General features: G+C 36.5%; 11 protein-coding genes across 20 annotated transcripts in view; 5 read left to right on the forward strand and 6 right to left on the reverse strand.

Moving 5' to 3' along the window:
* LOC111795190 (cellulose synthase-like protein H1) overlaps positions 1-7,748 on the reverse strand; it is a 9,787-nt gene extending 2,039 nt beyond the window's left edge. The window contains exons 1-7 of the mRNA XM_023677474.1: positions 7,474-7,748; positions 6,583-6,901; positions 6,373-6,498; positions 6,082-6,198; positions 5,411-5,623; positions 5,057-5,168; positions 4,800-4,978 (exon numbers count right to left, since the gene is read on the reverse strand). Coding sequence (XP_023533242.1) covers positions 4,800-4,978; positions 5,057-5,168; positions 5,411-5,623; positions 6,082-6,198; positions 6,373-6,498; positions 6,583-6,901; positions 7,474-7,736 — 1,329 coding nt within the window. The 5' untranslated portion in view covers positions 7,737-7,748. The remainder of the gene's footprint in view (positions 1-4,799; positions 4,979-5,056; positions 5,169-5,410; positions 5,624-6,081; positions 6,199-6,372; positions 6,499-6,582; positions 6,902-7,473) is intronic.
* A 595-nt stretch (positions 7,749-8,343) lies between these two features.
* LOC111794367 (cellulose synthase-like protein H1) lies at positions 8,344-12,897 on the reverse strand. The gene is made up of 8 exons (XM_023676336.1): positions 12,592-12,897; positions 12,140-12,467; positions 11,874-11,993; positions 11,079-11,192; positions 10,789-11,004; positions 10,419-10,706; positions 9,982-10,332; positions 8,344-8,911 (listed from the first exon to the last, which is right to left on the reverse strand). The coding sequence occupies exons 1-8, from the start codon at positions 12,846-12,848 to the stop codon at positions 8,372-8,374; spliced, it is 2,214 nt and encodes a 737-aa protein (XP_023532104.1). The 5' UTR covers positions 12,849-12,897; the 3' UTR covers positions 8,344-8,371.
* Positions 12,898-17,673: 4,776 nt separating this feature from the next.
* LOC111795159 (mitogen-activated protein kinase kinase kinase 18-like) lies at positions 17,674-18,884 on the forward strand. The gene has a single exon (XM_023677434.1). The coding sequence runs from the start codon at positions 17,679-17,681 to the stop codon at positions 18,882-18,884; it is 1,206 nt and encodes a 401-aa protein (XP_023533202.1). The 5' UTR covers positions 17,674-17,678.
* Positions 18,885-20,273: 1,389 nt separating this feature from the next.
* LOC111794384 (B-cell receptor-associated protein 31-like) lies at positions 20,274-21,943 on the reverse strand. The gene is made up of 2 exons (XM_023676355.1): positions 21,510-21,943; positions 20,274-20,805 (listed from the first exon to the last, which is right to left on the reverse strand). The coding sequence occupies exons 1-2, from the start codon at positions 21,790-21,792 to the stop codon at positions 20,447-20,449; spliced, it is 642 nt and encodes a 213-aa protein (XP_023532123.1). The 5' UTR covers positions 21,793-21,943; the 3' UTR covers positions 20,274-20,446.
* Positions 21,944-22,745: 802 nt separating this feature from the next.
* Positions 22,746-26,444, reverse strand: LOC111795566 (arogenate dehydratase/prephenate dehydratase 1, chloroplastic-like). Of its 2 annotated transcripts, none has more exons than XM_023678070.1 (11): positions 25,968-26,444; positions 25,213-25,280; positions 24,961-25,053; positions 24,548-24,748; positions 24,182-24,262; positions 23,994-24,089; positions 23,811-23,888; positions 23,624-23,713; positions 23,452-23,519; positions 23,232-23,313; positions 22,746-23,047 (listed from the first exon to the last, which is right to left on the reverse strand). In XM_023678070.1, exons 1-11 carry the CDS (start codon positions 26,221-26,223, stop codon positions 22,991-22,993), a joined length of 1,170 nt encoding a protein of 389 aa, XP_023533838.1. In that variant the 5' UTR covers positions 26,224-26,444; the 3' UTR covers positions 22,746-22,990. The 2 variants fall into 2 exon arrangements, with proteins under 2 accessions (XP_023533838.1, XP_023533837.1); XM_023678069.1 differs by having other exon boundaries at positions 23,398-23,519.
* Positions 26,445-28,407: 1,963 nt separating this feature from the next.
* LOC111796241 (probable membrane metalloprotease ARASP2, chloroplastic) lies at positions 28,408-30,188 on the reverse strand. Its single transcript, XM_023679004.1, has one exon. The coding sequence runs from the start codon at positions 29,984-29,986 to the stop codon at positions 28,640-28,642; it is 1,347 nt and encodes a 448-aa protein (XP_023534772.1). The 5' UTR covers positions 29,987-30,188; the 3' UTR covers positions 28,408-28,639.
* A 7,604-nt stretch (positions 30,189-37,792) lies between these two features.
* Positions 37,793-42,127, reverse strand: LOC111795122 (probable beta-1,3-galactosyltransferase 2). The gene is made up of 11 exons (XM_023677378.1): positions 41,710-42,127; positions 41,050-41,146; positions 40,875-40,948; positions 40,590-40,801; positions 40,403-40,466; positions 39,480-39,552; positions 39,256-39,376; positions 39,087-39,174; positions 38,888-39,013; positions 38,684-38,793; positions 37,793-38,217 (listed from the first exon to the last, which is right to left on the reverse strand). The coding sequence occupies exons 1-11, from the start codon at positions 41,820-41,822 to the stop codon at positions 38,069-38,071; spliced, it is 1,227 nt and encodes a 408-aa protein (XP_023533146.1). The 5' UTR covers positions 41,823-42,127; the 3' UTR covers positions 37,793-38,068.
* A 721-nt stretch (positions 42,128-42,848) lies between these two features.
* On the forward strand, positions 42,849-44,895 carry LOC111795123 (high mobility group B protein 3-like). Its single transcript, XM_023677379.1, has 7 exons — positions 42,849-43,024; positions 43,576-43,683; positions 43,813-43,870; positions 44,014-44,058; positions 44,284-44,364; positions 44,484-44,591; positions 44,720-44,895. The coding sequence occupies exons 1-6, from the start codon at positions 42,975-42,977 to the stop codon at positions 44,589-44,591; spliced, it is 450 nt and encodes a 149-aa protein (XP_023533147.1). The 5' UTR covers positions 42,849-42,974; the 3' UTR covers positions 44,720-44,895.
* On the forward strand, positions 44,720-53,101 carry LOC111795120 (glutamate receptor 3.7-like). Of its 3 annotated transcripts, none has more exons than XM_023677375.1 (9): positions 44,720-44,778; positions 46,124-46,197; positions 46,331-46,630; positions 47,551-47,870; positions 48,026-49,347; positions 49,814-50,091; positions 50,191-50,222; positions 51,183-51,592; positions 52,465-53,100. In XM_023677375.1, the coding sequence occupies exons 4-9, from the start codon at positions 47,615-47,617 to the stop codon at positions 52,882-52,884; spliced, it is 2,718 nt and encodes a 905-aa protein (XP_023533143.1). In that variant the 5' UTR covers positions 44,720-44,778; positions 46,124-46,197; positions 46,331-46,630; positions 47,551-47,614; the 3' UTR covers positions 52,885-53,100. The 3 variants fall into 3 exon arrangements, with proteins under 3 accessions (XP_023533143.1, XP_023533145.1, XP_023533144.1); XM_023677377.1 differs by having other exon boundaries at positions 51,183-51,596; positions 52,465-52,645; XM_023677376.1 differs by lacking the exon at positions 44,720-44,778 and adding an exon at positions 44,902-44,986 and having other exon boundaries at positions 52,465-53,101.
* A 2,177-nt stretch (positions 53,102-55,278) lies between these two features.
* LOC111795119 (glutamate receptor 3.4-like) lies at positions 55,279-61,854 on the forward strand. Of its 7 annotated transcripts, none has more exons than XM_023677369.1 (7): positions 55,279-55,319; positions 55,677-56,091; positions 57,283-58,595; positions 58,673-58,950; positions 60,127-60,158; positions 60,235-60,644; positions 61,190-61,854. In XM_023677369.1, the coding sequence occupies exons 2-7, from the start codon at positions 55,803-55,805 to the stop codon at positions 61,694-61,696; spliced, it is 2,829 nt and encodes a 942-aa protein (XP_023533137.1). In that variant the 5' UTR covers positions 55,279-55,319; positions 55,677-55,802; the 3' UTR covers positions 61,697-61,854. The 7 variants fall into 7 exon arrangements, 6 of the variants coding, with proteins under 6 accessions (XP_023533137.1, XP_023533138.1, XP_023533140.1 ...); XM_023677370.1 differs by having other exon boundaries at positions 57,787-58,595; XM_023677372.1 differs by lacking the exon at positions 61,190-61,854 and having other exon boundaries at positions 60,235-60,262; positions 60,343-60,494.
* Positions 61,855-62,255: 401 nt separating this feature from the next.
* LOC111795647 (glutamate receptor 3.4-like) lies at positions 62,256-64,196 on the forward strand. Its single transcript, XM_023678188.1, has 3 exons — positions 62,256-62,500; positions 62,577-62,986; positions 63,532-64,196. The coding sequence occupies exons 1-3, from the start codon at positions 62,485-62,487 to the stop codon at positions 64,036-64,038; spliced, it is 933 nt and encodes a 310-aa protein (XP_023533956.1). The 5' UTR covers positions 62,256-62,484; the 3' UTR covers positions 64,039-64,196.
* The last annotated feature ends 3,947 nt before the right edge of the window (positions 64,197-68,143 follow it).

The raw sequence follows: 68,143 nt of genomic DNA on the forward strand, positions 1-68,143 counted from the left end.
CCAGATAGCGTAAGCTTCCAATAACACTTCTGTAAAGTGTTTTGTCAACCGCAGGTTCTCCATTCCCATGTTTGCTCATCTTCCTTCTTGGTTCCATGGGAATCGAACAAGGATTGCACTCCCCCATTCCTAGCTTCTCTAGGATTTTTCTTGCATATTCGGCCTGACATAAAGTGAATGATTCACTGCTTTGTCGTACCTCAATACCCAAGTAATAGCTCAAAAGTCCAAGATCGCTCATCTCAAATTTCTGGTGCATCTCTTCCTTGAACTAAGCTATAACTTGTTTGTTTGAGTCGGCTATGATTAAGTCATCCACATATGTGCCGATTATCATTGCTTCAACTCCATTAATTTTCTTGTAGATAGCATATTCTTGTGGACATCTAACAAAACCAAGTGACTGCAAACATTGGTCAAGTTTAAAATTCCAGGCCCTCGGAGCCTGTTTTAATCCATACAAGGCTTTACGTAGTTTTAACACCATGTTTGGATTTTCCTTGTCAACGAACCCTTGTGGTTGAACAACATACACATCCTCTTCTAACTCACCGTTCAGAAAAGCTGTCTTTACATCCATATGATGTACTTCCCAATTCTTAATGGCTGCATAGGCAAGAATTAATCTCACTGTTTCTAACCTGGCCATTGGTGCAAATACTTCACTGTAATCTACGCCAAACTGCTGCGCATATCCCTTTGCCACGAGTCTAGCCTTATGTTTCATGATTTCTCTATCTGGATTTTTCTTTAATTTGAAAATACATTTGATGTCGATTGCTTTATGATTCTTTAGCAAATCTGTGAGTTCCCACGTTCTGTTCTTTTCGATGGAGAGAATTTCAGACATCATGGCATTCCTCCAGTTTTTATAATTAGCAGCTTCCTCATATGAGGTTGCCTCCTCTATAGAGAGAAAACAAAAGTTCATTGCTTCCTCCTCTGCTTCGTTCAGTTCTCTATAAATATCTTCTAGAGACCTGAATTTTTTCGGCGTCGATGAGCTTGACGATGATGCATTTGAGGTACTGTCTGGCGTTGATAAAGTTGAGGACGAATTTTCCCTTTGTCTTTCGTCTGGATCAACTTCGATATTTTCAATATTCCTCTCCTCTGTTCTACTCTATTTTTCTGAAATTTAAACGGTGAAAGTTCCTCTTTGTTCATCATCATCGTTTGTGATTTCTTCCCAATACCACTTTTTCTCCTCTTCGAACACCACATTCCTGCTTACCATAATTCTATTCTTTTGTGGATCCAATAGTCGGTAAGCTTTGGTTCCATCTTCATATCCCAACATAATTGTCTTCACACTCCTATCAGCAAGTTTAGGAAGGTGTGAATATGTATTCTTGGCATGAACAAGATACCCGAAGATTTTAAAGTGATGAACCTTTGGTATGTTGTCAAACCAAGCTTGATACGGTGTACCATCTGCAACTCCTTCTGTTGGCGATCTGTTCAGAATATACACGGCAGTTTTGATAGCTTCTCACCAAAATTTTGTAGGCATCTCTTTGCTCTTTAACATACATCTGGTCATCTCTACCACCATTCGATTACGCCTTTCTACTACGCCATTTTGCTATGGTGAAATGGTGCAGTAAGAGTCTCTTCATGCCTTCATTCTCGCAATAGTCTTTAAAAGCAATAGATACGAACTCTCCTCCACGGTCCGTTCTAAAGCTCTTAATCTTCTTACCTTTCTTTACCTCCACACTGATCTTGAACTTTTTAAATACCACCCGTGTTTCATCCACTAGTAAACACTCACATAAAATATCTGTTACCTCCATAAACACCCACATAAATCGTGAAAAATCATCCACTAGTAACATAAAATATCTGTTACCTCCATAAGTCATTGGCGAAATAGGTCCACATAGATCTCCATGGACAAGATCCAATGACTCCTTCGCACGATATGTTGTTGTTCGGGGAAGAGGAGTCCTATGCTGCTTTCCAATTAAACACCCATCACAAAATTGATTGACCTGGGTGATTTTCGGCAACCCTTCAACCATTCTTTTGTCATTTAATTGCTTTAAAGAGTGAAAATTCAGGTGTCCATACCTCGCGTGCCAGAGCCAACCACCGTTACTGATATTTGTCATTAAACACACCTGATCCGCAAGCTTCAACTTTGCTACATACAATCTGTTGGATTGTCTGGTCACCATAACAATCAGGCTCCTAGCCCTGTCATATATCTTCATAACACTGTCCTCTTTGACAATTTTATTTCCACTCTCATCCAGTTGTCCCAAACTTATAATATTTCTTTTGAGTTTAGGTATGTAATAGACTTGCGATAAGATCAAGTGCTCATCGGTTTTGCATTTGAAGAGCACTATTCCTCGACCACAAATGTCTATTACAAAGTTATCACCGAAGCGTACCTTTCCAACAACAAATGTGTCGAGCTCACGAAACACCCTCCTTTCTCCTGACATGTGGTTGCTTGCTCTAATATCTAGGAACCATGAATTTTCAGCTCCAATATTGGCTGGCGGAGGCACTATAGTTTCATTCAACCTCACAAAACCAGGCTCTTTGTCATGTGTGGTTTTAATTTCACACGCCTCTATCATCAGCAATGAAGACTCCTCATCCTTTTGCATCTCTATCAAGTTGAGTTGTTCGTCTTTTCTGGAACACTCTGATGCGAAGTGTCCCATTTGCTGACACCTATAACATTTAATTTTACTTTTGTCAAATCTCTTCTTTTGAATTTGCGACTCTCCTTCATCTCCTCGATGTCAATCACTTCTCCCACGGCCTCTCCATCTTCCACGACCCCGCCCCCTGCCTCCTCTGGAACTGCCTTGATCCTTCCATTCTTTCTTTGNCAATCAGGCTCCTAGCCCTGTCATATATCTTCATAACACTGTCCTCTTTGACAATTTTATTTCCACTCTCATCCAGTTGTCCCAAACTTATAATATTTCTTTTGAGTTTAGGTATGTAATAGACTTGCGATAAGATCAAGTGCTCATCGGTTTTGCATTTGAAGAGCACTATTCCTCGACCACAAATGTCTATTACAAAGTTATCACCGAAGCGTACCTTTCCAACAACAAATGTGTCGAGCTCACGAAACACCCTCCTTTCTCCTGACATGTGGTTGCTTGCTCTAATATCTAGGAACCATGAATTTTCAGCTCCAATATTGGCTGGCGGAGGCACTATAGTTTCATTCAACCTCACAAAACCAGGCTCTTTGTCATGTGTGGTTTTAATTTCACACGCCTCTATCATCAGCAATGAAGACTCCTCATCCTTTTGCATCTCTATCAAGTTGAGTTGTTCGTCTTTTCTGGAACACTCTGATGCGAAGTGTCCCATTTGCTGACACCTATAACATTTAATTTTACTTTTGTCAAATCTCTTCTTTTGAATTTGCGACTCTCCTTCATCTCCTCGATGTCAATCACTTCTCCCACGGCCTCTCCATCTTCCACGACCCCGCCCCCTGCCTCCTCTGGAACTGCCTTGATCCTTCCATTCTTTCTTTGAGGATTTTGCTTTCTCTCGTTCCTTCCATTCTGCATGAGTGAGGAGAACAGTTTCATCTTTTTCTCCAAACCCTTACAACCTTTCTTCATGTGCCTTGAGTGATCCAATAATCTCATCAATGGATTTCGTTTTGAGATCACTGAACTCCTCAATCGTTGAAGTGATTTGAAGAAACTTTGCATAGGTGGATCGAGAAGTTTCTTAACTACTTGGATATCATCCACAGTATTGTCGGGACCTCTCAATTTGTTGACAATAATGATGAGTTTTCCAGAATACTCATCAATACTTTCTGAATCACCCATCCTCAACGCTTCAAACTCCCGCTAGAGAGTTTGTGTTCTAACTTCTTTCACTCTTTCCGCGCCTAGATTCATATTTTTCAACATGATCAAGGCTTCCTTGGTCGTTTTCTTGGCACCCAACTGTAGCAACGTATCTTCTCCAGTACTTTGATAAATAGCTGCTAAAGTTATCTTATCTTTACGGTTATCTACGGTTTCAGGTGACTCAATTGCCTCCCAAACACCTTGTGCCATCATAAATACCTCCATCTTAATCGCCCAAGCTGCATAGTTGCATTTTGTCAGCATTGGGTATTTGAGTGTGACAGATCCCTCCTTTTCTTGAATCCGTACACTCACCACATGTGAGGCATCACCTTCTATCGCACCGGTGTTTTGGCTCCTATCACTCGATTCCTGTCTCATTTTTTGATCTCTCTCCCTTCTTGACCGCTCAATCTCTGGGTGAGACATGATTGAAAACAGACCTTGATCTTATAGCTCTGATACCAATTGAAAGAAAAAAACGTAACAGAAGGGGAGAAGAAGAGAAGACACACAAATTGATTTTCTTCTTTTCCTGGTGTCTTTAGAACTTGGCACCATTTTCTTTATATAATAAAAATTTACCTATTTCTACTACAAATCATCAAGCACTCCACCACTCCTTCCGCTCCTACTATTCCACTCCCTAAAAACTAGTTCCTTCCACTAATTCCAATATCTCCGGCCTTCTTTCATGGAGAAATAAGCAACAGAAATAAAATAATAAAATAAAACAAGTTTATAACCAACCACTCATCCCATAAGGTTTTTATTTATTTGAGTTCAATCCAGCCCAAATAAATTGATAACTCAACTCAACCGGTACGGTTTTGGGTTGAGTTGATCAAGTTCTTCAGGTCGTCTATTCTTTTTACCTTCTCAACTAGATTTTGTGTAGAATCAACTATCAGAGCTCATGAAAACTAGAACCAAAAGCATTATTTGAAAGCAAACCTTGGAACCCCAACAAGAATTGTGTTCATAATCAGCAGTAGCAACTTCATGTGTTGCTTTGATTGAGTCGGCTAGACAATTTGGATAATCTTCGACACTTCTTAGAACACGAGTAGCCGAGGTTACGAAATCTTTTGAAATCCCAAATGTTTTATATAACTCATCATCGTAATATTTCTCTGCAAAACGATTAGATATGAACAACATAAACAAAAAAGAAACAATAAAAAAAACCAGATTGTAATAAGGTTGATTACCATTAATGTTAGCTTCATTAGGTGATTGACCGTACAACACGTTTCTTCTATGAATACATCCTGTTCCCATATATGCAGGCCCTTGGATTCCTGCCAGTCCACGCATCTTGACCTGCAAAAACAATATCAATTTTTCGTAAATATTAAGATTTTTTTTTTACTAAATTAATAAAAATACCTCTAAACCTTGTACTTCTAAAAAAACTACTCATAAATTTTTAAAAATTTCAATAATACCTTTAAATTTTTATGTTTAATATTTTCCGACCATTTACCAAAAAAAAATTAAAAGTTTAAAAGATAGGGACAGACTTATGAAAAATAAATGAAAAAACAAAAAAAAAAAAAAATTACCTGCATCATGATAATCCATTGGTTCGCAAAGGGATCATCTTGGAGACCATTATAAAAGCATTGAGGAAACTGAATAAATGCATACTCTCCCTGGATGATTGGATCTTTGAAGAGACACATTGCTTGTAAAAGAACGTCGGGATTATTCACAAACATGTCACAGTCTAAGTTTATTATGTAAGGAGCATTTGTCATTAATCCTGATACTCTTGTCTGCATAATAAATAAAATAAAATAAATAAATATATATTATGTAACAGTTCAAGTCTACCGTTAACAAATATTATCCGTTTTTGTCCGTTACATATCATCGTCAGCTTCACAACTTTAAAATGTGGGACTTCACTGCCTCACAGTTTTAAAACGCTTCTACTAGAAAGAGGTTTCCACACCCTTCTAAGAAATGTTTTGTTCCCTTTGTCTCACTACCTCACGATTCTATCTCACAACCCCACAATTTTAAAACGAGTCTACTAGATAAAGGTTTCTACACCTGCTTCGTTACCCTCTCCAACCAATGTGGGATTTCACAATCTTACTGTTTTAAAACAGTCTATTAAGAAAGTTTTCACACCCTTATAAAGAATATTTAGTTCTTCTTTTCAATCGATAACATTATATAATACATATGTATTGAAAGAGAATTTAGGATAAGAAAAATGTGAAATTACCAAAACATTCATAGCTCCAGCTTTGTTATGGTGAGTGATATTTGGTCTCTTCTCTCTCGATACATAGATCAAATGAGGCAATCCATCTTCAATACCTTCCTTGTTCTCCCATATCACCTACCAATTTCATCACATTAATTCAAAATAAATTCAACATTTAAATCTATACATGACATCCTACACTTCCACATTGGTTGGGAGGAGAACGAAAACACTATTTCTTAGTAGACGTGTATGGGGAAGCCCAAAAAAACAATATCTACTCAACTAGCGGAGAACGTGCGCCCGTACCTTAATTATTGGAGCATGATTCTTTGGTTTAGTATTGGAGAAATCTGCGAGGTCCCCCACAAGATCGCCGAATGTAAAGCTTTTGGCGGCGTCCTCAATCCTCTGGTTCAGAACTTCGTACGCGTCCTTTTTACGCACAAATATAAACCTTAATTTTTATTTAGACATATATATATATATATAATGAATTATCTTTCAAATTCGGGTTACCTTCATTCTCCTCCACTCGTATTGAAACTCCGGCGACCCAGCTGAGGATAAGTCGTCCGAGAAATATCTAAACGGAGCTCTAACTTCGACCCTATAGTTCTTGCAAAACGGCACCCAAATTTTAGCAAATTTAAGAGCTTCAGACAGTGAATAATATGTGAGTGGCGAACAGCCGTCGTCGGAGACGTAACAAGCCAGTTTATTGGCCGGATATTCCACCGCTAACAAAGACAGCACCGTGTTTATCGTGATTATCGGCGGCTCCAGCCCCGGATCCGCCGTCGTAATGAAAACGTCCACCCGAGGAAGCTCCTCCACTCTGTAAACAAAATAAATAAAATAGACCTAAAGGAAAGATCATGGGTTTATAAGTGAGCCAGAGTATCTTTATTGTTACGAGGTTTTTTGGGGAAAGCCCAAAGTAAAGCCATTACAGGTTATGCTTAAAGGACAATATTGTATCGTTGAGATTTGTGATTCCTAACATGGTAAGTCATGCCATCGTATTAAAGTCATGCCCTGAACTTGGTCATGCCAATAGATTGACAAATCCTCAAATATCAAATAAAGTATTGTGAGCAAGTCAAAAAGTGTCGAACAAAATGTGTACTTTGTTTGAGGGCTCAGAGAAAGAAGTCGAGCCTCGTTTAAGGGGAGGCTTATAAAGTAGTACTTTATTTGAGGGGAGGATTGTTATTAGGAGTGAGATCGGCATTGGCTAATTTAGTAGAAGATCATGAGTTTATAAGCGAGGAATATTATTTCCAATGAAAGTTTATGCTCAAAGTAGACAATATCATACCATTATGGAGGGTCGTGGTTACTAACGTAAATTAAAATCCTTGCCTCTCAAAAATAAAAAAACAAGACGAAAAGGGGGTTAAAGGTTACCGTTTGAGGAGGCGTTGGGGATAGGTTTGGTACTGGACGGGGGTCCAAGTGAGATTGGCGGTTAGAGCCCAGAAGAAAGCGAACCAGGACTCGCCGAGGAAGGCAATGGCGTAGAGCCAGCAGAGCCCATGGGTGCGCACCAGAAGGAGCCGGTAGCCGAGCAAAGCAAGCAGGAGGAAGAAAATGGTGGCATCCAAAGCTCGTTGCAAAGGACTCTGAAGTTCGACCTTTTGGTACAGAGAGAGAGCGTTGGGTTTGGCCATTGGGAAGCAAAAAGAGGCTCTGCAAATTCTCATCTTTATTTTATGGCATTTTATAGGGAAATAAAAAAAGGACAAAACAGTCAAATTTGGCATTACGACAAAATTTTCTGTTAGATTCCAGAGTGGCATTACGACACTTGCCATTTAGTCTCCACATAGAAGTCTTCAAATTTGTTTTCAATCTTTTTTTTTTTTTTAACTTGCGATTAATTTTAAAAAATTAAATGTATTTATATGACCAGATAATCGGATAAATTAGAATTATCCAACTTAAACTATAAAGGTCAAATTGAATTTAAAAAAAAATAGTTTGAATTTGATTGAATTTTCTTAGAACTAAAAATTTAGATCCATTAGTTTGTTCTTTTTTTTTTTTGTCGAGTCAACCCAACTCAACCTTACTCTACTCTTAAGATTATTAAAAATTAAAAATATTTTATATTTGTAATGTTAATTATGTGTTTAACTTTGAAGTTCCTATGATTCCACCGAAAAAGAAAGTTTTATTGGTATAAGTACTGACTTTCAATTCTTTAGAAATCACGATGATTATACAATGTTGAGACTATTAAGAGGTCATGAATTAACCTTTAATAGTGAACCATAGTAAACCGTAAAACTTGATCTATACTCGCTCAATTGGGGTTGTTTTTTTGGCATAAATGAAGGAAGAACAAAGCCAAGGCAGCTGACTTGTAGATAGTAGACAAGGGAAGCCCATATCTTCCTTTGAGAAACATCCCCTTTAAAAATGGCCAAAAGCATAAAACTAGCCACACGCTGCAAGCCACCTCAAGAACACCGCTACCTCTCGCTCGTGTCAAGCTCATGAGTAGTGCACTAACTTGGACCAGCACAATGGTTGTGCCTGGAATGAAGAGCAGCGACTCGTCGAATGTGAAGTGATTTGAATCTTCAAGCTTTGTCCTTTCATCAGTGTTGGAAGAAGATGAGTCTTTCTTGGTTACTTCGAACACGGTTTCTGATATTCTTAAAAGCTTTAGAACCACGTTTGCTACTCCCAATAACCATGGACACATTGTGTTTACTCTTTCCATTCTCTGGTTGTTCCACCAAGCTCTTAGTGATTGACCTGTTTGGAAGTACTGTAATAACTGTTGAAAGTTGTAGAGGATGAAGATGGAGATTGGGATGATCATTGCTCCCTCTCTCACCTGAAAATAAAATGTTATTGTTAATTGCATTCACACACTCAAAAACATAAATTATATGGAGACAAAGATTTACGTAGTTCGAAGAGAAGAAATTCTCTCCTATACAGGTAACAGCCAATTTCAATAATCTAAGTGTTAGCTTTCCCGAGCCTTTCCCTTTTGGGCTTCCCCTCAAGATTTTAAAACGCGTTTACTAGGAAGAAGTTTCCACGCCCTTAGAAACCTTATAAAGGGTGTTTCATTCTCCTCCCCAAACAATGTGGGATCTCACAATCCAACCCTTTAAGGGCTAGCGTCCTCGCTGGCACTCGTTCCCTTTTACAATCGATGTGGGACCCCTCAATCCACCCCCCTTCGAGACCCAGTGTCCTAACTGGTACACTGCCTCGTGTCCACCCCTCTTCCGTGCTCAACCTCTTCACTAACACATCACCCAGTATCTGGCTCTGATATCATTTGTAACGACCTAAGCCCACCACTAGTAAATATTGTCCTATTTGGACTTTCCCTTTCGTGCTTCCCCTCAAGGTTTCCACACCCTTACAAAGGGTGTTTATTCTCCTCCCCAACTGACGTGGGATCTTACAACTCTCACACTACAAAGTCTCTCAACAAAGTTCCTCCCAAATGACATTCACCTCATACAAAACGACACTCAAACTCAACACATCTCAATCATCCTAGACAATCCTTTGTATAAGCATAGAAGCATTAATATCATACCTGAATCAAGATGATTCATGTATCAAAATACAAGATGAACCAAATAAATGAGTTATAAACTAAATAAATGTCCAATGCATGAACTTATTCTTCACGACAACTTACAACAGTGGTAGGGATGTTCGCGAGGCGGAAATGAAGAATCTAATCCCCATCCTCATCTCCATTAGCTAATGAAGAAACCCCTTACTTCCTTTCTCATTTTCCGTTTAAGCGGAAATTTCCCACTCCATTTGAGATGGGTCTCTCGGGATCCCAATTGAATGGGTTAAAGGATATCCGTAACTACGAGTTAACATAATATAACGTGTATGGAGAATTCATGGTAGTTTTCAATTTGTACTTACAGTGGGGAAGAAGTGAGAGTTTGTGATGAGACAATAGGCTGGTAGCATTGCATAACAAAGCTCTGGAATGGAACGAAGGCCCCAAGTGAGGAGCCATAAATACGCTACACATTGCTTCAATTCCAGCTTCCCAAATAGCGTGGCGAAAATGGGACAGTTTTTGCTGAACAAAATTTCAAGTAAGCCCGTGGCCCATCGCTTCTGCTGCGTCAATGAAGCAGGAAGCTCCGACGGCGCACAACCATAGAAGGCTGGCGGATCTAAGGCAATGTAAATAGATCTCCACCCTCGTTTCTGAATCATCAATCCTGTTTGGATATCCTCCACCGTCGATCCGTAGATCCACCCGATCTAAAATTCAAACAAATTATCACGACCCGTTTAGTAACGATTTCGTTTTTAGTACTCGATCTCGAGAAAAGAACGAAGAAAAAAACCTTGGAACCCCAAGCAGTGCCAATCTCATAGCCACATCCAGCCACTTGGTTTGCTGCTTCAAGATTGTTCACAAGGCCTTTCAAATGATACCCACAAGCGTTATCCTCAAAAGTCAACGCTGCTGACTTTGCCAAAGCTTTTGATTTCCCAAATGATTTCAGTAATTCTTGTTCCGAAGCTTTTCCTTCATGGTGAGGCCATTGACCATATATGACCTTTCGTCTATGAAAGCACCCGGTTCCGCTATAGAACGGTCCTTGAATTCCCATGATCCCTCGTGCAAAGAACTGTCTCGAGAGACGAAGAAAATTATTCTCTTACTCACACAATTTAAAAGAAACACGCCCAAAGAACTTCACTTATGATTACCTCGTATAAAGCAACGAGTTGATTCCCAAAAGGGTCGTCCTTCAGGCCATCGTAGAAGCATTGGGGAGATTGAACGTATCCAATCTCTTTTGGTTCGGCTTCGGAGTTGAAGAATACGCACATTGCATGTAAAATGACTTTGGGATTATTGGCATACATGTCGCAGTCCACGTTCAGTATATAAGGAGCATTTGTTAATAATCCCGACACTCTTGTCTACATTATTGAATTATTCAATTATTAATAATTTTTCAATTTATATAAGTTTATAAAACATGTTTGGAAATTACCAGAACGTTCATAGCACCCGCCTTATAATGGTGAGGGTGTTTTGGACTTTTCTCCCTCGAAAGATAGATTAAATGTGGAAGTTCATCTAAATCATTCTTGTTCTCCCATAATATCTGCCAATAAAACCAATGATATGATATGTTAATTATTCTCTTTATAAAAAAAAATGTTCGATGCTCAACTTAAACATAGAATGGAGAGAGAACGGGGAGAAATGTGTCCTTGTTAGCTCAACGGGGCTAGAGACAAGAATTCCACCCTGACCTAATATATGTCCTACTAATCTATTATATATTATATTGTAAAGTGACAAAAACAATTATAACAGCTCAAGCTCACCACTAGCTGATATTGTCCGTTTTGACCTATTATAGATCAATATCAACTTCATGGTTTAGCCCAAGCTCACTACTAGCAAATATTGTCCGCTTTGACCCATAACCTATTGTCGTCAGCTTCACGATTTTAAAACGCATCTACTAGGGATAGGTTTCTACAACCTTACAAGGTCCAAACCCTTATAAAAAATGTTTCGTTCCTCCCTCCAACCGATATGGTACCTCACAATCCACCCTTTTGGAGGCCGCACTACCCGATGTCTGGCTATGATGTCATTTGTAACAATCTAAGCCCACCGCTAGCAAATATTGTCCGCTTTAGTCCGTTACATATCGTCGTCAGCCTCAGAGTTTTAAAACGGTCTACTAGGGAGAAGTTTCTATACACTTGTAAAAAAATGTTTCGTTTTCCTCTCCAACCAAGGTAAGATCTCAGAACTATAACGGTAGAAGTACCTTTATAATGGCGGGATGATTTTTGGTGTCAACATGAGAGAAGGGAGCCAAATCTTGACGTGAACTAAATCTGTCGTGTTCTGCTTCCTTGATTTTGCCTTCCACCCGTTCATACTCCACCTTCCATTTTAAAACACATAAATTCATATTTAAACAAAAAGAAAAAAAACATTTAAAAAAAAATTAATTCTAAAATAAATAATAAGAATAAAATTATAAAGAAAAGAAATGAAAATTGCTCGAACCCTATCCCATTTTGTCCTTACCTTCACTCTTTTCCACTCATTTTGGAATTCTGAAGAGCTGTGAAGATAAGGCGGTGTGGAGGCATTCGAGAAGTACCTAAACGGAGCCCGTTCTTCAACCTCATATTTACGGCAAAACGGAACCCAAATCCTTGCAAATTCCAATCCTTCACTAAGCGCATACAAGGTGAGAGGAGAACAGCCGTCGTCAGACACATAACAAGCCAGTTTATTAGCCGGATAATCCAACGCCATCAAAGACAGCACTGTATTCACCGTTATTATCGGCGGTTCCAGCACCGGATCCGCCGTCGTCACAAATATGTCCACCGCCGGAAGCTCCACCTCCCTACACTTGGGCCCACAATCATAATAATCTACTAAAACTAATAATATAATACGTCTATAATGAAGAGTTAAATATGATATAATAAACTATAATTGAGGACTAAATATTTAATTGTGTTTATTACCGTTTGAGGAGGCGTTGAGGGTAAGTTTGGAAGTCGACGGGGTTCCATTTGGTGATGATGGAGAGGAGGCGGACGAAGGCGAACCAGGACTCGCAGAGGAAGGGCATGGCTTGGAGGTTGGAGAAGCCATGGGTGGATAAGAGGAAGAGACGATAGGGTAGTAGTGAAAGCAGGAGGAAGAGGTTGGCTAAATCCAATGCCTTATGGGTCCGTCTTTTGATGGCTGTTTTTTCATAAAGTGGGAGAGAATTAGCCATTGAATATGTTGGAGAAGGAGAAATTGTTTGAGAGATGGATGAGTTTTGGTGATGGGTGTGTCCAACATTTATAGCCAACCTTTTTTTGAATGACGGCAGCGCTGATGAATTCCTTTCCCTAATCCCCCATTGATTAGAGCTACCAAATTGTCCCGAACCTATTAGAACTACCTAATTCAAATCATACAAATAAAATAAAATAAAATTATATTTTTTTTTAGAATTGAGTTAAAGTTTTGGAGTTGACATTTGTTGGTTGAGTCAACCTAATTAACATGAAAATAAAGTTACACTTAGCATTTATTTGTAGAGCTTAGTTACTCCCAATTTTTTTTTTTTTTTTTTTTTTTTTTTTTTTTTTTTTTTTTTTTTTTTTTTTTTTTTTTTNTTTTAAAGTTTTTACTTTTTAATATAATTTTTATTTAATAAAAATCTAACAAATCATACCTATTTTTAATATTATACTCTAATTTTAAATATTATAAATATTAACCTCTAAATTAATTAATTTATTTTTTTAATATAGCAAAAAAGTGAAAGTTTAAAATATATTTATATTAAGTGGGGCAAGGCAGATTATACGCCTCCATTTTATCTAATGGGAAAAGAATATTCCCTATTCTCGTCCACATTTTTCGTCTAAATGAAAAATCTCCACCCCACGGAACTTCGATCGGTGAGTAAAATAGACATTTTTAATTATAATCCAACTAAATAGTTTTTTAAGAATGTTGATACCCTACTCAACTCAACTCGAAAATAGATGGTTGAGTTTTGAACTTCTGGTTGTTCCCATCATCAGTGCAAACAATGAGATCTAAAATACTTTTTCAATTCAACTAGTGTCTGTTCCTATTAAAAGTTACCGTTTTTCTTTTCTTGTGATTTTTCTCCTAGAACGAGTAAGATTATCGATCGTATTGTCTTATTTGTTTTGAATAATTTATGGGACCAAGACTTTAATCTATGAAATTAAATTATTGCAATAAAATCTTTTGAAAAATATCCTTACCAATTAGGTTATATTTCCAATCAAACTGTCGGACTATATATTTGTCATATCAAACTCAAAAATTTATTTTAGTTTTTTAATTTCTTAAATTAAGAAGACAGCTCACCATGGACCTTAAAACTCACAAACTCATGTTTTATGTTAATTTTTTATTTACTTAAATTAAGATGACAGCTCACTATTGTTCTTAATCTCAAGATTATTATGTATTTCAATTTTAAAAAAATGTAATTTTTTTTTTAATTAAACTAGTAAGTATTTTTATAGTTCAAGTCAATTTTGCAATATTTAAAAACTTCATTATAAAATTTTATAAATTTTGGATACTAATTGACCATTCAAAATTTAGATATAATTTTCAACCAATTATTTTAATCTTTCATTTTTTTCTTTTAAATACTTTATAATCAAGAACTCTGAGTAAATAATTTTTTTAAAAATATATTAAATTAAAAACACACATATATATATATAAACTGCTGCTGCAGAATTTTGTTGTCGGATTTTGTCCATGATGCCATTAGTCAATAGTCAAGTGTGACCCGATATCGATTAATTTAGGAATTTAATATATTATTTTCGTATATTTTAAAATTTTAAAATAATAGAAGGGAATTCTAACTCAATGGTTTAATTAATACTTATTTTATTTTATTATTATTATTTATTTTCTAAAATGTTTTCAAAATTTAAGTTAAAAGTTTTCAAAAGCAAAAGGTAATTTTACAATTTTTTATTTTATTTTTCAATTAAATTTTTTTACAAAACCAAAATTCCCAAAATTGATTTACTAAATGATCATGTGCCCCTAACCTCAATTTATTTTCCATTTGGCTTATTTTTATCAATTTTTATTATTTAATTTAAGTGTTTATGTTTTCACATTTAAATTTATTTGGATGATGATAATTAAATTTACACTAAATTAAAATTTTAATTCATGTGGTATTTATTTAGTTTCTTTTTTTTCTTTTTTTTTTTTTTAAATCACTTTATAGATCTAGATCTGCTCTTGTACAAACAGACAAAATGTGGGGGCTGCTAACAGGACCACGGTTCACCAATTATTATTATTATTATATAGTCTTTTATTTCATTATATATATATATATATAACCATGTCTTTTAAAAATATATTTTCTTAAAATGGTTTACTAATATAGTATTTTTTTCACTTAATATTATTAACATTTATTTTAGTTAGTTAGGATGAAAAATTGAACTGTGATAATTGGTGTTCTATCATTAAACTATATAATTGGTAACTCTTTATAGGTTAAAGTCAGCCATATTCGTTGGTTTAATAACTTATTCTAACGTCCTTTTAAAAGGGTATTTTTTAAACTCTTTTTACGGTATTTTTTAAACAAATTATTAACCGTTTTCATCTAGACTATTTTTTAACTTTCTAGATTTTTTTTTCAAGTTCGAGGATTATTAAATAATTTAAAATTTTAAATATTTATGAGATAAAGGGCTAAGTTTCTAAAAACAAATTTATATAATATATATATATATATAGTTCTACTCTTATTTAGCCTTGGACACATTCTGGGCTCTAAAAGCCCAGTAGGCTGGACTTTGATTGGGCCGAAATGACTTGTGAGCGGGCCCAGAAGTTCAGAAGTAGATGCTTAAATTGGGCATGTGGGCCTTCGAAGCTTCGAAGCCTATTTATTTATTTTGTTCTTGTTGAGTTTTATGACGTCATTCGTATGGATTAATTTATAAATAGTTTTTAAGAAATATGAAAATGAAAAATCCAAAAAAAAAAAAAAAAAAAGAGGGTAAAAGCCAAAGCCGAACTTATTTATTAATTTATTAATTTCGTTTGTATTTTTTCTCAAAAAGGGTCGTTAGAAAGCCGCACCGGTTTTTCCTTAATTCTGGCTTCAACCAAACGCATGCCAAACTTGGCAACTCTATACCCATTCAAATATAATAAACACTTTTTCATTTTACACGTGTCATCTTCTGGATGGCTCCCTTTCTACACCTACTTTCTTTTTCTCCATTCCCTAAAATTAATAATAATTAAAAGAAAAAAAATAAGACATGCCCGAATAAGTCTATGTGTCACCGTTGCACTTTTATGATAGGGGACAACAATTATACAACACTTATTCTAACTAGGTGAACAAGTTGGTCATATAGAAATTGTAAGCCGTAAACAATTTAAATGTATTATTAAGCCTCGATCATGTTTGAGAGAAAATGTTTTAAAAAACATGAGCGGAAAAAAATGTTATATACTAAAACAAGATTAGTAACAACTATAGCTTTTATGGTATATAACCCACATAGAAAGAATTAATGACCAGTCATCTAGGTCATTTGAGTCCTAGCAGGTGTAGACATGATTTTGGTGAATAAGTATACATCTCGTTTGGAATGAGTCAGCAGATCTGGACATCTAACACGAACCAAGCACCACCGACCAAGTACATTGAGCTAACTATGCACTTTCATGACAATTGTGTCCCCACTTTTAGACAATATTATTTATTTATTTATTGAAATAAAAGCATTTGGTTGAGCCACCAAACATTTATTTATATTTTAAAATTTTACATTAGTTTTCAAGTTTTCTTCAATACTTGAGCTGTAGCCTATCCATAAATTTCAACCTTCAATTAATGATTTAATATCATATTTAATAAATATGGGTTAAAATACCATATTTAATTAATGATTCATTTGAACCATTTTTTTTATTTTTCAAATTTAATACCATATTCATTTTTAAATTCAGATTAAAAATATAAAAATCTATAAGCTCCCATTAAAAAAGTAATAAAGAATATTCCAATTTTCAAATGCAAGCTCATTAATGACGTCATTTCCCTTTTGAGAAAAAGGTGAAATGCATGGATTTTTGTTTTTTCGTTTTTTTTCTTTTTTTGGTGTAACTAATTAATGATGGTAATTACTAAAAAGCGTTGAACGTCCAATGGAAAATTTCAGTTTGGTGACAGATGGCACGAAATAATTGGATGCGCCACCTTTCTTTTCTTTTTTTTATTTCCATTTTTTTAAACTTTTTGAGTGCCTCATCAAATTTGCTTCACTTAGAGGACACAAATCCTCCAATTAAGTCCTTTTTTGCAGCTAAATAAATAAAAAAAATTAAGGTTTCTAGAAGGTTTGAGGATAACAAATTAAGATATTTTTAAAATTTTTTAGAATGGACGTATCTCTGACTTTTGAAATTTGTCAGACAAAACTTGTCACACCGACTTCCTGTGAGAATGCATTCTACCAGTTTTTCGTGTTCTTTTTCCCTGTAATAATGAGAAAATATACTGATCAATTCCAATTTTTTATACAACTAAATAAGATCTACTCATTGTTCCATTCGGAGCTGAGGTAAGTTGAGCTCATCCCGCTATATTCATCTCTCGAAAAAGATACGAGACGTTTATCTAAAAAGAGCGTATTAGTCTCTCGATTTGCTCATTGAGGTGAGTAGAGGACAAAGATAAACAACCCACTTTTACCCATTTTAGCAAACCGAAAATAAACCTATGATCTTCTGGTCGATTAGCCAAAGTGGACTCCTTTCAATAATACTCAATAAATTAGTTCCACCAAACAGTGAATAAAAAATGACATCCAATGGGTACAAAACTAGAAAATCCCTTGGTTGTACACGTGGCGGAATACTGTTTTGACATGTCATCATTAAGTAGGCAGGCCGGAACCGATCCTCCACCCATAAACACGACACGTGGCAATCTCTCCGTAGAGAAATTGTCAACCCTCTATATATATATTACACCCCGAAAAACCCATTAAATTTCACTCATATACCAATCAAAATGGAGTGGACTAGAGGCCACGTCATCGGCCAAGGCTCCTCTGCCACCGTCTTCCTCGCCACCGCCTCTCCCGGCGGCGATATCTTCGCCGTCAAATCCGCCGAGGTTTCTCTCTCGCAATCTCTACAGAGAGAGCAATGCTTCCTTTCTTCTTTAGCCTCTCCGTATGTGGTTTTTAGTAGAGGCTGCGATGTCCGTACAGAACAGAGTGGCATCGTGATGTTCAATTTGTTCATGGAGTATTTACCCAACGGCTCACTCGCCGACGCGATTCGCCGCCGTGGAGGGCGGCTGGACGAGGCGGCGATCGGAAATTACACGCGGGACTTACTACAGGGATTACAGTACATTCATTCAAAAGGCTTAGTACATTGCGACATTAAAGCCCGAAACGTTTTGATTGGCCGAGACGGTAAGGCGAAACTGGCGGATTTCGGATGCGCCAAGTGGGCGACCCAGACGGAAGTAATCGGCGGGACGCCCCTGTTTATGGCGCCTGAAGTGGCTCGTGGTGAGCACCAAGGACTCGCCTCCGACATTTGGTCAATTGGGTGTACAATCATTGAAATGGCCACCGGCGGCGGCTCGCCATGGCTGAACACAACCGACAACGACCCAATTTCCGCCCTGTATCGAATTGGGTATTCCGGCCAGTCGCCGGAAATTCCATCTTTTTTATCCCAGAAAGCGAAGGATTTTTTAGAGAAGTGTTTTAGGAGAAACCCAAAAGAGAGATGGACGGCGATTCAGCTTCTAAATCACCCATTTTTAAGGGAAGTGAATTCCATTTCCACCGGAAAGAAAATCCGGGAAGTTGATTCAGATTCTCCGACGAGTGTTGTAGAACAGGGGATTTGGAGATCAATTGAAGAATCCAGATTTTTCCGACCCAGTTGGTCGCCGACAGAGCAGATCCGACGGCTGGCAATGGATTCAGGGGAGGCGAGATGGACAGAGGATGAGAATTGGACGACGATCCGAAGCGAAGAAGTGGGTGAGGAAGAGAGAGGCGGTGGCGGCAAAGGGTGGTTGGCAATGGCAATGGAATTCATAGATAAGAAGAATGTTAGGTGTAGAATTAGTAGAAATGATTTGGCGGACAATAGTTGTACGAACATCATTAGTGTTGTTCATAATAATATTAATCATCTCTGTTTTCTTACCCATAAACATAAATTTGTTCCTTTAATCCCAAGTTTATTATGATATTCAATTTATTTAAATTTGTTCCCCACATTCCCCTGCATCCTCTATGATATGATCATATTCCTTACTCTTCGCGTCTAAGAGTGAAAATTATCCTTACTCTTCGCGTCTAAGAGTGAAAATTATCTCAACAGCTCAGTACAAGTACTTCCAAAATCTTTTATTTTCACTCAGGTGCATCTTCAAAAAAAATTTAAGAGGTCACCCAATATAAAATTGTTTAAAAGTAAAGCATATATGAAATTTCTATTATAAGGTACATCTTGTTATTTGTAATTCTTTTAACCATTTCTTAGCGATCATATCTTCACGGTATGCTACCAGCTTCAACGTTGGTTCATCCCTACGTTACATTCTACTAGTTTGAATCCTATATATGGAGCGTTACACTAATTTATTTAGTATTGAAAGTGAAGAAAAAGATGAGAATGAAAAGGGAAACTTTTATGGAATTAGGTCAACAGAAAAAACCCAGACAGAATCATTGAAAAGTTAGAAGCTTTGGAAAACAAAAGGGAAAGAGGAATGCCTAACTCCCATGGCATCCACCGTCGGTTGAAGCTCAAGAAAGGAAGCCATGCCATGCCATGTGTGTCTTAATTACTGCGCATTGCCCAACACTCTACTTTGTCTCTTTTCTGTTTGGCCTTTTTGTTTTTTTTTTTTTTTAATATTTGAAAGTTTTGAGGATAAAATAAAAATTTAGAGAAAAAAAAAAAAAAAAACAGCTTAAATACAATTTATTAATTGAACTCAAGATTAAGCTATTTTTTAAGATTTAATAAATGCTCCTTTATATATAAATTATTAATTGCGTAGGGGTTGTGTCATAAATTCATCAAAATTCAACTAAGAATTAAATGTAAAGTAGGGGCATGAAATATAAAGCGTACTTAGATAAAAATACATTACTTATTAATTAAATAATTTGAATTACATAAAAATTTTTTTTTTTAGAAATTAAACCACATTAAAAATTCTTAAATTTTAGATGACCATTAAATATCTTTAAATTTTACATACGTCTCATTAATACCTTAGAACCCTTTTTTAAAAATTTTGAAACCCTTTTTAAAAAACTTCGAAAGTACCCTTAAACAGAATTTGCTTGTTCCGACACGACACTCAGCTCTCTAACACCTTCGAATTGTCAGATCGTTCTTTGTATTTCAATGCTGCTTCCATCGACAAATGTACTGACATGACGACGTAGATATCCTGAACCTAGTCGAGTGCCCTTGAGTTCGAAGCTAGGTCGATGGTGATCAAGTCATTGGTGACAAAGATGGAGCCGCCGAGTTGGGTGAAGCTCCATGGCCTGCCTAAGACTCCGGCGACTGAGAAAACTACCGATTAACATGGATTTGTTAAGCTAGCCCTTCCGCCAAGTGAACTTAAACTCCCACTTTCAATGATAAACTAAGCTTTCAAAACATCATTCCATCAATTTTCCAGTTCAGTTTCATTTCACATTGATACAGATCCGACTAACCCGAGTCCCTCCGATTAAGTGAAGCGAAAATGCACCCTTTTCTTAGCCGTCCAACACGATGCGAAAAAGATTAGCACGACCTCGAAGAGCCATGGGCGATCGACTCCAGCTGATTCCGAAGATTTTGATTGTCCTCCAATAACCGATCATACTCGAGGAGGTACTCCTCAGATTGCTTTCTCAGGGCATCTGTTTCAGTTTCTGCATCATTTGCTTCTTTTGTTTTTGCCTCAACTTCAGATTCCAGTTTGGATATTGTGTTCCTCAACGTAGTTGACTCTTCTCCCAGGGCTTTAAGCTTCTCTGCACTTGCATCCTCTGTTGCTCGAATTCGCTTCTTTGCGACCTCCATTGTCTTCCGGAGTAGACGAAGCTCCCGGATGTAATGATGTAGTCTATCAATCATCAGTGCAAGAAACAGCAAGAACCCTGCAGGCCATAAATGTTATTTTCAAATCTAATATGAGCTACTCAAACAGAAGGATGGGAAGTAACTGCAAAAATGTAAGCAAATGGCTACAAAACAAGATTTATATGTCGAAATTCGGATCGACTGTATGATCTAGATTATCAAACAACAAAAATCAGATAAGAACAGAAAAATTAGGCTTCAAAATTCAAAGGCCATCAAATTTTTTGCCAGCTCCAGGGACTATACTCTAGATTCGTACAGGTTTTCCTTATTAACTTACCTCTAAGTATTCTGAGCAATATTGTCTTCAAATGCTCCATTAACACCGAAATGCTTCTGAATAAATTTCCCTTCGAAATGATATTCCAGCGCATTTGCAAACACCCCCTTGTAATATATGATGTACAAGGAAGCCTCACATGAAGTGAACAACAGCTCAATATAAGGATAACGAGTAATGTCACATCAAAATCATTGAATCGAACAAGATCAGGGAGCAAAATTGAAATAAAGAAGTTCAATTCTCTCCGTTCTAACTAGCTCAGGGACCAAAATTATTCATCTCCAGATACTCGTAAAGCCAACAATTCCAAAACCAAAACCTAAGCATGAACAACATATTCACCGTAAAATTGACAGAAGAAGTACAAATTCCATCGGTAATAACCCTATCCAGAAAGCGAAGATCAAAGAAAAAACAAACTCGAAAGAGATTAATTACCTATGAGAGAAGCTTCGAGTAAGTGATTGGACATAAGGACCTGATCCGTAGGATTAACCTCGCCGGTCTCAGTCATCCGATTCTGGATCTTAACCATGCTATAGACGCTAGAAAGAAGGAGAACGAAGACAGTTGCGGCGACTGTTTGAACAACGATTGGGGCTTTACCGCGCTTAACACGATCTAAACTCAAAATCACAAGCTTCCTCAGAGGCGTCCTGAAGAGGAGAGTCAAAATCAGAGCCATTTCGGCTGCGATTAAGGTGAATAGAAGCTGAATCATGTTCGATGCGAGTCAGTCTGCAAGCGGGCGTTGTAGCTTCGGGGAACCTTTACGGTGGTTTTCGGTGGAACCTTTAATGGAGTGTTCGTCAAAAGATACCCTACACCAACTGTAAAAAAATCGAATTTCGCTTCTCTTACCACTCACAACGTTTCGCTTGCAGGGACGGCCCCCGTAACGGGCGGGGAAGGAGAGAAAAAAAAAATTCACCGCAGTCAAACGGAGACAGTAAATTTTTTTTTCTTTTCTTTTCTTTTCTAAATTAATAAATATAGTTTTGTATTTATAATTTTTAAAATTTTCAATATATTTAATGATTAATTTAGTGAGTCGAACATATTTAATTTTCTACTAATAAAGATATTTCTAGAAAAAAAAATACATTGGATCTCAACATAATTATTTTCCATAAAAAATGTCTCATACACAACATTAAAATATTTTAAGAATAATACTTAACTAAATTTTTGTTTAAAATGGTGTTTTCCAATAATATATTGTCATTATTACCATTATTTTAGTTTAATAATATATAGAAACAAGATTATGACCTTTTAACCGATATCATCCTTAATGCTAGAGATTTAAAGATATTTTATTTGATTAAAAAAGATGACATAAATCGAATAAAAATCATATTATTCATAAAGTAAACCTCAAATTCCGAGGAAATAGGGTTCCAAAAGGATCTTTTCTTTCTTTCCAAAGTCATTCATTAGTCGTCTGAGGAGTCTTGAATTTTGACTCTTAAGAATACGAAGAAAGGAAAAAAATCAATACATAACCTACTTAAAAAAAGTTTGTCATTACTCAGCTTTCCTATGCTATGCATTCAAAAAAAAAATCCAATATTCCTAAAACATTTAAATTTTACCAAGCATGATCTACAAATCAATTTATAATGTGCATTCCTTTGTTAATTGAAACATAATTACATACCAATAGGATTGAAATTTCATAAATACAAATTTACTAAAACTGTGAGTCAAACTTAGTATGAAAAAAAATACTGTGTATTGTTACTAATAGTATCAACATTATTATTATTATTATTGGACTGAGCCTATGATCACACCACATGCTAGTTGATTGGAAGTTACATTTTTGACCTCCAAGGGAAGATATGAGTTTTGAAACAAACTAATCTATTAGGCCAATGATCTGAAATTGAAGAACATTGATTCTCCAAATGCATACTCTAACGAGCAACGTCAACGGGATAGCAACCAAGTACCCGTAAAAATGTCGCATGTTCCTATGTAATGTTAGAACACAACATTAGAAGAGAAACTTCAGATGGAAAAAATAATTGGTATTAAGTTTCATTATACCCAAAGGCCTATGATATTCTTAACACACTCTTTCATGGGTGTACTCACAAAACTAATTTGATTCACAAAGCCTACCAAATGGATTGATCATAACGTTTAACAACAAACCTGCAAATGCCCCAAGACAAGCTGAGCACGTGGTTCGGCCATAGAAGCTTCAAAATCAATGTAGAACAAGTAGTCAAAGTACCTGAAAATGTTAAAAGTTGAAGGGAATCATCAATCCATACAGACATTTGAGACACATTGTGCTGCAATAACTATTAGTGAAGACCTTTCAAAGCCTGCTAAAGGTATACTTCCAAACGACAATGATAATGATACATACTTGGCACTACCCATGTTAGAGTCATCCACTACTCGTAAGGGGCAATTTCTTTGCGGTCGACTTTCAATCTAGTCATGCATGCAGAATTCTTATCAGTTTAGAGACAAATGGTACAAAACAAAGCTTTTAGAGAAAAATTAAATTTCATTAACAGGTTGATGTAGCAATATACCTTTGTCAAATTTATATCTCTTAGTGCAAACAACGCCAAGACTTTGAACAAGACTCCAGGTCCTTCATCCAAAGTAAATACAATGCTTGTCTGCAACGAATAGAAGATTTGACTTCCAAGATTAATAAAGCTACGAGTTCAACAAATATGAGGCATTGTGATCAGCACGTATGAGATTGTGGCTTACTCTATAGGGTCTATCAGTTCTTGGAATGATTGGTTCCCTTGCAAGTACCAGATAACGAGTCACGTTACCTAAATCATCCTTAAGCACATAATTTTATTTAAGACAAGCGATGGCCAAGTATATTAATCATATGTTAAGATGAGATGAGAACAAAAGAAAACTAGAAAGAGGCAAAATATTTACTTGGATTCCTTCTGCAAGTATGTTTAAACCATATAACTCTGCAGCACGAGCACCAGCCACAACTCCAGCATCCCTGAGGTTGTTCAACGCTACATACTAGATACAAAATCAAGATGGAAAGCCTGTTTTAGAAAATAAACCAAGTAGAAGAAAGTTTGTAATTGGAATTTAAACTAACATATATGAACCTGAGCTGCACCAGCAGTATCATCAACATTTTCTCGGACAACACCCAACCTATTCAGCGCATTATCGCTCAAGGAAAGTGCCTGGTCAAACCAACACTCAAATATAATTGATTTTTCTAATGACAACATGTCGCTACTTTTTACTTCCAAAAACTCACTTCATTTTCAAAATAATACCCAAATTCAAGGATATGATGCAACGGAGCAAACAACAGGAATAACTTCTTTAGAGGACGGTGCAAGATTGAATGCTAGACGTTCATGTGTCGTGAACATTCTATTACAATGACTACCATGTGAATTAAACACGTGAGACTGCAGTTATAAAGAAATAAGACAAGAATGGAATGAAAGTCTACACTTAACCTGTGGATGGCTAAGAACACGTTTCAACTGTTCGGCTCTCACACCTGGCAGAGCTAGAAGGCAGAGGTTGGTGGTTATCTGCACTTCACCAACAATATGTAGCCTGTGCCGAAGGAGCAAATCATAATTGCGATGGATGCTCCCACCTGATGAATTTTCAATCGGAAGAACAGCTTTATCAGCTATCCACAGTTCAACAGCCTGCAGAGAAAAATAAAGTTATGACAAAGTATTAGTGGAGGACTTGAATTAAGTGAATTGAAGGCAAGTAAAGTCAAGACCAGTAATGTGGTCTACAATTTTCAATAATCACATGTGATCTTTAAAAAACAAAACATCACAGTGAAATAGGTTAACCCACAAAGGAAAGCAGTTCTACATGTTATTTTATTTTAGCAGATAGACTAATAAACCTTGAATGCATCTTCAAACTCATTACAAGGAACACTTTCACAATTAGGGTATGCTGCAAGTGCTGCATCCTCACTATGTGACCCTGGCAACCCCTGCATTGTTAACTCAACAAATGAGAAAGAGTAGATAAAAATTACAAAATAGATTGATGGGTTACTAAAAGATAAAACTGATTGGAATATTTGATAAACAAAGGTCGAAACTCAGTAAAAAAAGAGCAAAGGGCATAGATTCAATAATATAACTCATACCTTAAATGATATCCGAACCTTCTTATTATCATCTGGATAAGCAGATTTACTTGACACTGATAATGGTCCTGCAACCATTTATATAAAGTGAAAAAAAATGCATTAACAGATGAAGGAAATGTTGGCAACAGTTTAGCCAGTTTAAACTTACGTCTATTGACCAAAACATGACAGGTTAAAATGAAAAGACAGATGATAAGGAAGCAGAAATCGACTAGCTTGAAGAAACTGAGTGGTTGCATTAACTTGCTGTTACTCAAAGTGTGTGCTTAAGTTTTATTTGATCCTGAAGAATTGTTTTACAAAAATACATTTCAGTTACCATCTGATTCTGTTAATTCTAATCACCATGTCTGTTGCTCGAGTAATTTATTCATGCCAATGGTCGCATTCTCACTTCGGTTCCAAAATTTTTCCCAAACACGTTTGAATCCTCTTTGATTTGGATTCGGGCGAGATTTTACCCAATAATTTCAACCATTGATCTTCATGTAAACTCGCATCCTAATAACCATAGTAATTCTACATCTTTATCTTAACTCTTTGAAATTTCACTAAAAAGAAACGGTCGACTTCTGAAAATGTTATTACAGATTCAGAAGTATCTCCTATTGTGCATATTGATAGAACCATAGATAACTTCCATATCACGAATCGATGCAGAGAAACGATTTATACAACATCAAACAACCACGTTTATTGATTCAATACCAAAAGCCTTCCACACATTGAACAATCTGAATCGCAAAACTTACTAGCAAAGGGTGCGATATCCTTATTCGATCTCCAAACGATATTGCCGTCCGGCTGCTCAACAGACGGCTGTAACTCCGTGGTTCGATTCGGCGGCTTCTCCGCCTCAATGGAGCAAGTCATCGGAGAAGCCGGCAATCCTAAAACTCCACCTCTCGATTCCAGCTTCAGCGCCACCGCAGGCGGCGGCGTCTTCGGTATCAAGCTCCACAAAGACGAGGCATCCCCCAACGCCATACCGCTCGCAAAATTCATCATCAAATTTCGAGTACCGATTTGGAATCGGTTAGGAAATTTCTTGAAGAAGAAGAAGAAGACCAAATATGTAAAATATCCAGGAAGAAATTAGTAGGTGAAGCAAACTTGATCTGAGCAACACGTTTCCTCTGTAGAATTGACTTCAATTTTCTTTGCTCTCTTCTTCATTTTTCCTCACCGGCTTGGCGAAGTTGGGAGAGTTTGTTTGAAGTTTGAAAAAGCTTTTTATATACGTGGTGGCAATGAAACTGCATTCATTAGGAACCGTGGTTTAAAACAGAAGAAATGGAGGTATGCGTCCGCAGCCGTTGATTATGAGGACTTTTACGCCTCAGAGGCGTTGACTATTCTCCTTCGCTGTCCTATCATGATTTGTTGACATATATATATATATATATATGTAACAAATAAAAAACAAATTTTGTTTAGTGGACGGATTGTATCAATCCAAATCGACCGGGTTGGTAAGGAATTTATTTTTTATTTTATTTAAAAATATTTTTTTAAAAAAGTAATCATTTCAATTCAATGTAAAATATTTGAATAATAGTAAATTTTGATTTAAATCCTATTTTTGTTAATTAACTGAATATTCTACTTTGATGGGAAATTATTTTAATTTTTATAATTAAAAAAAATATTGATTAACTTTTACAGGAATATATTAATTTAAAAAACAAATGATGTATTATTGATTTATTAAATAAAAAATTATAAATTCAATGTATATTCATACTTTTAATATTTAGAAATTTATTAAATTCAAATTTAACATTTTAGGAAATTTTCTAACACTTTTAAATGCAAACAACTGTTAAAAACTTATTGGCTAATTTAAAAATTAGATAATTGATAAAAATACGTGTTTAATAAATGTTTTTGTTTTAAATCTAAAATAGAATTTAAGCATAAAAACATATATTCATCGATGCAAACATAATTTAGTGCAAGAGAAAAGATAAACCTAATTTTCTAAACTAAACTATAATATTTAATATTTAAATGTTAAATTACATCAATACATAAATAACACGTTAGACTAAGTCATAATTTATTTTAGAGAATAAAAAAAATGAGATTAATCTAATTGGTGGATCCAACCCAAGCAATGACGCTGTATGACATCAATCTAAAGTCAAAATGCTTTAGAATTCATAATTATTTTAAATTAGACTTTACCTCTATTAATTATGATATTTAGCCCCTAATTTTTTGTGGTCTATCTAAAAACATAATAAGGTTTGTGACATTTCATTTAAATATTATTACTATTATTATTTGAAAGTTCGGGTTTGACTGTCATCTTACCTCATTCAAAATATTCGACATTTTTTTTTTAAATTACCACTCTTGAAATTTAAAAATTTATTATCCACAAAATTCGACAGTGTGTTAGGAGGAAACAACAAATTTTGAGACATTGCATTGAGAGACCTTGGCCCGAGCAGAGCCAAGGTCGAGCCCAATGACTTGGCCTAGCGTAGAGGCAAGTCGAATGTGTCGCAGACGATTGAACATGCACGCACAGGCGGCGTGCGTGGTTGAACAAGCTTGGATTCCGCACCAGCGAGGTTCGATGGGCAAACACAAACCTCGCCTAAGGTCCGACAAAGCCACAAACCCGGGACGAAAAATATATATGGGGCTTAATTCTCCTTGAGGCTAGTCGTGCGCGTGTCAAGATCACGACGCCACACGGTAAAAAATGCAGGATCGTGACACAAATTTTGTAATAGCCCAAACTTATGGCTAGCAGATATTGTTAGTTTTGGCTGTTACATATCGCCATTAGTCTCACGGTGTTAAAACACGCCTACTAGGAAGAGGTTTTCACTCTTATAAGAAATATTTAGTTCTCCTTTCAAACCGATGTAGGATCTCATAATCCACCCCCATAGAGACCCTGTCTAATGTTTGGTTCTGATATCATTTGTAACAACTCAAACCCACCGCTAGTAGATATTGTCTATTTTGGCTCGTTACATATCGATGTCAGCCTTCCAGTTTTAAAACATGTCTACTAGGGAGAGATTTACATACCCTTATTAGGAAGGTTTAATTCCCCTCTCAAACCGATGTGAGGTCTCAGCTATATCTTCAGCTGAAGAACGCTCGATGCATAGACATCGGTTGTTTCTACCTGCAGGATGCAACAGAAAGACAAGGATTCAAGCAACATGGAAGTACACACATAAACAAGCTGTTCTCTGTATATCTATAGCCTGTTGATTTGAAGGGAGTACAAAGCTGATAAGAATAAGGGTTATAAATCATCTCTTTCTTTCTATCTCAGCTGAAACCAACAATATGAAAGCATCAAGAGCTCTAAACTACAACACTAACACTAAATCATCAACACAAGCATTTACAGTTTCAACAGAGATTGCCCTGAATCCATTCCTTAAGCATTGTCTTATCATAACAGGTCCTTTATAAACTCAAGGTTTAACGTGTCTTTGATGATGAGGAACAGCCCGAGAAGTACGACGAGCATGATCCCAGACGACATGATTTGCTGCTCGAGTTCTAATGGCAGCTTTCTCCCTCCCCTTGCAGCTTCAATGAGGATCAAAGCCAACGAACCGCCATCCAAAGCTGGCAAGGGAAGAAGGTTTATAACAGCAAGATTAATGTTAAGCACAGCTGCAAATTGATAGAGCCCATCAATGTTGGACCTAGCCACTTCTGCACCAACAGCAATAATGGCCACAGGACCAGAAACCTTACTAGCTGACTGAGAGAAGTTCAGAAATGTCTGTTTCAAGCTATCCAAAACCTTATATGACAGACCCAAAAATTCCCTTTTAGAATAACTAAAAGCCTCCAAGAAATTCTTGGCTACAACCTTTGAAATCTTTACATTAGGTGAAAGCTGAACCCCAATTCTTCCTGTTCCATCAAAACTCTTATCTGGGGTGACCCCAATTTCAAGATACTGTTTCCCTCTTTCAACTTTGAGAAGAACAGTTCTATTGGGGCTTCTTTTAATTGCTTCAACGAGCTCAGACACTGCTTTAGAAGCCAATTTTGGCAGCTCATTTGCATCAACAGCAAGAATCACATCCCCAGGAAGCAGCCCATCACGCGAAGCAGCTGAAAGGGTTAGAACCTCAGGCACTAGAACACCAGGAAATGGCTCTTGAACAGGCAAACCAACCGATGATACTTGAATTAAGATAATTAGATATGCAAAGATTATATTGGCAACAACACCAGCAGAAATCACTATCACTCTATCCAATATCGGTCTGTTTTTAAGCAAATTTTCGTCGTCTGCTGGAATATCACTCTCAGGATCATAATCAGGAAAACCCACAAATCCACCGAGAGGAAATGCCCTAATGGAGTATTCTACATTGTTTTTGTTGAATTTTGCGAGAATTGGACCAAATCCGATTGCAAATTTACTTACATGGATGCCCTGAAGACACGCGGCGAGGAAGTGACCACTCTCGTGAACAACAATGATGGCTGTCAACACCGCCGTCGCCTCCAGTACCGACGGAGCACTTCCAATATCGAATCCGGCGAAAGCCCATGGTCTGAAATCGCAACTCCTCCGACATGGGATTCTGCTCTTTTCCCAGAAGATTTGGTGTCTGTTCCTGAAACTAAGATCCGACGAATTGAAAGAATGAGATAAGAAAGAAGAAGAAGAAGAAGAAGAAGAAGAAGAAGAAGGGGATTTGGAGAAATGGGTTCTTGACTTGGAATTGGGTAGATTGATAACAGAACAAGAAGAGGAAGACAGATTTAATAGCATGATTTTGAAAGTTCCTTTAGGGTTGTGAGGATTGACAGAGATTTAGCGAGAAAATAGACGAAGATGAAAGAATTGGAGAAGACATAGGCTTTGGATAACACCTTTTTCAAATTTGTGGAGGGGAAGCGAGAGAAGTGTTTCCTCTTTTCCCCCTCGCATTTGTGTGTGTGTGTGTGTTTTGAGGCGCGCATTTGAGGCCTCCGTCTCCTCATGAACGTGCGATCCTAACATAAAGGAACATATTTCATAATTATTCTTTCTACTTATTTGAATTAGTGTTGAAATTATTAAAAAATAATAATAATTAAATAAGAAAATCTAGCTCCGTGCAACCATTCCTCGGCTTGATTGCATCTCCTTCCTCGAGATTTCCATTTGCGTCACTCAATGTCTTTCTAGCTTCTGTTTGTCTTGGTTGCACCATTGATTTTCACTAACGTCCAGTCGTCATCATGCAACCTAATTGACACTAATAAGTTATTCTTCATCTAAACGTTCGTCCACTGATTTTAGATCTCCCTCCAATATTTTCTCGCTCCATCTGTGAACAGTAGTAGTACGGTTGTCACAGTCACTAACTTCGTCTTTAGGTCCTATGCATAACCACCCACAGCGTTGTGAAGGGAATAGTAGACTAGCCATTGGAGACATGGACCACGCGAGAATGAAACAATCTTGTTTACGAACAGGTTTAGTGGTTTGATTCGTGATTAGTTCAATTCAGTTTGATTTCATTTCACTTTTTTATTGGTTCGATTGTTTACCCGATCCGCCTCCAATTTAGTGGGTTTTTCACAAATTTCAATTTGATTTTCTTGTTAAATGCTCTCTTAGTGAACATTAGGTATGTATGTATTGTTCGTTCTTTGATTGTTGTAGTGGCTATGTCCGATTCAAAATATTATGGAACCTTTTGCATGCATTGAAAGATAGAAATGACATCAAATAAACTTTTGTAGAACCATTTATACGACTTGCTTGTATATGGTTTTTGAAAACTGATCACAAGCGTACACGCCAGACCATCAAGATCTCTATGGAGCAGGTCCCTATCAATAGAGTTACTTACTGAATATTAATATTAGGGCATGACTCTGATACCATGTTAGGAATACGACTCTCCACAATGGTATGATATTGTCCACTTTGAGTCTAAGCTCTCATGACTTTGCTTCGGGCTTCCCAAAAGGCCTCATACCAATGGAGTTAGTATTCCTCACTTATAAACCCATGATCATTCTCTAAATTAGCCGATGTGGGACTTCCATCATCCAACACCTTTTTATCTTATATAAATAAAATATTTTTATATAAAACGTGACAGCACAAGTTGTTAATCATAGCATTTAAAATTAATTAAAATTATACTTAAAAAAGACCGACACAAATTATTCTAAGAGAACGAATAATCAAAATAAGTCTTCTCAGTATTGTTACCAAAAAGGATGAGAAAAATCGAATGTAGTTGAAACAACTTGCTATAAATGATTTATTATTTGACACTTTCATTATTTTTTATGCCAAAAATTATTATATTTCTATAATTACATCGTTCCTAAAATGATTGAAAATATTCTTAAATTACGAGTCTCGTTTTAAAAATATTTATAACGTTCAAAAAATGTCAAAAGAAAAAAATTAATTTTTAACAAAACCCTAAATTAAAAAAACATGAAAACAGTAACTTCCCCTAAATTAAATTTACATAAAATTATCTCACAATAATGCATGCAAAACCTATTATTTTGGTCGTAGTTGATTCGGATTAAAAGTCGGTAACAATCTCGAACATGTTCGATTGAATTTAGACAAAGTAGTAATCTAGCCCAATAACGTTACCTGACCCAAATAGAAATTTAATTTAATTTTTTTTTAAGAAAATTAAAATTAGGATAGAAAGAGAATTAATTACCGAGAGAGAGCGGGCGGAGGTGCAAAATTTGAGACGAGATATTGACGCGGCTCAATCAGAAAACACACAGCAAAGCAATAGTAACAATTTTAGCCATGTCTTTCAAATTGAGACACATCAATACCTTCATCCAGTTTCAAAACTCATCTTCCGCCGTAAGCCTCTTTAATTTCGTTCCACCGTTCTCCACGCGACGCCGTGCATCTTCACGGGCCGTCACATCGCCGCTGGCCTCCGAGACTATTCTTTTGAACTGGGAGAAATTGGATACCCTTCTCCTTTGCCCAGTTTGTTAACTTTTATACACGAAAACTGGAAGACAAGTCAACGCCATTTATTTTCCTCTAGAACTGTCTTTGTATTTATGTATTTATGTAGATTTATTTATTTATTTTAAATTTAATAAAAATACTAGTAAACAATATTTTATTTCTAAATATATATATTTATTTTTAATTTTGAATGATTGTTAATACTATATTTAAAAAATACACATGAAATTTTAAAAATAATTTTATCATCTTTAATTTTTTTTTTTTTTAGAAAAAGTTCTTACCATTAATATATAAATAAAAAACTGTCTATCCACACCTCATAGATTATCATCCTTATTAATATTACTTTTAAAAATTTATAAGTGAATTAATGAAAATAAAGTGGGAAAGTACACACATTTTAATTTTTATTAATTTAAAAAATGTAATTTATAATTATATAAGTTATATTTATTTATAGGTTAATAATTGAGATAATGGATAGAAATTAATTGCGTGGTGGGTTGAAGAGGTTGGAATAGACAGCCTAGATTTCACAATATTTAGGCGTACCTAATTTATGGAATCTAAAGCTGTAAATTAACCCATTTTTTTAGCAAAAAAATTATATAATTTATTTTTAATACCTAAAATATATTAATTATAATCCTATCAACCACCTCCCTATTAAATTTATATCAATATAAAATTTAAATTTCTACTCGAGCAATTAATTTTTTGGATTTGAACGTGCACATAGATTAAACAAAGACTAATCCAAAAAATTTGGTGTTAATTTAATATTATAATACGTTAATTTTTTATGCTTTAAAATATTGTTTTGGACAAAATCATGACTTTATAATAATTGGATAGATCAAGATTTTGAAACAAAGATTTATTTTATTTTATTTATTCAGGTTATCTTGTAGATGATATATATATATAGTCATCATTTAAAAAATTTAGAGAAATTTAAAATATTAAATTAGTTTTTTTTTTTTTTATTATTATTTTGTCTACTTGGGTGCATGATGAATTTAATTCAACTTTAAATCTCTTTTACTAATTTCTTTTTTAAAAAAATATTAAATTTGCACATTATATTATTTATTCAATAATTGATTGCAAATTAATCATAAAGGCTGAATAATATATTAAGAAGAAGAAAAGAAAAACAAAAAATAGTCGTTTTAAACGTGGGTTGAAATAAATAAAATTAGAAGTATAAAAATTAAAATAGGCATTTTTTAGTTAAAAAAATTATTTATAATAAATACAAGTAAAAATAATAATTTAATTTATTAATTAAAGTTAAAAGTTTAAGAACCTAATAAACCTATAACATATAATGATTTGAACAAAAAAAAAAAAAAAAATATATATATATATATATCTTAACAACCGTGCTATATTCATGTTTGTTGTATATACACAAGTTAGAGTTATTTTGTCTGAGTTCCTTAGGAAGAGTTGTCTCAACTTTCTGTGTATTATGTACCTACCCACCTGTATGAGTATATAGAGCTTTTCTTGAGAGTACAACATGGTTTATTTTAGTGCCGAAGCGCTCGAGTTATTTTCTCTATCCCTTCTTATCTTGAAAAAACAAGGTACTTGAGTCCTTGATCTGATAACCATTTTTTGACTAACCTAACCTCCTCGGTCGCTCCAGATGCTCCAGATGGGTAGTACAGGAATATTCATATAATTTGATAAAAATATTAATTATTTATTTAAAAAAAATATGGTGAATAATAATAATAATAATAATAAAGTAGAGCAAATAAACGGTAACCGACAAAGGAAGCAAAGCAGGGCGCGGAAGGTGCGTGTAAAGGAGTATAAACAGCTTGGAATTAGAAGCCAACGTAAAGTCCACGGCCCCACGAGATTCTCTACCCACCACCACCACCACCGCCACCACCGCCATTACCAATTTTTCTTCAGCACAGTCTTCATTTTCATCTTCTTCCTCAACCCTCCGTTTCTCAATCCCTCACTTTCTCTGCAGGGCCCCACTCTCACCAACCTCCTCAACGTGAATTTCAAGGTATTTTCACTCTCCCTCGAATCGAATCGCAGTTCTTTCTCGCTTTTTTTGAATTCTATCTGCGTACGTATCTTCAGCTTCCTTGTTCCGATTTCTTCAGTTTTCTAGTTGACTGTTCCTTGATTTTTGGTTGGCGGTTCCGTCTAGTGAAGTTGTAGGTATATCTGATTCGATCGTTGAATACGCCTTGTGCATCTAATTTAATTTGTTCTTTTCGATTAATTTGAATATTGTGTCTGATTGCCTTTTCGACCTTGAGCGTGATTTGAGGGCTTTGATGCATGGTTAGTTGATGAATCGAGCAAATGATTTGAATCCGTGTTTTGCCGATTTAAGTTTTGGCGTCAATGCTCTAAATTTCATCTTCTGATGGATGAGACTTTTTATCCTTGAAGGATCTTCTTCAACTTTTCTTTTCCCCACTGTTTTAGCCAGTTTTCTTGTAGGACAATGTTTTTGTTTTGTTTAGACTGTCCAAAGCCAGTTGTAGAAACTTGGATTTATGTCTATATTTTACTCGTGATTTTGTTTACAGGTGTCATTGCTTGAGCAATGCTTTTACTATAAAATGAACAAATTCGTAAGCTAAGATACATCGAATTTGATATAATGTAAGTTCAAATTTTCAATTCTTCTTCGTGAAGATTGACTCTGGAGGATTTGGTAGGTTGGCCATTGTTGTCTCCTTTCCCTTCTGTCTGTCTGTATCTACCAGATCATCCATTTGATCATGAGTCTCTACAATAGTATGATATTGTCCACTTTGAGCATAAGCTCTCGTGACTTTATTTTTGGACTTCCTAAAAGACCTCATCTGAATGGAGATGTGTTCCTCACTTATAAATTCATTATGATCATTCCCTAAATTAGCTAATCTAGGACTCGCTCCCAACAATCCTCGTGACCAGATTTTCTCCATGTTTGCCCAACGTTCTTAATCAAAATTAATAACTCAATACATGAAGCTGTGTTTGATAAATTTCTGGAAAATGATAGTTGAAAATGGGAAGCAAAGCACCAAGCTGGGCTGATCAGTGGGGTTCAGGCAATTACGGAGTCGAAGACGACGATAAGATGGTGGCGAAGAAAGGGAGCGGCAATGGCAGTAGTAGCAAGAAGATGACAGAGGTAAAGGCAGCAGCCTCAGCTGGGTTTGTGAAGGCGAAGGCTGTGGCAGCTGTAGGTGCTCAAAAAGTGAAATCTGGAACTTCAGTAGGCATCAAATGGGTCAAGAATCAGTACCAGAAAAAGGTCTCCAAATGACTCTACAAATTCATGTCTCTAAGCATTGACCATTTTTTCTTAACTTTCTCTCAAACCCATCTTCTCATCTGATAATTATTTGGTTTCCTACATTTTGTCAAACTCATCAATCAATCTAAAAAAGTAGACAGATTTTTCAGTGAACCAGATTGAATGCGAAGGACTAGTGAAGTATCATATCATGAACTGCTAAAATTCCCATTCTTTACAGCAGACTTTTGAATAACGAACACGAGTAGTACTCGTTTTCGTCAATTATACAGAAAGCTTGCATTTTAAGGTACAAAACAGAGGGTCAGCTGATGGGGGAGGGAGTGTTACGAATTATGAACCTCCCCAAAAGTATGGCTTTGGTTTTGATTTTTACTTTCCCAATTTGGTTTTGATTTTTACTTTCCCAAAAGGCGTTGTACCAATAGAGATGTCCTTATAAACTCATGATCAACTTCTTAATTAGCCGATGTAGCACTCTTCTCCCAACACAAATGTCTTCCTCTTTGGGATTCGCCTTCAAGGACTTTTCTTTAAGGTTTTAAAACGCGCTTCAAAGAGGACAATATCTGCTAACGGTGGGTTTTGGCTGTTATAATAGCTCTCTCGAGCTCAAGTATGAGCACAGAGCACACAAAAAAAAAAGGAGCGGGCTTCTTAAAACATTGCCTTTTTTAATATCCGAACCCACACAGAAAGGAGAGGATTAAGGGTAAATATAAAAGACTAAACGCATCTTAATCATGGTTTAGCAAGTGATTAAACATCACAAATTGGTGTGTTGGTCAAATGGGGTTGGCCCAGTTCATATCATTTGGGCTCTGCTCATCAGACATGTATAGCAACCGCGAAGAAAAACAGCATGTGATTGAAATCGAAAAGTTTAGGGTATAAAAAGAAAAGAGAGGGTAAAGTTGGAGGGGTTTGTTAAGAGAATGAGAAAAAGGGTAAAGAAAAGGAGACATTTCTGGGTCTGGAGTCAATTCCAGATCCAGTTAGGAGTAGCAGGAATAAATTTGGCAACAACCTTCCAATGAAAAGGAGAACCCTCCATTAATGGCGTTAGCTACAATGGCTTAAACAACACGTTAGCTACAAAAGAAAAACAGAGCGGGTGGTGTTGAAAGTTGTAGGAACCAAAGAGAGTAAAAGAAAGATTCTGTGTTGTTTGTTTGCTTAATGAGCATTGCATTAATGGTGAATGAACAGAGCCAAACCAGACATCCCTTAGCCTCTCCGTTTCCCCCTCTGCCCATCATTTATAAATGCCTTCATTCAATGCTCCCTCTCTCTCTGTGGCCCTCTTCTTCTTCTTTAATTAATATTCCAACCTCCTTCCTTGTTGGGTTGTTTGAGACTTTAATGCTTCTTCGTTAATGCACTCACTCACCCATTTGGATCTTCCCTTTGCCTTCTTAAACATTTCCTCTGTTTCTCTCACTTTGAATCTCTCTCTCTCTCTCTCTCTAGAAAAAGGAAGGCAGTGTCTCTTTGTGTTGTTACTGAGACATTGTGGTCTTGCAGGAGACAAACTTTTCCAGGTGGAATTCCACTGTCTCTGTCTACTCAAAATTCCCATGTTCTTAGGTAAGTTTCCATTGATCAAAAGGTAAGAGGTTCGAATAAACGTGGTGTGGTGTGGTGGGGTTTTTTGGAACGAGATGTTGGTTCGGTTCAATAAGAAAGCAGTGCTCTGTTTAACTTGTGTTCTTCTTTTTTATTGAGCCGTGCCAATATCACGTGTCGTATTTTTGCTTATAATTTATATGGTTTATAATAACATTGTCATGGTTAGTTTTTGTTTGGGAGAGTGACATGAAATGGACATTGTTTTGTCAGTGTTTGAATGTCTGAAAGAATCAAGATCTTGTCGTTGTGGTTGCTTTGCCTGAAAGGTTAAGAAGCTGAAAGACAAAGATTCTGAGTTTTAGCATGTCGTTTTGTGTTGTCTTCTCTTTTTTCAGATTTCTGCTACCAATTTTGGTTCCACCATTCTGCCTTGAGCTGGCAATGCAGAGAACCAGAACAGAAGGTAATCTACTGTTTACTTGTGTTTATTATTTTTCAATATTGGATCGACCGAAACATTCTTTATAAGGGTGTACAACTTCTTTTGAATAGACACGTTTCATTCTTTATAAGGGTGTACAACTTCTTTTGAATAGACACGTTTCAAAACTGTGAAGCTGACAACGATACGTAACGAATAAAAACAGACAATATCTACTGACAGTGGATGGGTCTGGACTGATACCGTTTATAATTCTTATCCCCCTTTCAAAACTAGTTAGAATAAGCAAATTTTTTAAACGAAGAAGACACTGATGCTTGACTACCTTTAAGTCGTGCTCGTTTGGTTGTTTTTATTATCATGTCTTCATGACAATAGGGAATTATTAACTTACAAATTGGCCCTCATAGCCACAAAGAATTTGTGTACTTTTATGTTTCAGCTGCTGATTTAGCCAGCCCTCAGAAAAAATGGAGGTGGCTCGTGCAGCGCTCTCTCTCTCTCAATCTGTTATTTGAAGTCTCTGGGTTCGTACAAGATTAGCAAGCTTTCTAGTACAGACAACAGCTCCGAGTATGGAAGAAGTCCAAGCAGCATTTCAGAAAGTGGCACTCCATAGTACATTCTCGCCTTCTCCACACCGTCGATGGACTTCCTTAATCCTCTCCGCAGACTTGCAAATCCCGCTGCAACTCCAATCGAACGAAGCAACGCAAATGTTTCCCGCCTGAGCCTTCCACTCGCAATCTGCACAAGAAGTTTGTGTGATACCTTCACATTAACAGATGGCAGGTAGAGTTTGATTCTACATAAGCAGTCTTAGTGATAGGCCAACTGCATACCAAACTTCATCAGCCATTTGAATTGGTTTTTCAATAATACGATCCCGAAGGCAATTTGTTTTCCCCTAGGATGTCAGATTTACAGTACAAGATTCTTATTAGCAGGTTAATGTAAACTTGTTTTTCGGTCAATATTTGCGTCTCTAATTCTATTCAATTCTATTATGATTATGGTATGCAGTATCTTTCTAAGTGGGAAAGAAAGGATAGAAAGAAGCTGAGGGCCAACAAACACTGGATTTGACTTCTGAACCAATATTCTCAGCAAAATGGTTAGTAGGGTACCAAATTAGACCTCACTGAAAGTTGTCTTCCATGGACAAGTTCGTTGTTCTCGCACGTTGTTAAAAAAAATTGTGGGAAAACATTACCTGGTGGAGTGCCACAGCAGAGTCTCCGATCATCGATATGTTCGACATCGAGTCCAATAAACCAGGATCCCAAGGAGACATCCTCGTTAGCATACTTGTGTAAAAGATGTCTGAGATAAGGAAAAATAGACGAGCATTTGTGAAAATACATAAACGTAGAAAGCCAAAGACCATCTCTCAAATACATGAAGTGTAGAAGATTACTGGTTTATTGAAATGTAAGAAGCCAACTCCTTTGAGATGGCATATAGTTGTCCGGTCGCATGACGAAAATACTTGTTTCCAGCTTCTCCGAATTTCCAATATTCAGGCTCATGGTATCTCACTCCCCTGAATGATAGTTGATCAAGTTTTAGCTCAACATTGATCATAAAGGGAGAAGCAAAAAGAGAACGTATCTTACCTCTGTGAAAGCACAGGGCCAGATTTCATGCATCCGATGTATACTCGTGGCTTCTTTCGATGTCTGACTAATGTTTCACCGAGCGTTCCTGAGCCAAAGGATCGAAATGCATCAAGGAAACTTGATTTCCTTTCCTTTATATTCTACATTGCGTTCAGAATTAGCATACCAATATTAACATGAACATCGTCATCGACTTTCACGTAAAAGTCTGCATCCCATAAAGCAACGGCTGTCGCAAAGTATATTTTAGTTTTTGCTGATAATTCGAGGTAACCTTCGACGTGGTCCTGCTCACGAATGACGTAAATAAGTGCAACATAATCATCACTCTATTATAACTTTAAACACGAGGAATTCAAGAAACTTTGGAAGATAGGTACAATACATTACCAGCCTAAGGAGATCTCCATGCTTTTTATCTTCTGCTTCAACAGCTCTGTCAAGAATACCTCCTGAAGTGACACTATATAAGAAGGGGAACTTTCTCAATAAGTAAAGAGTCTCAGCAACTCAAAGGCATAATGTTACGTAGATCAGAGAATAAACTCGGGTTGTTCACAAGTCTTGACTTCCATTAAAAGAAACTAAGTAGTCTAAACTCAATTAAGAAAGAAAATGCGTGCTAAGTGAATTCTTGTGAGATACCACATTCATTAGAGAGAGGAACAAAACATTCCTTATAAGAAATGTGAAAACCTCTCCCTAACAAACGCGTTTTAAAACTGTGAGATTGACGGCGATACAAAACGGGCTAAAGAGGACAATATCTACTAGCAATGGGCTTGGACTGTTACAAATGGTATTAAAGTCAAACACCGGGCGGTGTACCAATGAGGATTTTGGGTCCCTAACAGAGGTGGATTGTGAGATGCCACATCGGTTAAAGAGGGGAACAAAACATTCTTTATAAGTGTGTGAAAACCTCTTCCTACCGGTGTACCAATGAGGACTCTGGGTCCCCAAGGGAGGTGGATTGTGAGATGCCACATCGGTTGAAGAGGGGAACAAAACATTCTTTATAAGTGTGTGAAAACCTCTTCCTAATAGACGCGTTTTAAAACCGTGAGGCTGACAGCGATACGTAACGGGATAAAGCGGACAATATCTAGTAGCGGTGGCTTGGGCTGTTACTCTTCTTCAACAATCTTTTATAGAAAATCAAAATTCAGAATAAAGGTACTCAGCTATGGTAATTTCCTTGAGAAGAAGGTAAAGTATTTAAACCAATGAAGCATACTTAAGCATGCCATTATTCAGTGCCACCTAATTCGAACTTGACATCTAAGGGAATTTGAGGAGGATAGGAAAGCGACCTGTGGCCAATGACAAAGCGAACAATGATGCCCTTTTCTTCTTCCAACTTCCTTCTTTTTTCACCTTTTTTTTTTTTTTGACAAAATGCAAGAACAGAAGCAACAATTCAATGGAAGTAATATGAATGGTATGAGATCAACGAAAATGAGAAAACAGATTAACATAATGAGAACGAATAATCCGAACCTTGAGGCATCCAGGTAGCCCGAACAGAATCTCTTCTTTTCCTGCTGCTAAAGGCAGTATTGATTCCTACAACCATTAAATACTTTCTTCTTCCTGATCTATCTATCTTCTTTGAATCTTCTGATAAAGGAGAACCGCTTTGGATCGATTCGTGTACCGACTTCGCAGCAGCTAATTCCATCTCTAAGTTAGAAATTGTCTTATCTAATGTGCTGCATTAGAACACCTTGTGGGTTAGTCATAGTTAAAGTGCATTCAGTCCAACAAAATAACATAATCACTTACTGTATAGCATCACGAGTCTTGAAAACCTTGCCAAAAATGTCTTTAGATGAAAAATTGACTTCCTGCTGCTGTAACTACAGAAATCCAGAGAAGAATTCAATGTGGATGCCAAAGTAATTACATTAGCAGGTTCATTATAGCACTGGAGAAGTAAGAGAAATTTGGAGATGCATACAGATTTGAGGCCACACCCCTCTGAAGCTAATTTCAATTCTTCAGCTTCCACCGACGTTGTTCGTGCCATACCTTTATGTTCAGGAATGGTCCACATTCTGCAAGAAATTCCATTCTGTCAATAACCATCTTCCTCAAAATAATTAGATTTGGTAATCAGCTAAGTTTCAGGGGGGGGGNGAAAGTTCTTGGTACTCAATGATTTCATTGAACACAGACACAGGAGCTTCCAGAAGTACTAGAAATACAGTGATAATAGTAAACATTGTCTAGAACTTGCTAGGAATAATAAATCCTAAGCTATTGCATCACAAAAGGAACGAGAAAAAAGAAGAAAACATGAGACCAACCAAACTTCCATTCATTATTAGGAGAGAGAAACCAAAAGAAAAAGAAGAGAACAAAATTTCCATAGATGCTTCCTTTTGGATCATCCGAGTAAAGCAGTCATAAAAAGAAGATAGTTATTCCCAAATATCATGATCGAGAGGGGTAGCCTTTTCGTTTTCCCCAAAATCGGAGAGGACATGAACTTAGAACAACTTAAAATATCAACACACATCAATAACAATCCCAGAATCGAAAATTAACCACGAAATCAAGAAGGAAAAAGAAGAAGAACAGAAACAGGAATTCGAAGTAAATAATCCGAGTCGCAAACCTATTGGTGAAGAGCATTCCAGAGAAAAAGCTCCCGAAGCAAAGGAACAGAGTCCATTTCTGAGTTACAACACTCGTTGAAGAATGATGATCGGCCTTGCTTTTCCAAGACATTTTTTCCTCCAAGAGAAGAAGCAAAAGAAATCAAGCGAAGAAAAGCGCCAAATCGTTGGAGTTTCTGTGAGCAAAAGGAATTTGAAACAGAGATAGAGAAGAAGGGTTAAGTATCAGAAATCAGAATAAAGGCGCTCCCCTTGTTTATCTTTCTCTCTACTCTAATTTGTTCGTTTCTTCATCACTGAGCTTTGCCTCTCTCTCTCTCTCTCTCTCTCTCTCTCTCTCTCTCTCTGAACACTGTATTTGCAGAGACTGCAAGTTGAAGTGAACAGAGGAGAGGTAAGAGAGAAGACTGCCATGCCGTCATCTTTCTCGATACTACCAAATTACCAAACTGCCCTCACTCTTGAGTTTATTATACACCTTATTTTTTTTAATCAAAATTAAAAAAAATTAATTACCAATTTATGTCCACTTTTAAATTTAATTTGATGGGTATAAAATTAAAAATTAGAATTACTAATGACGCTTTTCCCGTTATACCCCTGCCACTTTTGGCCATACTGGCTTACATGATAAGGGCATAATTGCCATGGTACCAATAAAAATTAATAAGAATGGCTACCCAGCCAATGGGGCATGGAGAATTTATTTCTTTTCATAAGCAAATATATGTTGGGACAATTTTGCACAAGATGGCATTAATGCTTATTTATTTATAAATCCACAATTTTACCCAAAATTGGCATTAAAAGATCATATAAATCTAATAAAGCTTCAACATATAAATACACAAAATTGGACATAAAATTTAATATTATATTAAATAGATTTAATACTTTAAATGGGATGGGAAATATGTTATATAATTATTAGATAAAATTAAAAAATAAAAATCTATTAGACATGACCTAAAATAGTAATTTAACTTAAAAATCAAGTAAAATAATCATATTTTCCGTACAAGAGGAAGCGACGCGCGTTTGTTTGGCTCACCTGTCCTCGGTAACCAACGTATCGTGTATTGTATTCGTGGTCATTTCCCGCCAAAATTAAGGAATTTTGGATGCATTTCATTTTCATTTAGTTTAACATTTCGAATTAATTTCGCATCATACATTATATAAAGCCGTTCTCTTCTCCTTCTCTGTTCGTTCGATCACTTTCCCTCTCTTTCTCTACGAGTCCGCCTAATTCTAGAAAGCCACCATGAGAGCTCTGAAGAACGCCGTTGTCACTCACAAGAAGCCTAACGTAGAGTAATCCTCTTCTTCTTGCTGATTTCATCTTCTTGTTTTAGTTTTATTTATTTATTTTTGTCTTGAATAAGTTTTCACATTCTTTGTTTCGGTTTTCGATATAAGTTTCTTATCTTCTCCTGTACGATTAGTTTCTTTGGTTCTGCAAGCTCTCCTCAGTTGCGATGTTGTACTCTGTCTCTGTATATTTGTGTTCTTGTGCTTTCTAGGTAATGTACGTCCATTTTTTTTCCTACTATTTTGTAATGCTTTGCCTCTTTGTATATTTGTAATTGAGATGAACTTCACCGCATGCGTTTGTTTCTAAATCAGTTTTGTTAGTTTTGGTTTCCTACACGAGGTTTCTTCACTTCTTTGAACCTCAACTATTCCACTGATATTATTTCCTTATTCTGCTCTCAATTGTTGTTTCGGAATTAAATCAAATAACTATTGTAACTCTCGTATTTTCCGTACGATTTGGCTCATTTGAATGTGCTCCTGAAGTTTTTATGCAACTTGCCATCTCCTTTTCATGATGTGTGATTTTATTACTGATATACTGTCCGAAGGATGCTGAAAAAGAGGAAAGCTGAGATGAAATCCACGAAAAGCAACAAAGCCATGAAGAAGGACCAGAATGCTCCTAAACGTCCAGCCACAGCGTTCTTCATTTTCATGTAAGTATAATTTATAATTTGGCTCTAGTGCTAGATAGAATCTGCTTTATTTTAAAACCTTTCTTTACACTCTAGCTTGCATTATATTTATTCGTTCTGATTTCGATTTCTTGTTTTGGCAAATGATAGGGAGGAATTTAGAAAGACGTTCAAGGAGAAGTTTCCTGATGCAAAAGCTGGTCCAGCTGTGAGATTTTATACTCTTGTTTTAATTAGCATACCTTTCTATTTATTCCTCCACTTTTATTTAAATACGATCGAGTGGATAATTAGAAGACTTGTCGAGTACTTAGCCAGATTTGTGGCTATCTGTGTTTCGTTATTTTGCAGGTTGGTAAAGCTGGCGGTGAGAAATGGAAATCAATGTCTGATGCTGTAAGATTATGATCACTTATTTTCGGACTATTTCATAGAAAAGTAGTTCGTGACTAAACAGTTATTAGTGAGTAACTTTACGAATAAATTATTTAGGAATAAGATTGGAAGCTAATTGTTGTACTTTAGTTAAAAGATTGTTAACGTTTTGCACTATGTGTTGGCTTCGCTAGTCATCAGAATTATTAACGATACAAGTTTGTGGTACTTGTTTTTCTTCCTCAGGAAAAAGCTCCTTACGCTGAAAAATCTTTGGGAAGGAAGGCAGAGTACGAGATAGCTCTTGAAGTGTACAAGAAGAAACTCGTAACTCTATTCTCTTCTCTCATTTCGTTCCTTCGGCTTCACTTTGTCTGAACATCACCTGGTTTCATTTATTATCTGTTTGTCCCTATCTCTCTTCTCTAAGATCTCATGGTTTTCAGAATTGCTCTGCGGCCGCTGAAGCTGAAGTTGAAATGTCAACAGAATCACAGAAATCAACCTCTGATGTCCGTGATGACGCAGAGCAAGAAGCTAGCTCTAGCTCTTAGGTATTTCTTTCTTCCTATCTATAGTTGTCATACACCAATGCACATGCATGCTATAGCACAGCCGTGTGCCATATCATCTTCCCTTTGTTCTTCTAGATGTTGATTTTATCTTATACCGTTGCAAGCAGCTGATACTTGGCTTCCTACATCGTCCGCCAAGATTTGCAGAACTTCAGGTCCCTTGGAGGTAACAGAATTTCATATATTTTTAAATAAAAGTTGCATGATTGTAGACAAGAAGCTAGCAAGTGCAAAGAGAGTCAAGAGGAAGCTAGAAGAAATTGCACAACTCTTTAACAATTTTAGAACAAAATTAGGATTTTCCTTGGATGCATTTGTATATTCTGCGTACTTCTCTGCTTTGGTGGTGAACTGAATGTTTCATTTCTCTTGAAGTTAGTCTCTGGTTAACAAGGGTTGCATGTTTTGAGTTCCAATAAAAAAAAACGTATGGACATTCCGGAAGATTGGAGTAGATCGACTTTGATCGACTTCAATTTTTTTATTCTTTTTTTAAAAAAAAACATTTGTATTTTTAGTTATTTTTTAAAAATTATATTACACAAAACTATATTTAAAATTTGAAAAACTTGAATTTTAAAATATTTATGAAAAAGTAGGCAACAATAACGTGTTTACAAGTTTTAATTTTAAAACAAAAATTCAACGACTAGTTTGCTATCAAATGTGTCCACAAGAATTTCTTACTAACCATCATTCAATTTTGAACCAACAAGTCAGAGATGCATAATTTTCTTACCAAGAGAAAAAGAGAGAACATACTAATAATAATAATTATATTATTATTATTATTATTATTATTGAAAAAGAGTTTAATGGTTGTTCCTCTTAACCCATAAACAAAATATTGTTCAATCAAATATTAATATAAAGCCACGACAGCAAAAACAATCGAAGTCAAACCCTTATCCCACTTGTACAAACGGATCGTTTTTTTTTTTTTTTAAATAATAACCATACACGTTTATTAATAGCAATTTTCATATACACAAAATTTGGAACCTTTTGTTAAAAAAAAAAAACAATTCTTCTTATTAAAAATATATATCTTAGTTGATTATAGTATACAATCTAACATATACTTCTGCGATTTGGATAATATATATAAGAAAGAAAGAAAAAAGATTCCCCTTCTCAAATCTCGAATCTCAAGTACACCAGTTGATAAATCTTTATTCTATATTTTTTGTCTAAAACAATAAATGTGGCACTTTCTCAGAATCTTGAATTTCTATTATAAGAGAAAAAGCTCCATCTTTACCCTTTCTCAGAATCTCAATCTGGGTAAAGTTTAACAGTTAACTACCCTACCGTTGTTGCAACAATTTTCATGTTTTAAAGATGGGTGTGAATAAGATTACAAGATCATGTTTTAGAATGTATTATCCAACCTATTTAAGGGTAATTACGAAAAATTCTGTTCATCATTTTCTTCCTTCTTGTTATGATTTTCTCTTATAAATTACGAAAAATGGTGTATAGTATTGTATCATCACCACGTGTTATTACAGAAATTTATGGATCTTCCTCATCCAATCGGAAATTGCAGTTGAAAACAATGCAAATGGTCCTCCCTCCTATGAAGGTACCACTGTTGTTAGTCGTTATGCGTTTCTTGAAGTGTTTGTGATGCGTATTTCTTTGACTCACTGTGAAGTTCCGTTTTCAAAGTAGATTATAATGTTGAATTTGTAATTCAATATGATATGTTCTTTCAGTTTGATTCAGTGATTGGAGTGTGGTTCGATGGTTCTCGAGGAAAGAAACCTTGCGGTTCAGTGATTCTTTGCTTCGATGAACAGATGAGGAAGGGGAGAGAAATTTTGTGTTTGTTTTCTGTGAACTGGCAGTTGTTTAGTCTGTTCTGTAACAGTGGTGATTCGGTGGACTTTGTCGGAGAACTGCTCGGAGTTGTAACCATCGATTAACATTGACTGGTGGGATCATCGGCGGAACCAGCACCACGTTGTTAAACAGGTTTTGGGCGTCAAATCGGATGCGTGCATTAATGGGCAACAGTAAGTTTCTTTTATCAATCCTTAGAGCTTTTTGGCTATGGAAGTCAATTTTTCTTCTCTTTTACGTTCTTTGATTTTGCGTTTGCTTAGGATGATATGTTTTTCTGGAAAGTAAACCAATGGCTTCGTTTTGTTTTATCATTAATAATATAGGATTTGAATGAGTTCCTCGACAAGATGTGTCAATCCCCCTTGACTTGTTTTCCTTGTCCTCCTCTGTACTTTTTATTGTCCTGTTTACTATCGATGATTTTATGTCGCTGAAATAGCCCGTTTGTGTTAGGAGCCACTATTTGAGTATAAGCTCTCGTGGCTTTACTTTTAGTTTCCTCCGAAGGCCTTATAGCAATAAAGATGTATTCCTTAATTATAAACTCATGATCAACCTCTTTATTAGTCGACGTAGGACACCCCTCCCAACAATCCTCAACCATCCTCCCCTCGAACAAAGTACACTATAGAGCCTCTCCTAAGGCCTATGGAACCCTCGATCAGCCTCCCCTTAATCGAGACTCGACTCCTTTTTTCTAGAGCCCTCAAACAAAGTACACCCTTTATCGACACTTGAGGATTCTATTGACACAGCTAAATTAAGGACATGACTCTGATACCAGGTTAGAAATCACGACTCTCCACAAATGGTAAGATATTGTCCACTTTGAGCATAAGCTTTCATAGCTTTACTTTTGGTTTCCCGAAAAGGTTTTTGAGATATATTCCTTACTTATAAACTCATGATCTCCTCTTCCAATAATCCAAACCATTTATTCATTGGGAGGTCTATAACAGAAGTGGTAGTACGTAGTTCTGTAATGAAACTTGTAGGTGTAATGCATGTTCTTATGTGGGCTGCGTTCTTGATCTCCTTCTCTTCAATTAAAGTTTTCCTGGTTATCACCAAAAGCTCTTTGCCTATTCAGCACTCTCCGGCTCTGTGAAAGCTTGCATTAGTCAGCTTTGAGTCTTCCTGGTCAAAGCTCGCTCATGGAGAGCTTATTAAGTCTTACATTGATTGGTTCGATATGGGCATTTCTTGCTGGTTCTGCATGTTGTCAAAGGCCAGCGGTTGTGAACATTGGTGCAGTTTTCATTTTTGATTCAGTTATAGGAAGAGCCGCGAAGGTGGCAATGGAAGCTGCAGTTTCTGATGTTAATGCAGACCCTTCCATTCTCAATGGAACAAAGCTGAATTTGGTCATGGCAGACACTCATTGCAATGTTCTCTTGGGCTCTATTGGAGGTACTTCACCGCACACAGCTTCATTCATATTATATTATAGTATTTTGGCGACATTTTTTGAAATTTAATATTGGAATTCTTATTCTATATTGAATTTTTTTGATGTCTTCTTGTCTTACAATACACTTTCTGACTTCTGCCCCCATGTGTGGCAGCTTTCCATGTTCTTGAGAAAGACGTGGTAGCCATCGTTGGGCCTCAATCTTCAGTTGTGGCTCATATGGTTCTACAGTTTGCTAACAATCTCCAAGTGCCTCTTATATCATATGCTGCCACTGATACAACTTTATCTGCTCTCCAATTCCCCTTTTTTCTACGGACTACTCACAGTGACTCCGATCAAATGACTGCATTAGCAGAATTAATCGACTTTTATGAGTGGAAAGAGGTGATCATGATCTTTGTAGATGATGATTATGGTAGAAATGGAATATCCACTTTAACTGATGAACTTGACAAGATGTTTAAAATTTCTCATAAAATACCCTTACCTTCTCTGTTTCATCTCAGAGAAATCACGGACATACTCAATAAATCCAAGCTGCTTGGCCCTCGTGTCTATGTTGTTCATGTCAATCCTGATCCTAAATTAAGGATCTTCAAAATAGCTCATCAACTTAATATGATGACAAGTGATTATGTGTGGCTGGCAACAGATTGGCTTTCTACTACCTTAGATTCAATTCTTCCCATGAACAAAACCCCTCTAAACATCCTTCAAGGAGTGGTTGTTCTTCGTCAACATACTCCTGAATCCAGCCAAAAAACAACATTATGGTCTCGGTTAAGGAATTATTCATTGAATGTCTATGCCCTTAGTGCCTATGATACCATTCAAGTACTTGCACGTTCAATTGATAAGTTTCTGAATGAAGGTAGGAGCATTACCTTCTCTTTGAAGAATGAGTTTCATGATTTAAATACAACTAAAATGCCATTGGGGAAGCTCAAAGTATTTGATGATGGTGCTCTTCTTTTGAGCATATTGTTGCAGACAAAATTCACTGGTTTAAGTGGTCGGTTCGAGTTCAATTCGGATCGGAATATCATCAGCAGAGGTTATGAGGTGCTTAATATCGATCAGACCGGGTTGCGCACGATTGGTTATTGGTCCAATATCACAGGCTTTACAATCCAGTCACCTGAAACTCTAAAGCAGAAACGAATTAGTTATACTCATCTAAACCAGACTCTTGGCAATGTTACCTGGCCTGGTGGGAAGACAGCAAAACCACGTGGATGGGTGATTGCAGACAATGAAAGACCATTGATAATTGGAGTGCCACTTAGAGTAAGTTTCGTTGAATTTGTTTCAGTAACCAATGGAAGCAACAAAAACATTGAAGGATATTGTATTGATCTGTTCAATGAAGCAAGAAAGCTGGTCCCGTATGATGTTCCTTACAGGTTTATACCTTTTGGTAATGGCTACTCCAATCCTTGTTATAACGACCTTGTGCAGAACGTTGCCAACGGTGTAAGTAAACATTACATTTGTTCGGTTATAGAGTCTGCCGCTTATTTATAGCTTAGTCAACGATTATACATAGTAAAACTATAAGTTATGTATATATATAGTAGATGGTTATATCTGTTAAAACTATATACAGTGAACCGAATCATATATATACGCTTAGATAGTAAGTCATCAATACAAAACCTTTAGTCAATATTTTTCCTTGCATTTTCTCTCTTCTAGATCAAATATGTGTGTACCTTTAGTCNACGAGGCTTTTGGAGAAAGCCCAAAACAAAGCCACGAGAGCTTATGCTCAAAGTGGANCAAATATGTGTGTACCTTTAGTCAATATTTTTCCTTGCATTTTCTCTCTTCTAGATGAAATATGTGTGTTGTTGTTGCGTGATCATAACCATATTATCTACTTGCTTGTTGCCTAAAGAGAATGAAGCCTTTACTTTCTCTTGTTTTTTCATTGTGATAGATATTTGATGCAGCTGTTGGAGATATTGCAATTGTAGCCAACCGCACAAGGATTGTGGATTTTTCTCAGCCTTTTGCTTCTACTGGTCTTGTTATTGTGGCTCCAATAAAAAATTCAAAATCAAATGCTTGGGTTTTCCTTAAACCATTTACAGTAGAGATGTGGTGTGTTACCTCGGCGTCGTTTTTTATGATCGGTGCAGTCATATGGCTTCTTGAGCATCGAGTAAACGATGATTTCCGTGGTCCACCAAAGAGGCAGCTCGTGACAGTAATACTGTAAGTGATCTGAAGGTTGTTGGCTTATTAATCAGTAAATGGTTGATACACATTTCCTTTAAAAATAAGTTGATCTTTGAAACTGTTTCCATCTTGCAGGTTCAGCTTCTCAACCTTGTTTAAAACAAACCGTAAGATATCTGTATTTTACTTCTGATTCTTCTATTTTTTGTTTCTTTTTCTTGTGTTCTATAATAATTGTTGTTGAGGATGGTTGGGAGGGAGTCCACGTTAGCTAATTTAGGGAATAATCATGAGTTTATAAGTAAGGAATACATCTTTATTGATATGAGGTCTTTTGGGGAAGCCCAAAACAAACCAATGAGGCTTATGCTTGAAGTGGACAATATCATACCATTGTGGAGAGTTGTGATTCCTAACATGGCATTAGAGTCATGCCCTAACTTAGTCATGTCAATAGAATCCTCAAATGTCGGACAAAGAAGTTGGGACCTTCGAAGGTTTAGTCAAAAAGTGTCGAACATAGGGTGTACTTTGTTCGAGGGCTCCAGAGAAAGGAGTCGAACCTCAATTAAGGGGAGGCTGTTCAAGGGCTCTATAGGCCTTTGGGGAGGCTCTATAGTGTACTTTGTTCGTGGAGAGGATTGTTGAAGATTGTTGGGAAGGAGTCGCACGTTGGCTAATTTAGGGAATGATCATGGGTTTATAAGTAAGGAATGCATCTCCATTGGTACGAGGCTTTTGGAGAAAGCCCAAAACAAAGCCACGAGAGCTTATGCTCAAAGTGGACAAGATCATACTATTGTATAGAGTCGTGATTCCTAACAACAAACACTGTCTAAAATAAGAAGAAACAGCATCATCAAGTGGGCTTCATACGGAGCAAGTTCAACTCGAAGTCGGACTTTTAACTAGGACTATATAAGAGAAATCAAGCTCCAACAGCTTATCATTTAATCCACTCTATTCTCACTATGTTATGATTATAAATAAGAACAAATTTATACATTCAAAACGAGAATTAGGCTTATTTATATTTCTGCTTCAATTTACCTAAAAAAATACTTGCTGTTATCTACTGTTCACTTGAATTGATGTGGTAAATGTTTGACAAGATTTCTATATTACAGAGGAAGATACTGTAAGTCCACTTGGACGCATGGTAATGGTGATGTGGCTGTTCTTATTGATGGTTATCACATCAAGCTATACAGCTAGTCTCACTTCAATCCTTACAGTTCAGCAGCTTTCATCTCCCATTAAAGGACTTGATGACTTGATTACTAGTGAACACCCAATTGGGTACCAGGTTGGATCGTTTGCATATAGCTATCTGACCGAGAGCCTTTACCTTCCGCGATCGAGGCTTGTACCTCTAGGCTCTCCTGAAGAGTATGAATCAGCACTATTGAAGGGGCCCTTCAAAAAAGGAGGGGTGGCGGCTGTTGTTGATGAACTGCCATATGTGGAGTTATTCTTATCAGGGAGGAACGACTTCGGAATGATCGGTCAGCCATTCACCAAGAGTGGATGGGGATTTGTGAGTACCCTTCTTTAACTACACCAGTAGATAACTGTGGACATACATTAGTAGGTGCATTAGGACTACTAGGAGATAACCGTGTGGATTTGTAAGTAGCCTCCTCCCCTAAGATTTATGGAGCCCTCGAATAGCCTCCCTTTAATCGAGGCTCGACTCCTTTTCTTTGGAGCCCTCGAACAAAGTACACTCTTTGGTCGACACTTGAGTCACTTTTGACTACATCTTCGAGGCTCACAACTTCTTTTGTTCAACGTTTGAGGATTCTATTGACATGACTAAGTTAATGACAAGACTTTGATACCATGTTAGAAATCAAGAATCTTCACAATGGTATGATATTGTCCACTTTGAGCCTAAGCTCTCATGACTTTACTTTTGATTTTTTCAAAAGAACTCGTACCAATGAAGATAGTATTCTTTACTTGTAAACCCATGATTTTATCCTTAATTAGCCAACGTGGGACTCCTCCCAACCATCGTGAACCATTATGTCCCTTTATACTTTGTTTTATGCTAGCTGATTGGAGAGTTGATGCCTGTGCTAATCTTAATTATCAGTGGTTCTGTTAGTTCTTTACCAAGATTATTTTATTAATCATGACATCACTTCAAAAACTGTTAGCTCTGACGGATTTTAAACTAGTTTTAGTGGTTGGTGTAACCGTCCAAGCTCACCACTAGTAGATATTGTTCGCTTTAGCCCGTTACGTATCGCCCCTCACGTATTTTAAAATCTTTTAGGGAAAGCCCGTAAATGATAGTCCAAAGAGGACAATATTTACCAGCGTGGACTTGAGCCGATACTTAGTATCCTGTGTTACTCTTTTCATGGAATAGTTGCACTCCATTAATGGAAAACTTTCTACCAGGCTTTTCAGAGAGGATCTCCACTTGCAGTAGACATTTCAACAGCAATTCTAAAGCTGTCCGAGAATGGAAAACTTCAGAAGATCCATGAGAAGTGGTTCTGCAAGAAGGGTTGTCCTGGAGAGAGGAGAAGGAAATCTGAGCCTAACCAACTTCACTTACTCAGCTTCTGGGGTCTATATCTGTTGTGCGGTGCCTTTTCACTCGCTGCTCTTCTCATATTTTTGCTCCGAATCGTTCGACAATTTGCTCGATACATAAGACAGCAGCAGAAGGAATCTTCTCATGCAGAGATGGTATCATCTAATTCAAACTCAAGCTGGATTCATGTCGTATACAAGTTTATCGACTTCGTCGATGAAAAGGAAGAAGCCATCAAGAGACTTTTTCGAAAGAATGATACTCAGAATCAGGCTAAATGATAGCTTATTGATGTGCATTGGAAAGGTTGAAGGTAAATCCTGCAGCTGTTCTTGCAGATTGGATCTTATGTTAGAAAAATATTATGTTATGTTCATCCATTGCTGGAAAGTTACCCCAAATTTAGTGTTCATGTAAATAAGACTGCAATAATGAGATCTTAATTACTACCATGTTTGAATGGTAAAATTCTGTAAGATGAGACAAGTATGATATGTATGATTGCTATCAGTGTGTCATTCTATATGAAGTGATCAAATTTGGTAGGTTGACATTTTTAAGTGTATATTAGGATCGCGTCAGCGTTACTAGATGTCCCACGTTAGTTGGGGAGGAGAACAAAACACTATTTATAAGGGTGTGGAAACCTTCTCCTTAAAGACGCGTTTTGAAGCTTTGAGGGAATGCCCAAAGAAGACGATATCTGCTTGCAGTGGGCTTGGGCTTGGGTCGTTACAAATGGTATCAGAGTTAGACATCGGAACAATGTACCAGCCTCATGGATGTTCGCCGAAGGGAGTGGATTTGGTGACGGTCTCACATCGATGAGAGAAAAGAATGAGTGTCGGCGAAGACGCTGGACCTCGAAAGGGTAGATTGTGAGGACAATATCTATTAACGATGGGCGTTATAGTTAGTGACGTGTAGGGATTGGACAAACAATTTTATTCCACTTGAAACTTGGAGAAAATAAATAAATTAATTAATAGTTTTTAAATTTTAAAATATTTATAAAATACTATTGAAAATCCTTTTTAAATAAAAATTTATTATTGAATTTTTTTTTTCCTTTTGAGCTTCATCGTCACTTCACTTGACTTGACCACGTGTGGTTGACCGTGTGTTGGGTACACTAAGTCTTGTGGATTTAAATAAATAAAAAAGAAATAGTTGGTGGGGTCCACACCGTGCCACGTGTTTCTCCCTATTTATACAGTGACATAAAAATTTAAGACACGTCAGATATTGGATACGACTTCTCATATTGACAGCCCCCACTTGGTACCCTCAATAAATTTATTATACTTATTATTATTATTTTAAAAATAATTTTTATTATACTTCAAATTTTGTTTTTATGACAATATTTTAAATTTTATTACTTTAATATCTTTATAAATAATATTTATGGTTAAATTTTCCAAAAAGAAAAAAATCACATCCAATATAAATTTTAGAAAAAGAAAAGGACTTTCATCTCGTATTTGTATTCCAACATTTAAATGAGATAATTTTTATATTTATAAAATGTTAAAATTTTAATTGACAGAGAATAGATTATTATCTAACCAAAAAAAAAAAAAAAAAACAGTNACAACTATTTCTTGTACTTTGTTAATTATATTTGTTAGACGAAACTCTCCACAATGGTATGATATTATCCACTTTGAACATAAGCTCTCGTGACTTTACTTTGGGTTTCCCCAAAATGCCTCATACCAATGAAGTTAGTATTCCTCACTTATAAACCCATGATCATTTCCTAAATTAGTCGACGTGGGACTTCCATCATCCAACAATATTTACATTGATCTATTTTTTATATTACAAAAATTAAATTTAAAAGACGGAATATATTATTTTTTAAAATTTAAGATAAAATAAAAACTCAAATCTCAACCACACAAAATGTATTTCATTAATAATAATAATAATAATAACAACAATAATTTAATATATATTTTTAAAATTTGAAAATATCCGCCAAAGGTACTAAACGTTGATAACAATGACATTTCAATAAATTGAATAATAAATGTGTTTCAGAAATAAAAAAATGCACGGATTAAATTCATTTAATTCAATACTTTAATAATTTGAATTTCTCAACCAATTTCCACCAACTTTTTTTTTTCAATAATATTGATTTATTAATTATTATTATTATTATTTTTTTTTAATTTAACATGGAAATTTTGAATTGACTAGAAGATAAATAAATATATTTTCATATAATCATTATTCATAAAGAAAATATAATTTTTTAAAATATATTTGCTTATGTAAAGTAACGGATATAACTAAATTACATTTTAAGGAATATAATTATCTTCAATATTATTTTAATAATATAAATTAAGATTCCATAATTCCTAGGTATCTACAATCAGTAAAATATTAAACCTAAGTTTAACATAATATAAAAGCGTTGACCTTTGACCCAAGAACTACAGAAAATAATTTAATACAATAATTACTCTAAATTTTTAACACGAATATTAATTAATTTAAAATAAAAATCGTGTTAAGTAAACCAAATCTGATTTTTTTTTTTTTTAATAAAAAATATCCCACTAGACTGCCGTTGACTCAATTAATTTATTATTTATCAATTACGCATCGTTTTATTATATATATATATATATATATATATATATATATATAATTTGCTACGATTGACCTATGGAATGCTGTTTCTTGGCGAACACCGAAGAGTGTAAGAACAAGAACTTGAACTTGTAGTTTACCTATTTTTGAGCTCTGTTTTGATTTCATTTGTTTATAATCAATCAATCTCTGCACGTGATTTTCTTCAACTTGTTTGTATATTTTAATGGCATGTGTTTTTGTAGAGTTCTTGAATTGATTATGGGGTTTTACAGTTCATTGGGAATGGGGATTTGTTGGTAATGCTAAGAAATTTTTTGGGTATTAATTACTTGATGGAGTTTGATATGAGATACTCCAAGTGGGTATTGATTATTATGAGTTTGGCTAGGCTGGGGATTACAATTTCAGTTGTGAAGTTGATGTTTAATCACTTTTTAGGATCTGGGTGTTCTTTTTTTTTCAGGAACTTTGGGTTTATTCTGTAATGGAAGGGAAGTTTCGTGGAAAGATTTTGAAATAGGGACGGTGATGATTGTTCAAAGGGTGTTGATATCTTCAACAGGAATCATTTGTTCATCTTTTTGGAGCAATGTTGGTGTTTTGGGTTTGGAGGATTGTGATCAAAGCCAGAGTTGTGGTATTTGCATTGTTCTTTGGGGTATGGATGCCTTTGGGAGTGATTGGTGTGTCTCGAAACACGAGAGTGGTGAACGTTGGAGTTTTGTTCACTCATGATTCAGTTATTGGAAGGTCTGCACAGCCTGCAATCTTAGCTGCCATGGATGATGTTAATGCTGATAACAGTGTTCTTCCTGGAACAAAGCTGAACTTGATCTTACACGACACGAATTGTAGTGGATTTCTTGGAACAGTGGAAGGTACTGCTCGATCTTCTTTACTACATTTGAGATTGTTATGTCAATTAGGAGTGTGAGAATCATGAGTTGAAACTTAAATTTTATCTTGGAAGTTGGTGTTAGTTCATATGGCTAATGGTTGCAGTTCTTGTTTTGGTAGATTGTTCTGTAGTTTAGGCATCAAGGGTAGAAAATGATACTCCTATTTGATTCTTATCTTATGCATCTGGAATAGGCTTCATGTTCTTGCATTGTCAAACATGTCTGCTGTTCTATTGATTTGGATTTCTGTGGGAGTTGAGAGATCTGTGAATGAGGTTTGAGTCGTTAGATTCAATATCTCTTTGTGGGTGTCGATCTCTCGTTCTTTTTTGTAATCGTTAGACATGTCCGATTCATTAGATTGGAGTTCGTTTCTCAGTTAGTGCGAGATCTCATATCGGTTGGAGAGGAGAATGAAGCATTCTTTATAAGGGTGTGGAAACCTCTCCCTAATAGACACGTTTTAAAAACTTTGAGGGGAAGTCCAAAGAGGACAATATCTACTAGTGGTGAGCTTGGTTTGTTACAAATGGTACCAGAGTTAGACACCAGGCGATGTGTCAGAGAGGAGGCTGAACTCCGAAGGGGATGGATATGAGGCGATGTGCCAGCAAGGATGCTGGGCCCCGAAGGGAGTGGATTGGGGGGTCCCATATCGATTGAAGAAGGGAACAAGTATCAGTAAGGACGCTGGGTCTTGAAGGGGGTGGATTGTGAGATCCCACATCGATTGGGAGGAGAACGAAAATAAGGGTGTGAAAACTTCTCCCTAGCAGACGTGTTTCGAAAACCTTGAGGGGAAGCCCAGAAGGGAAAGTCCAAATAGGACAATATCTGTTAGCGGTGAACTTAGGTTGTTACAAATGGTATCAGAGCCCGACACTAGGCGATGTGTCAAGAGGAGGCTGAACCCCGAAGAGAAGTGGACACGAGGCCGTGTGCCAGCAAGAATGTTGGGCCTCAAAAGGGGTGGATTGGGAGGTTCCACATCGATTGGAGAAGGGTACTAATGCCAGCGAGGACGTTGGGCCTCGAACGAAAGTAGATTAGATTGTAAGATCCCACCTTAGTTGGACTACCGGATTCCTGATGGGGCTAGTTCTTTTATACGTTTTTATATAATCTTATGCATTTATGGTGCTTCCTCCATGCATTTGGACATGTATACAGCCTTGCGGCTGATGGAAGATGAAGTAGTTGCCGCCATTGGCCCACAATCCTCAAACATCGCTCACTTCATTTCCCATATCATCAACGAACTCCACATACCCCTTATATCATTTGGAGCAACAGATCCTACTTTGACCACACCACACTATCCATACTTTGTTCGAACCACACAGAATGATTACTTCCAAATGAACGCAATAGCTGATCTCATAGACCACTTCGGATGGAGAGAGGTCATAGCCATCTTTGTAGATGATGACAATGCCAGAAACGGGATATCAGCATTGAACGATGCCTTAGCAAAGAAGCGTGTCAGGATCTCATACAAGGCCACCTTCTCTCCTGGCTCCCCCACTAGCGTGATAAATGACTTATTGGTATCAGTAAACCTCATGGAATCTCGTGTTTATATTGTTCATGTTAATCCCGACACTGGTTTATCAATATTCACCATTGCTAAGAAACTTGAAATGATGAACAGTGACTATGTCTGGATTGCAACAGATTGGCTTCCTTCTATTCTTGATTCATTTGAAACAAACAATCATGATGTAATGAATCATTTACAAGGAGTTGTTGCTCTTCGCCACCACATCCCTGATAGCAATCTCAAGAAGAACTTCGCCTCCAAATGGAACACTACAAGCTTCAACTCTTATGCACTTTATGCATACGACTCTGTTTGGTTAGCAGCCAGAGCTCTCCACACATTCTTTCAAGAAGGTGGCAATGTATCATTTTCTAATGACCCAAAGTTACATGAAATCAATGGAAGCAAGCTGCAGCTAACCTCACTTAGAGTGTTCAATGGCGGCGAACAACTTCTAGAGACAATCAAGAGAACCAAGTTCAGAGGTGTAAGTGGGTTGGTTCAATTTGGTGATGACAGAAACTTGATTCATCCAGCTTATGATATCATGAACATTGGAGGAACTGGTATGCGTAGAATTGGCTACTGGACAAATTATTCTGGTCTATCAACAATGACACCAGAGAGTTCATATTCAAAGCCTCTTAATGCTACCCCAAATGGCCATCTCTACACTGTAATATGGCCTGGTGAAGCAACAGCCGTTCCTCGTGGATGGGTGTTCCCGCACAACGGGAAGCCATTGCAAATTGTAGTGCCTAACCGTGTGAGTTACAAGGCTTTTGTGACTAAAGACAAGAGCCCACAAGGAGTTAAAGGGTATTGTATTGATGTGTTTGAAGCTGCTATAAACTTGTTGCCATATCCAGTTCCTCACGCATATATATTAAAGGGAGATGACAGTCTTGATTACAACAATCTTGTATATGACGTTTCACAGAATGTGAGTACTTGGGTTTGCTTGTTGCTATGTTTATATTTGGTGGTATGCTTACTTTGATGATATTGTTCCATGTTTAGAGATATGATGCAGCTGTTGGTGATATTATGATTGTAACGAATAGGACGAAGTATGTGGACTTCACACAACCATTTATGGAGTCTGGACTTGTGGTTGTTACTGTTGTTAAAGAGAAGAAGTCGAGTCCATGGGCTTTTCTCAGCCCTTTTACTGTTCAAATGTGGGCTGTCACTGCAATACTCTTTGTTTTTGTTGGAGCTGTTGTTTGGATTCTTGAGCATCGGAGTAATGAAGAGTTTCGTGGTTCACCAAGGCAACAAATAATCACAGTATTTTGGTTAGTATGCTTAACTCATTACACATGCTTTAATTTTCTTAACGCAAACGTGTAACCGTCCAAGCTACTACTAGCAGATATTGTCTGCTTTAGCCCGTTACGTACCATCGCAGCCTCTTAGTTTTTAAAACGCATCTACTAAAGAGAGGTTTTCACACCCTTATAAGGAAACCTTTGTTTCACACCCTAATAAGGTTTCCACACCCTTATAGGGAACAAAGCATTCCTTATAAGTGTGTGGAAACCAACATCTAGTAGATGCATTTTAAAAACCGTGAGGCTGATGACGATATGTAACGGGCCAAAGCAAACAATATCTACTAGCGATGGGCTTGAGCTGTTACAAATGGTATCAAAGCTAGACACCGGACGGTGTGTTAATGAGGACGCAGGCCCCCAAGGGGTGGATTGTGAGATCCCACATCGGTTGGAGATGGAACAAAACATTTCTTATAAGAGTGTGAAAACCTCTCTCTAGTAGACGCGTTTTAAAAACCGTGAGGCTAATGGCAATACGTAACGGGCCAAAGCGGACAATATCTGCTAGCGGTGAGCTTGGGTTGTTACAAATGGTATAGAGCTAGACACCAGGTGGTGTGCCTGCAAGTACGCTGGGCCATCAAGGGGCTGGATTGTGAAATCTTCGGTTGGAGGGGGGGACAAAACATTCCTTATAAGGGTGTAGAAATCTCTCTCTAGTAGTCCGGTTTTAAAAATTGTGAGGTTGATGGCGATATGTAATGGGGCAAAGCGGACAATATCTGCTAGCGGTGAACTTAGGCTGTTATAAATGATATCAAAGCTATATACCGGGTGGTGTGCCAGCGAAGACGCTGGCCCCCAAGGGGGTGGATTATGAGATCCTACATCGGTTGGAGAGGGGAACAAAGCATTCCTTATAAGATTCCTTATAAGGGTATGGAAATTTCTCTCTACTAGACGCGTTTTGAAAACCGTGAGGCTGACGGCGATACGTAACGGGTCAAAACGGACAATATCTATTAGCGATGGACTTAGGATTGGGCTGTTACAGCATGTTTCAAATAATCAAAGCCATGGAATTGGTTAGCTCCTAGCTTGCCATTTAGCTTTTAAGTCTGATGTATGGCTGAATCTTGCATTGTTGCTTCCTGACTTCTCTTACGAAATTAGAGCTCAACTGTGTCCTCGTTGCAGGTTTAGCTTCTCGACAATGTTCTTTTCTCACAGTAAGTTTTCTTCATTGATCCTACTCTATATATACTCAAAACCCAACCATTTTGTTGACTGTCTGTCTTGGTGCAGAGGAAAACACTGTAAGCACCCTTGGACGGTCGGTGCTTATAATATGGCTCTTTGTTGTGTTAATTATCAATTCAAGCTACACAGCTGGTTTGACATCTATCTTAACAGTGCAGCAGCTAACTTCAAAGGTTGAAGGGATTGATAGCTTAATCTCTAGCACCGATGCTGTAGGAATTCAAGAAGGCTCATTTTCATTGAATTATCTGATTCATGAGCTGAATATAGCAGCTTCTAGGATCGTTAAGTTGAAGAGCCAGGAGGAATATATGGATGCTCTTCGCCGTGGACCTGCAAATGGTGGGGTAGCCGCCATTGTAGACGAGCTTCCTTATGTCGAGCTTTTCCTGTCGGGCACCAATTGTGTCTTCAGGACTGTCGGGCAGGAGTTCACTAAAAGTGGATGGGGATTTGTGAGTATTAATCCAACTTTTTTTATCGGTCCAACTTGATAGGAATTAGGTTCGGTTTGAGCATAAGCTCTCGTGGTTTTATTTTTGGGCTTCCCGAAAAAGACTCATACGAATGAAGATGTATTCCTTACTTATAAACCCACAATCATTCCTTAAATTAGTCAATGTGGAACTCCCTCCCAACAATCCTCCTCTCGAACAAAGTATACTATAGAGCCGCCCCTTAAGCTTATGGAGCCCTTGAACAGTCTCCCCTTAATCGAGGCTTGCCCTTAATCGAGTCACTTTTGACTACACCTTCGAGACTCACATCTTCTTTGTTGACATTTGAGGATTCTATTGACATGCCTAAGTTAAGGACATGGCTCTGGTACTAGGTTAGAAATCTCGACTCTCCACAATGGTATGATATTGTTCACTTTGGGCATAAGCTCTCATGACTTTGTTTTTGGACTTCCCCAAAAGGGGTCATACTAATAGAGATGTATTCCTTACTTATAAACTTATGATTATTCCCTAAACTATTCAACAATTCTCTGTCTCAGGCATTTCCAAGGGACTCTCCTTTGGCGGTTGATTTGTCAACAGCCATTCTTCAACTCTCAGAGAATGGCGATCTTCAAAAGATTCATGACAAATGGCTATCACGAACAGAGTGTTCGATGAATCTCAACCAAGTCGACGCAAACCAACTATCACTAACTAACTTCTGGGAGCTGTTTCTAATTTGTAGCATTGCCTGCATTGTTGCTCTTTTGATATTCTTCAGTAGAGTAGCATTCCAATATCGAAGAGCTACCCCTAAAGCCCAGCCTGAAGTCGAGGAGACCCAACCTGATAGGACGGGACGCTTCGGTCGTACGACTAGCTTCATCCAATTTCTAGATAAAAAAGAAGTCAAAAAGGCTAAAAGAAAATCCATTGATATCAACCCAGCTGGCCAGAGCTCTGAGGGTCACCCTGATGAACTCAAAAAGGCTAAAGGAAAATCCATTGATATCAACCCAGTTGCCCAGAGCTCTGAGGGCCACCCTGATTCACAGCCTCATTAGCGCTTGCCCCTCGTCCTGGGGTGGAAAAAGCCTGGACTTTTTGGGTTCCTTTTATTTTCATGTCTTATGCATAAACTACACACGCCACAATGCAGTTCTCGTGATTTTGTTTTTGGAAACTTGTAAATTCATAATGAAAACCTCTTAATTAATTGATATGGGACTCCTCTCCCAACAATCCTCCCCTCAAACAACACCATATAGCCTCTCTGAAGGCCTATGAAGCCCTCGAACAAAGTACACCCTTGAGTCTCTTTTGACTATACCGGCTAGCAACTTCTTTTGTTCAAGATTTGATGATTCGATTAGCATGGCTAAGTTGAGAGCATGACTCTGATACCATGTTAAGAATCACGAATCAATGTAATGATATGATATTGTCCACTTTGAATATAAATTCTTATGAGATCATGTTCTTATAAACCTATGATCAACCTGTTAATTAGCCGATGTGGGACTCCTCTCCCAACAATCCTCAACCNAAAGCATTCCTTATAAGATTCCTTATAAGGGTATGGAAATTTCTCTCTACTAGACGCGTTTTGAAAACCGTGAGGCTGACGGCGATACGTAACGGGTCAAAACGGACAATATCTATTAGCGATGGACTTAGGATTGGGCTGTTACAGCATGTTTCAAATAATCAAAGCCATGGAATTGGTTAGCTCCTAGCTTGCCATTTAGCTTTTAAGTCTGATGTATGGCTGAATCTTGCATTGTTGCTTCCTGACTTCTCTTACGAAATTAGAGCTCAACTGTGTCCTCGTTGCAGGTTTAGCTTCTCGACAATGTTCTTTTCTCACAGTAAGTTTTCTTCATTGATCCTACTCTATATATACTCAAAACCCAACCATTTTGTTGACTGTCTGTCTTGGTGCAGAGGAAAACACTGTAAGCACCCTTGGACGGTCGGTGCTTATAATATGGCTCTTTGTTGTGTTAATTATCAATTCAAGCTACACAGCTGGTTTGACATCTATCTTAACAGTGCAGCAGCTAACTTCAAAGGTTGAAGGGATTGATAGCTTAATCTCTAGCACCGATGCTGTAGGAATTCAAGAAGGCTCATTTTCATTGAATTATCTGATTCATGAGCTGAATATAGCAGCTTCTAGGATCGTTAAGTTGAAGAGCCAGGAGGAATATATGGATGCTCTTCGCCGTGGACCTGCAAATGGTGGGGTAGCCGCCATTGTAGACGAGCTTCCTTATGTCGAGCTTTTCCTGTCGGGCACCAATTGTGTCTTCAGGACTGTCGGGCAGGAGTTCACTAAAAGTGGATGGGGATTTGTGAGTATTAATCCAACTTTTTTTATCGGTCCAACTTGATAGGAATTAGGTTCGGTTTGAGCATAAGCTCTCGTGGTTTTATTTTTGGGCTTCCCGAAAAAGACTCATACGAATGAAGATGTATTCCTTACTTATAAACCCACAATCATTCCTTAAATTAGTCAATGTGGAACTCCCTCCCAACAATCCTCCTCTCGAACAAAGTATACTATAGAGCCGCCCCTTAAGCTTATGGAGCCCTTGAACAGTCTCCCCTTAATCGAGGCTTGCCCTTAATCGAGTCACTTTTGACTACACCTTCGAGACTCACATCTTCTTTGTTGACATTTGAGGATTCTATTGACATGCCTAAGTTAAGGACATGGCTCTGGTACTAGGTTAGAAATCTCGACTCTCCACAATGGTATGATATTGTTCACTTTGGGCATAAGCTCTCATGACTTTGTTTTTGGACTTCCCCAAAAGGGGTCATACTAATAGAGATGTATTCCTTACTTATAAACTTATGATTATTCCCTAAACTATTCAACAATTCTCTGTCTCAGGCATTTCCAAGGGACTCTCCTTTGGCGGTTGATTTGTCAACAGCCATTCTTCAACTCTCAGAGAATGGCGATCTTCAAAAGATTCATGACAAATGGCTATCACGAACAGAGTGTTCGATGAATCTCAACCAAGTCGACGCAAACCAACTATCACTAACTAACTTCTGGGAGCTGTTTCTAATTTGTAGCATTGCCTGCATTGTTGCTCTTTTGATATTCTTCAGTAGAGTAGCATTCCAATATCGAAGAGCTACCCCTAAAGCCCAGCCTGAAGTCGAGGAGACCCAACCTGATAGGACGGGACGCTTCGGTCGTACGACTAGCTTCATCCAATTTCTAGATAAAAAAGAAGTCAAAAAGGCTAAAAGAAAATCCATTGATATCAACCCAGCTGGCCAGAGCTCTGAGGGTCACCCTGATGAACTCAAAAAGGCTAAAGGAAAATCCATTGATATCAACCCAGTTGCCCAGAGCTCTGAGGGCCACCCTGATTCACAGCCTCATTAGCGCTTGCCCCTCGTCCTGGGGTGGAAAAAGCCTGGACTTTTTGGGTTCCTTTTATTTTCATGTCTTATGCATAAACTACACACGCCACAATGCAGTTCTCGTGATTTTGTTTTTGGAAACTTGTAAATTCATAATGAAAACCTCTTAATTAATTGATATGGGACTCCTCTCCCAACAATCCTCCCCTCAAACAACACCATATAGCCTCTCTGAAGGCCTATGAAGCCCTCGAACAAAGTACACCCTTGAGTCTCTTTTGACTATACCGGCTAGCAACTTCTTTTGTTCAAGATTTGATGATTCGATTAGCATGGCTAAGTTGAGAGCATGACTCTGATACCATGTTAAGAATCACGAATCAATGTAATGATATGATATTGTCCACTTTGAATATAAATTCTTATGAGATCATGTTCTTATAAACCTATGATCAACCTGTTAATTAGCCGATGTGGGACTCCTCTCCCAACAATCCTCAACCGACACTGATCAATAAGCTTAACTCAGCCCGTATAAATCATATTTTAAGCATTTATATAAAACTCTAAAACATTGTTTGCAACATCACTTTTCTCTTCCTTAAAATATTTAATTTTTTTTTATCGAGGTTAAAAGTGGAAGATCTACCCAAGGGTATTTACGTCCAAGCCTAATTTAAAAATTCAATTAAAAAAATATAATTAGCATTTTTTGCTACGTGTAATGAATTTAGTCACTTTTCGAATTAGACACCCTTTATCTTTTTGGACGTATTTTATTTTGTTGGGACCAAATTACCCCTAACAAGGAGTAAAAAAACATAGGAAATACAAAGAAAATAATTGTTGAATTAAAATTGAAAATAAATAAATAGATTGGCCCACAGAAGATATTTATGAATCCCTAAAACTTGACCAAAAAATTGAAATAGTGCATACGTGTCCTCTACAGTTTTATTAAAGACAGAAAAAAGATGTGAATGACGTGGACGTATTGAGAAATCTTAGCCATTGATGGTTCGACCATCATAATTTAAATAAGTCACCAACTTTTCTTTTTTGTCGTTTTGTACACCTAACAAGATTCCTTGTCTCCTCATTTTTCATTCTTGCCTACGTGGCTTAACATCCTCCACCACATATATATTTATTTAATTAAGAAATAAGAATTTAGTATTTGTAATTTGTTTAGAATTTATTTGATAATATATAATATTGACTAATAAGATAAATGTTCAAATTTTCGTGAAATTTTGATTTTAGAAAATGACACGTGTTTCCTATCATTAAACCAAACCAAGAGAATTCTCAACAAAATTTGAAAAGAAAAGAAAATTTTTAAAAATTATTTCTTTAGTTTTAAAAAATTGGTCTGAGTTATGAAAATATTTGTAAATAATAGTAATGATAATTATAAAGTTAATGTTTTAAAAAAATANGCTCTCATGACTTTGTTTTTGGACTTCCCCAAAAGGGGTCATACTAATAGAGATGTATTCCTTACTTATAAACTTATGATTATTCCCTAAACTATTCAACAATTCTCTGTCTCAGGCATTTCCAAGGGACTCTCCTTTGGCGGTTGATTTGTCAACAGCCATTCTTCAACTCTCAGAGAATGGCGATCTTCAAAAGATTCATGACAAATGGCTATCACGAACAGAGTGTTCGATGAATCTCAACCAAGTCGACGCAAACCAACTATCACTAACTAACTTCTGGGAGCTGTTTCTAATTTGTAGCATTGCCTGCATTGTTGCTCTTTTGATATTCTTCAGTAGAGTAGCATTCCAATATCGAAGAGCTACCCCTAAAGCCCAGCCTGAAGTCGAGGAGACCCAACCTGATAGGACGGGACGCTTCGGTCGTACGACTAGCTTCATCCAATTTCTAGATAAAAAAGAAGTCAAAAAGGCTAAAAGAAAATCCATTGATATCAACCCAGCTGGCCAGAGCTCTGAGGGTCACCCTGATGAACTCAAAAAGGCTAAAGGAAAATCCATTGATATCAACCCAGTTGCCCAGAGCTCTGAGGGCCACCCTGATTCACAGCCTCATTAGCGCTTGCCCCTCGTCCTGGGGTGGAAAAAGCCTGGACTTTTTGGGTTCCTTTTATTTTCATGTCTTATGCATAAACTACACACGCCACAATGCAGTTCTCGTGATTTTGTTTTTGGAAACTTGTAAATTCATAATGAAAACCTCTTAATTAATTGATATGGGACTCCTCTCCCAACAATCCTCCCCTCAAACAACACCATATAGCCTCTCTGAAGGCCTATGAAGCCCTCGAACAAAGTACACCCTTGAGTCTCTTTTGACTATACCGGCTAGCAACTTCTTTTGTTCAAGATTTGATGATTCGATTAGCATGGCTAAGTTGAGAGCATGACTCTGATACCATGTTAAGAATCACGAATCAATGTAATGATATGATATTGTCCACTTTGAATATAAATTCTTATGAGATCATGTTCTTATAAACCTATGATCAACCTGTTAATTAGCCGATGTGGGACTCCTCTCCCAACAATCCTCAACCGACACTGATCAATAAGCTTAACTCAGCCCGTATAAATCATATTTTAAGCATTTATATAAAACTCTAAAACATTGTTTGCAACATCACTTTTCTCTTCCTTAAAATATTTAATTTTTTTTTATCGAGGTTAAAAGTGGAAGATCTACCCAAGGGTATTTACGTCCAAGCCTAATTTAAAAATTCAATTAAAAAAATATAATTAGCATTTTTTGCTACGTGTAATGAATTTAGTCACTTTTCGAATTAGACACCCTTTATCTTTTTGGACGTATTTTATTTTGTTGGGACCAAATTACCCCTAACAAGGAGTAAAAAAACATAGGAAATACAAAGAAAATAATTGTTGAATTAAAATTGAAAATAAATAAATAGATTGGCCCACAGAAGATATTTATGAATCCCTAAAACTTGACCAAAAAATTGAAATAGTGCATACGTGTCCTCTACAGTTTTATTAAAGACAGAAAAAAGATGTGAATGACGTGGACGTATTGAGAAATCTTAGCCATTGATGGTTCGACCATCATAATTTAAATAAGTCACCAACTTTTCTTTTTTGTCGTTTTGTACACCTAACAAGATTCCTTGTCTCCTCATTTTTCATTCTTGCCTACGTGGCTTAACATCCTCCACCACATATATATTTATTTAATTAAGAAATAAGAATTTAGTATTTGTAATTTGTTTAGAATTTATTTGATAATATATAATATTGACTAATAAGATAAATGTTCAAATTTTCGTGAAATTTTGATTTTAGAAAATGACACGTGTTTCCTATCATTAAACCAAACCAAGAGAATTCTCAACAAAATTTGAAAAGAAAAGAAAATTTTTAAAAATTATTTCTTTAGTTTTAAAAAATTGGTCTGAGTTATGAAAATATTTGTAAATAATAGTAATGATAATTATAAAGTTAATGTTTTAAAAAAATAAAAAATAAAATAATTATGAAAATAAAAAGAAAAAAGAGAAAAGAAAATGACATGACATGATCGAACTCCAATGATGAAAATGGAGTTGGTCGGTTCAATAAGTTTGAAATTATGAACCTCCAAAGATATTTTGTAAATCACGTTATTGTTGAATATATTCATCTAAATTTAATAAAATAAAATAAAGCTTTTTTATTTTATTTTGACTTTTTTGCAGTGCAATAAATGTAGGGAATGGGAAAAAAAATTAGCTTCCAACTTCAAATTTTTCTTTGTAAAAACTGAATTAGGATTCTGATAAACACCATCTTTAAAATTAAATTAACCGAATAATTTTCTGTATTAAATTTAGGTAATGAAACTATATTAGGTATGATATATTCAACATTTTTTTAATTAATAAAACTATTAGGTATAAAATTAAATATTATATCTAGAAAATCTGAGTTTCAATTTTGTATTTAATACCTTCCTAAATTAAAAGAAAAAAGAGTGGGCAAAAAACTATTAAAGAGGGTAATTAAATGTTCAAAGATTTATTAGACACGAAATCTAAATTTTAGAAACTTGACAAGTTTTAAAGTTCAATGTCGTATTGGACGTAAAATTGGAAATGTTAAAACTTATTAAATACTTTTAAAGTTGCAAGA

Source organism: Cucurbita pepo, chromosome LG05, assembly GCF_002806865.2.
Source record: "Cucurbita pepo subsp. pepo cultivar mu-cu-16 chromosome LG05, ASM280686v2, whole genome shotgun sequence".
Lineage (NCBI taxonomy): Eukaryota > Viridiplantae > Streptophyta > Magnoliopsida > Cucurbitales > Cucurbitaceae > Cucurbita > Cucurbita pepo.

Excerpts from the sequence above, each read along its gene's own strand:
- LOC111794367 (XM_023676336.1), bottom strand. The coding sequence starts at position 12,848 with ATGGCTAATTCTCTCCCACTTTATGAAAAAACAGCCATCAAAAGACGG. Across the intron at positions 11,193-11,873 it reads ATCATCCCGCCATTATAAAG|ATATTATGGGAGAACAAGAA; the intron begins GTACTTCTACCG and ends TTTTATTGGCAG. Across the intron at positions 8,912-9,981 it reads ACTCTCACTTCTTCCCCACT|GTGAGAGAGGGAGCAATGAT; the intron begins GTAAGTACAAAT and ends TTTTATTTTCAG.
- LOC111795159 (XM_023677434.1), top strand. The coding sequence starts at position 17,679 with ATGGAGTGGACTAGAGGCCACGTCATCGGCCAAGGCTCCTCTGCCACC.
- LOC111794384 (XM_023676355.1), bottom strand. The coding sequence starts at position 21,792 with ATGATTCAGCTTCTATTCACCTTAATCGCAGCCGAAATGGCTCTGATT. Across the intron at positions 20,806-21,509 it reads ACTCGAAGCTTCTCTCATAG|GGTTCTTGCTGTTTCTTGCA; the intron begins GTAATTAATCTC and ends TATGGCCTGCAG.
- LOC111795566 (XM_023678069.1), bottom strand. The coding sequence starts at position 26,223 with ATGATGAATTTTGCGAGCGGTATGGCGTTGGGGGATGCCTCGTCTTTG. Across the intron at positions 23,314-23,397 it reads CCTTTAGCAGGCTTTGAAAG|GTACTTTGACTACTTGTTCT; the intron begins GTCTTCACTAAT and ends TAACATTTTCAG. Across the intron at positions 23,048-23,231 it reads TTGTCTTGGGGCATTTGCAG|GAACATGCGACATTTTTACG; the intron begins GTTTGTTGTTAA and ends AACATTACATAG.
- LOC111796241 (XM_023679004.1), bottom strand. The coding sequence starts at position 29,986 with ATGCTATTAAATCTGTCTTCCTCTTCTTGTTCTGTTATCAATCTACCC.
- LOC111795122 (XM_023677378.1), bottom strand. The coding sequence starts at position 41,822 with ATGTCTTGGAAAAGCAAGGCCGATCATCATTCTTCAACGAGTGTTGTA. Across the intron at positions 40,949-41,049 it reads AGGGGTGTGGCCTCAAATCT|TTACAGCAGCAGGAAGTCAA; the intron begins GTATGCATCTCC and ends GGATTTCTGTAG. Across the intron at positions 39,377-39,479 it reads ATGGAGATCTCCTTAGGCTG|GACCACGTCGAAGGTTACCT; the intron begins GTAATGTATTGT and ends ATTCGTGAGCAG.
- LOC111795123 (XM_023677379.1), top strand. The coding sequence starts at position 42,975 with ATGAGAGCTCTGAAGAACGCCGTTGTCACTCACAAGAAGCCTAACGTA. Across the intron at positions 43,025-43,575 it reads CACAAGAAGCCTAACGTAGA|GATGCTGAAAAAGAGGAAAG; the intron begins GTAATCCTCTTC and ends TACTGTCCGAAG. Across the intron at positions 44,059-44,283 it reads GGAAATCAATGTCTGATGCT|GAAAAAGCTCCTTACGCTGA; the intron begins GTAAGATTATGA and ends TTTCTTCCTCAG.
- LOC111795120 (XM_023677375.1), top strand. The coding sequence starts at position 47,615 with ATGGAGAGCTTATTAAGTCTTACATTGATTGGTTCGATATGGGCATTT. Across the intron at positions 49,348-49,813 it reads TGCAGAACGTTGCCAACGGT|ATATTTGATGCAGCTGTTGG; the intron begins GTAAGTAAACAT and ends TCATTGTGATAG. Across the intron at positions 50,223-51,182 it reads AACCTTGTTTAAAACAAACC|AGGAAGATACTGTAAGTCCA; the intron begins GTAAGATATCTG and ends TCTATATTACAG.
- LOC111795119 (XM_023677369.1), top strand. The coding sequence starts at position 55,803 with ATGTTGGTGTTTTGGGTTTGGAGGATTGTGATCAAAGCCAGAGTTGTG. Across the intron at positions 56,092-57,282 it reads ATTTCTTGGAACAGTGGAAG|CCTTGCGGCTGATGGAAGAT; the intron begins GTACTGCTCGAT and ends ACATGTATACAG. Across the intron at positions 58,951-60,126 it reads CAAATAATCACAGTATTTTG|GTTTAGCTTCTCGACAATGT; the intron begins GTTAGTATGCTT and ends TCCTCGTTGCAG.
- LOC111795647 (XM_023678188.1), top strand. Across the intron at positions 62,987-63,531 it reads CTAAAAGTGGATGGGGATTT|GCATTTCCAAGGGACTCTCC; the intron begins GTGAGTATTAAT and ends TCTCTGTCTCAG.